This window comes from Zingiber officinale, chromosome 7B (assembly GCF_018446385.1).
Source record: "Zingiber officinale cultivar Zhangliang chromosome 7B, Zo_v1.1, whole genome shotgun sequence".
NCBI classification, from domain to species: Eukaryota; Viridiplantae; Streptophyta; class Magnoliopsida; order Zingiberales; family Zingiberaceae; genus Zingiber; species Zingiber officinale.
Window position 1 is genome coordinate 120756952 of NC_055999.1, and position 72089 is coordinate 120829040.

At 38.0% G+C, this 72089-nt stretch overlaps 1 protein-coding gene across 9 annotated transcripts; it reads left to right on the forward strand.

The window, feature by feature from the left end:
- Positions 1–15625: 15625 nt before the first annotated feature.
- On the forward strand, positions 15626–55021 carry LOC122007368 (imidazole glycerol phosphate synthase hisHF, chloroplastic-like). 9 transcript variants are annotated; one of them, XM_042563233.1, is made up of 24 exons: positions 15626–15780; positions 16192–16392; positions 17590–17757; positions 17968–18047; positions 20122–20182; positions 41764–41925; positions 42012–42094; positions 47937–48031; positions 48611–48714; positions 49100–49269; positions 49370–49484; positions 50739–50797; positions 50876–50914; positions 51028–51126; positions 52227–52289; positions 52384–52446; positions 52536–52621; positions 52994–53102; positions 53183–53236; positions 53527–53614; positions 53737–53774; positions 53963–54068; positions 54249–54415; positions 54626–55021. In XM_042563233.1, exons 6-24 carry the CDS (start codon positions 41838–41840, stop codon positions 54695–54697), a joined length of 1698 nt encoding a protein of 565 aa, XP_042419167.1. In that variant the 5' UTR covers positions 15626–15780; positions 16192–16392; positions 17590–17757; positions 17968–18047; positions 20122–20182; positions 41764–41837; the 3' UTR covers positions 54698–55021. The 9 variants fall into 9 exon arrangements, with proteins under 9 accessions (XP_042419167.1, XP_042419168.1, XP_042419165.1 ...); XM_042563234.1 differs by lacking the exon at positions 17590–17757 and having other exon boundaries at positions 41725–41925; XM_042563231.1 differs by lacking the exon at positions 17590–17757.
- The last annotated feature ends 17068 nt before the right edge of the window (positions 55022–72089 follow it).

The following is a 72089-nucleotide window of genomic DNA, read 5'->3' on the forward strand; positions in this document are numbered from 1 at the left end:
TCCAGGTAAGTCCTGATCGGTCCTGGACCGATCAGAGGCTGGATCGGTCTGGGGACCGATCCAGGTGAAGGCCTGGTCGGTCTGGGGACCGATCCATGGGGTTTCTGATCGGTCTGGGGACCGATCAGAGCGTGCCGAATTTCTGATTTTTCAGCTGTTGTCTGAAATTTCAGTTATGGAAATGGTATTTTTGGATTTCTAAATGTTTGGAACTCACAAAGACATTGTTGGTGCAATGGTCAAAGGGGGAGTTGACCTGTAGGGGGAGTTTTACCTAATTGTCAAGGGGGAGTTGACTTTTAGGGGGAGTTTTTACTCCTTAAGACTTTTGAGGATTAGTGATATGGGATTATCACTAAGTTGACTGTTGAGTTTAGTATCAAGGGGGAAATTAAGAGTTTCAATGAAAGGTATGGGACTTTCATTAGGAAGAAACTTTTGACCTTGATACCCTCCTTTTTCTTTTTGATGTGTGACCAAAGGGGAGAGTGTTCATTGGAGAGTTATTGGAGAACCCAAGTTAGGTTATCGGGTTAACCTAAGCTAGGGGAAGAATGTCAAGGAATGTTCGAGGAAGAACATTGAAATTCTTTTTGATGTGTGTCAAAAAGGGGGAGAATTATTGGAGAACCCAAGTTAGGTTATCGGGTTAACCTAAGGGGAGAATGTCCAGAGAATGTTCAAGGAAAGAACATTGGACATTGGAAGATGGTTGGAAAACCTAAGTTAGGTTATCGGGTTAACCTAACTTGATTATGGGTTTTGTCAAACATCAAAAAGGGGGAGATTGTTGGTGCAACCTTAGGTCAAGATTGACCTGGTTGACCTGACTCGAGTTGACCTGACTCGAGTTGTATTTTGATGTTTGACTTAGGAAGATTGTTGGTGCAACCTTAGGTCAAGGTTGACCTAGTTGAGTTGTATTTTGATGTTTGACACTCGTGAAAGAGTTGTATTCTTGATATGAGACAAGAATAGATGTTTGGGAGATTATTGGTGCAACCGTAGGTCAAGGTTGACCTGGTTGACCTGATTCGGGAAAAAGTCCAAGTATGGAGACTTGGCACGGGAAAAGTCCAAGTATGGAGACTTGGCACTGGAAAAGTCCAAGCAGGGAGCTTGGCACGCGAAAAGTCCAAGTATGGAGACTTGGCACGGGAAAAGTCCAAGTATGGAGACTTGGCATTGGAAAAGTCCAAGTATGGAGACTTGGCACGGAAAAGTCCTAACTGGGATGTTAGGCAGTGTGGAAAGTCCTGGGGAGTGAAGCCAGGCAGTGGGAAAGTCCTAACTGGGATGTTAGGCAGTTGGAAAGTCCTGGTGAGTGAAGCCAGGCAGTGGGAAAGTCCTAACTGGAATGTTAGGCAGTTGGAAAGTCCTGGTGAGTGAAGCCAGGCAGTAAGAAAGTCCTAACTGGGATGTTAGGCAGTGTGAAAACCCTAGTGAGTGAAGCTAGGTGAAAGTCCTGGTGAGTGAAGCCGGGCAAGGGAAAATCCAGATGGATCAAGGGTGATCGGACATCTGGTGATGGGAAGTCCAAGTAGGTCATAGGAGTGACCGGATACTTGGTACGGAGAGAAAAGTCTAAGTGGGTCAAAGGGATTGACCGGACACTTAGCGGGGAGTCCTAGCAGGTCAAGGGAGTGACCGGATGCTAGGCGCAATGTACCAACAGGTCAAGATTGACCGGATGTTGGTTTGGACTTGGTTTGGGCGAAAACCATGAGTTGGATCGATCTGGTGATCGATCCAGTGATACCGCGAATATTCTGATCGGTCTGGTGACCGATCAGTAACACATCAGTAGCATACTGTGTGTTAACTGATCGGTCTGGTGACCGATCAGGAGTCGATCAGAAGCCGAACAGGAGCGAGGCGCAAGAGGGGCTGATCGGTCTGGGGACCGATCAGCACAAAGCCTGATCGGTCCCCGGACCGATCAGGAGGTTCCCTGATCGGTCCATGGACCGATCAGGGACGGAACAGAAGCGAAGGAGGAGGGAATGGATCGGTCTGTGGACCGATCCACATGGAGCCTGATCGGTCCACAGACCGATCCAGGCACTAGCCGTTGCGACGCAACGGCTAGATTTCTTCTGTGTTTCTTCGTTTTCTTCGCAGGTTATAAAAGGAGGGCTGCTGCTGCGAGCCTCCTTCTTCTTCTTCTTCCTTCTTCCTGTTCTTGGTGCTGCTAAGCTTGCTGTTGAGCTTTGTTGAGCTGCTTTGAAGCTTCGCGTGAGCTTCCGGCTGGGTCACTCTTCCAGTCGAAGAGAAGGCAAGAAAGTTTACATTTGTATTGTACTTTATTTCTTGTTTTCCTTGTACTCTTTTCTTGCTGTTGCAAGAAGTTTCTGTGGCGAGGTTTCTCCACCCAGAAGGAGAGTTTTTATTAGCCGGTTTTCCGGGGACTCATCCACCGACGGATTGATTGGGTTCGTCCACCTTACGGACACGCCGAGGAGTAGGAGCATCATCTCCGAACCTCGTTATATGGTTTGTCTTTCTTCTCCTGTTTTCTTTCTAGTTTATTTTTCCGCTGCGCTAACGAATTGTAGGAAGAAACGAGCGATTTGGGGCGGCTATTCACACCCCCCCTCTCTAGCCGAGTACGTAGGATCCTAACAAGTGATATCAGAGCAAAGGTTTGCTCTTCATCGGATTAACACCCGGGGAGCACGAGCTAGAGGATGGACCTACTCGGAGAAGATGTCACCATTCCACCCTTCTACGAATGCGGTGACTTCGCGTATTGGAAGGTAAGGATGAAGTACTTTCTTATGACTAACATAATGAATTGGTTTTGTGTACAAGAAGGTTTTATTCCTCCGGTGGATAAGGAAGGAAAACCACTTAAGAAGAAGGAGTGGACAAGAGAACAAATTCACAAATCCGAAATCAACGAAGAGGTAACGAGAATAATTGAATTTTCATTGCCTTCTAACATCTTGTGTAAGATAGGTTACAACAATGCCAAGGAATTATGGGATAACTTGGCCAAGTTCCATGAGGGAAGCTCAAATTCAAGCCATGAAGAGGAGCTAAGTGAGCCAAGTAGCTCACATCATGGAGGAGAGGAATTAGAAGTTGAGGGTTACTCAACATCTAAGGACGAAGAGGAGGAGAGTTCTTCTTCAAGTTTGGAGCAAGAAGAAGAAGCTTCTACCTCCGAAAGGGATGAAGAAGAGAGCTCGCATCCACCCTCAACCCTAGGTAACTCAAGCAATTTAAGTTCAATTAAATTACACATTATGTGCTTTGAGTGTAGGGAACATGGACATTACAAGAGTAAGTGTCCGAAGAGGGTAAGAAAGACTCCACCGGCGCCAAAGGTCAAGGAAGCCGGAGTCCCGAAACGCAAGGACAAGGAGCACATCGTGTGTTTCCAATGCAAGCAAAGGGGACACTATAGGAGCCATTGTCCGAGGGGGAGGCAACCTCACAAGGGCAAGAGATCGGCCACATCGATAGGGGGAGCTAAGGCAAACCCTAAGGTAACCTCTAAGGTTCATTTTTGCAATTCTAATAAAATGCATGCTAGGAATTTTATTGCACTTGTCGATAATAACAAGCATGATAACCTTAGGAATCAATACATGTGCTTAGGAGCTAAGCATGTGAGTCTAGATAAGGATAATTCTAGAAATGCTAACCCTAGAATTAACTCATCTAAGACTAAGGAAAACCTAGGTAGAAACCCCAAGACAACTAGACATATGCCTAGGAACACCTCAAGAAAGAATGATAAATTAAAACTTGAGGTTTTAGAGAAAGAATATCAAGTCTTAAGGTCAAGACTTGACACTCTAGAAAAGGCCCTAAAGAATTTAGAGAAGTCAACTCTAGGGTCTAAGGGTCAAAAACCCAAGTCCAAGGACAAGAAAGGTTTGGGTCACAAACCTAAGTCCCAAGTGGTCAAGCCCACTTATCATAATGTTCCATTCGATTATGGAACAAAACCTAGGGCTAGGAAGACCACCACCAAGGTCACAAGGGGAGTCACCCCTAGAGTTGATCTTGATGAGTCCCAAATGACCAAGGCTTTAAAGCCTAAGAGGGTCATTAGGAGGGTTGCTAGGGAAGTCATCCCTAGTGAATATTTAGTGAACCCAATGAGCTCAAATAAGTATTGGGTTCCTAGGAGCGTGATTTCATCACGCTAGATGAGTTAGGGTGTGCCAACCTTACTTGAATAGGTAGTTAACCTAATCATGGCAAAAGGTGGCACTTTAGGAATTTTCAAGGTGTGAACAAGCCTTGAAAATGAACTTAACAATTATTCCTAAGGTGATGTGCCAACTACATTTGAGGAGTTCTCTTAAGTCAATCTAATTGGCACATAGTGATCTAAACATCTTTGATATATGATTTTAGATCTATTACACTTAGGAATATAGAACCTATGGCAAAATGATCAAAATTATCAAAAATGGCAACTAAGGCTAGAATTAGGTATTTCCTATACCTTTACATGTTACTTGCTATATTTTGTTTGCCATATGTCATGTCATGACATCATACTTAATTTATCATCATTTGATATGTCATGATAAAGCTTAGGTTCTTTATATGTCATGCTTTAGTTAAGTTTCATACTTTATGCCATGATATCATGACATTGGCACATGTTTTCATTTATGATATTATGTCATGCCATGTCATCATCTCTTGCAGTAATAATCAATGAAATTGATTTAAGGATAGAAACACAATTTGATATTGAGATCAAATTGGTGTTTAGAAAATGCATGAGAACTTAGCCTAAGATGACCTAAACCCATATCTCACATCAAAATTGACTTGGATGTGTTTGATACACTTTAGATGTGTGTGAGATATTAGGATCATGAGTTAGGATCAAGGTGCATAGTTCTTGTACCTAGATGAGCCTAATTCAAGAAATGAAGGATCATAGGGAAAGCTTGTGTACAAGTCATGTACATCTAGCCCTAAGATTATGGTCCTAAATTCAAATGGTTTTAAAAGCATTTTAAAATTGATTTGAAAAACCTTGATGAAGCTTTCCTAGTGATAGCATTCATCATTGAACATTGTGATACAAAGTTGAGTTAAACTTGAACTATTTCAAAGTTTTTGAACTTTGTATCAAGATTGAAAAATGGAAGTTATTTTCATAGAAAACTATTTTTCCATGATAGTATATGTTATGAGGAATGTATCCTCAAAATTTCACAATTTTTCGAATTTTCTGGAATTTTCTAGGAGTTTCTGAATTTCGGGAAGGAAATTTCAGAAATCAGAGTCTGGATCGGTCTGGGGACCGATCCAGTGAAGCATGGATCGGTCTGCAGACCGATCCAGTAAGAACCAGAGAGCTTGGTGCGATCTGGTGAAGGCCTGATCGGTCTGGGGACCGATCCATGGGGTTTCTGATCGGTCTGGGGACCGATCAGAGCGTGCCAGTTTCTGATTTTCAGCTGTTGTCTGAAATTTCAGTTATGGAAATGGTGTTTTTGGATTTCTAAAGGTTTGGAACTCACAAAGACATTGTTGGTGCAATGGTCAAAGGGGGAGTTGACCTGTAGGGGGAGTTTTACCTAATTGTCAAGGGGGAGTTGACTTTTAGGGGGAGTTTTTACTCCTTAAGACTTTTGAGGATTAGTGATATGGGATTATCACTAAGTTGACTGTTGAGTTTAGTATCAAGGGGGAAATTAAGAGTTTCAATGAAAGGTATGGGACTTTCATTAGGAAGAAACTTTTGACCTTGATACCCTCCTTTTTCTTTTTGATGTGTGACCAAAGGGGAGAGTGTTCATTGGAGAGTTATTGGAGAACCCAAGTTAAGTTATCGGGTTAACCTAAGCTAGGGGAAGAATGTCAAGGAATGTTCGAGGAAGAACATTGGAATTCTTTTTGATGTGTGTCAAAAAGGGGGAGAATTATTGGAGAACCCAAGTTAGGTTATCGGGTTAACCTAAGGGGAGAATGTCCAGAGAATGTTCAAGGAAAGAACATTGGACATTGGAAGATGGTTGGAAAACCTAAGTTAGGTTATCGGGTTAACCTAACTTGATTATGGGTTTTGTCAAACATCAAAAAGGGGGAGATTGTTGGTGCAACCTTAGGTCAAGATTGACCTGGTTGACCTGACTCGAGTTGACCTGACTCGAGTTGTATTTTGATGTTTGACTTAGGAAGATTGTTGGTGCAACCTTAGGTCAAGGTTGACCTAGTTGAGTTGTATTTTGATGTTTGACACTCGTGAAAGAGTTGTATTCTTGATATGAGACAAGAATAGATGTTTGGGAGATTATTGGTGCAACCGTAGGTCAAGGTTGACCTGGTTGACCTGATTCGGGAAAAAGTCCAAGTATGGAGACTTGGCACGGGAAAAGTCCAAGTATGGAGACTTGGCACTGGAAAAGTCCAAGCAGGGAGCTTGGCACGCGAAAAGTCCAAGTATGGAGACTTGGCACGGGAAAAGTCCAAGTATGGAGACTTGGCATTGGAAAAGTCCAAGTATGGAGACTTGGCACGGAAAAGTCCTAACTGGGATGTTAGGCAGTGTGGAAAGTCCTGGTGAGTGAAGCCAGGCAGTGGGAAAGTCCTAACTGGGATGTTAGGCAGTTGGAAAGTCCTGGTGAGTGAAGCCAGGCAGTGGGAAAGTCCTAACTGGAATGTTAGGCAGTGTGAAAACCCTAGTGAGTGAAGCTAGGTGAAAGTTCTGGTGAGTGAAGCCGGGCAAGGGAAAATCCAGATGGATCAAAGGTGATCGGACATCTGGTGATGGGAAGTCCAAGTAGGTCATAGGAGTGACCGGATACTTGGTACGGAGAGAAAAGTCTAAGTGGGTCAAAGGGATTGACCGGACACTTAGCGGGGAGTCCTAGCAGGTCAAGGGAGTGACCGGATGCTAGGCGCAATGTACCAACAGGTCAAGATTGACCGGATGCTGGTTTGGACTTGGTTTGGGCGAAAACCATGAGCTGGATTGATCTGGTGATCGATCCAGTGATACCGAGAATATTCTGATCGGTCTGGTGACCGATCAGTAACACATCAGTAGCATACTGTGTGTTAACTGATCGATCTGGTGACCGATCAGGAGTCGATCAGAAGCCGAACAGGAGCGAGGCGCAAGAGGGGCTGATTGGTCTGGGGACCGATCAGCACAAAGCCTAACGAATTGTAGGAAGAAACGAGCGATTTGGGGCGGCTATTCACACCCCCCCTCTCTAGCCGAGTACGTAGGATCCTAACAGCTAGGACTTGAATACTGAGTTGATTGAATAATTTCCAAGCTCCAGGGGCTTTTATATAGCTCCTGGAAAACTTATCTTGAGCCTTGAGGGCGCCTCCAACTAGATTGAGGGCGCCTCCAGCCGAGGTGAGCGGATAAAACTTTATCCGCGTGTTAATGGTCGAGTTGACCTAGTTGAGGGTGCCTTCAACTATATTGAAGGTGCCTTCGATGTTGAGGGTGCCTTCATCAGTGCTGAGGGTGCCTTCATTGTTTATGGCGCCTTCAACATTGTTGAGGGTGCCTCCAATGGTTTCTTTAGCTTTTCTTCATCTTCACGAAGGTTTCCGAAGTTCTGATCGCTTGGGTGATTGCGGCCAACCGAAATAGAGCTCACCCGAACCCAGTTTTCGGTCTTCTCCTCGAGCAGGCTTCCATCCCGACTTCTCATCTCTCGAACGTCGCGCACATTTTTCTCATTCACCGGAATACTCTTCCGCAGCTCTTTCGTCCTTCGGACGCACCGAGCCAGTCAGCTCCCTTCCCATGCCGTCTTTCTCGCTAGCTGCATCTTCTGTTCAACTTCCTACGCACTTAAGCTCCTACACACTTAGACACAAGGATCAAATAACAAACAGGACATAACCTAACTTGGTTGATCACATCAAAAGAAACACGGCGTCCAACAATCTCCCCCTTTTTGATGTGCATCAACCCAAGTTCAAGTTAGGGAAAAAAATAGACAAGTAATTTAAAGAAATTACTAAACTAACATTTTAAGCAAAAAAGGTTGCAATAACAGAATTTGCAACACTAAGTAAAATTTAAAAATTTCAAAAATATTAACTCCCTTAAAACTCTCCCTAAACTTGTACCTATCTCTCCCCCTTTGATCACATCAAAAAAATGGGGTAATAATTTTCAAGTAAAAATATTCTAGGTAAAAGCTATTCAAGTTTTTAACATAAATCATTTTTTTTAAAAAAAATCTTAAGTTTTTGCAAACACAAATATTTTGGAAAATTAGAAAACATTTTAAGCAGGAAAATTTTCTAAGTAATAGGAAAATTCTAACTTAGGCAATTTTTAGAACAAATTTTTTGAGAAATTTCCAAACAATTGTATTTCATTTTCTTAGAAATTAGAATTTCTCAACAAATTTCCAAACAATATTTAATTTCTATTTTCATGCTTTATCAGTAAGTTAATTAAATATTTTATTTCAATATTTTGGCTTCCAAGCAGTGGCGAGACACTAGGTCTTCTTGGTTATTGGAGCAACAACTATTTTCTTAGACAGAGTCTCAAAATAAATTAACTGTGTAATTTTTCTTACTGAAAGAGTTTAACTTAAAAATTAAACTAGAAAAGATTTTGGAACCTAGTATAGGTTCCTTCCTACTAGATTAATAAAAAATTTAGGGGGTACATAACTTTTAGGAACTTTTCTAAGTTGTCCCTGATGTTTTCTAATATACCAATTCAATTTTTCATAAATTCTAAGTTTTAGTTTTGGAAATTTATTTAAGCATGCATTGTTTTTCAATGTTTCATTTTTTTATTTTAGATTATCGTACATCTCAAGAGGACATGCTTTAGCTAAGTTTAATTTTAATTCATTGTTTTCCTTTTCTAATTTAACTAGATCGTTAGTGAGCACTTTAATAAACTGAAAGGATTGCTTGGGAGTTAGAGAACGTACCTTACTTACCTCTCTTTCTGATGCTCTCCCTTCATTGCAGCTTTCTTCTTCTGATGATCCTCCCCCTTCATCTATATTCATCTCCGAGCTGGTTTCTTTAAAGATTTGATGGTTGGCCATCAGTGCTACTCCTTGAGAATGCTTCGACTTCTGATTACGAGGATGATGATTCATCCCATGTAGCCTTCAGACTTTTGCGCTTCAAGGACACCGTCCTTTGAGACTTCTCCATGTCCCTTTTCTTTAGTTTTGGACAGTCATCCTTGATGTGCCCTTCCTCATTGCAGTTGTAGCATCGGACGATCCTTCTATTCCGTTGATACTTTCTCGACTGCGATCTAAATTTATTAGTTTTAATAAACTTATTTAATTTTCTTACCGATAGTGTCGCTTCAGTTTCATCGATCGGCGCTGCGGAGTCGGGATCATCCATCTTGGCTTATAGGGCAACATTGAGATCTGATTTCTCAATTAGTTTCGACTATGCAATTCGAGACTCGTGAAGTTCGAAAGTAAAAAATAAATTTTCTAAAGTACTTACCTCAAAATCCTTAGAGATGTAGTAAGCATCTACTAAGAACGCCCACTCTGGAATTCTTGGGAAGACGTTGAGCGCATACTGAATAGAATCTCGGTTCGTTATCGATTCTCCGAGATTTGTTAGTTGAGTTATCAGCTCCTTAATTTTCGCTTGAAGTTGCACTACCTTTTCACCGTTGTTCATCCGGAGATTTGCCAGCTGAGTCCGAAGGATGCCGCGCCTTGCCAATTTCGCTTCTGATGTGGCTTCGTGGACTCCAGGAATTTTTCCTAGAGGTCTTTGGTGGAGTCGTAATTTCCGATCCGACTTACCTCCTAGGGCGGCAACATGCCGAGCAGATGGAATTCTGCCTTTCCGTTGGCCACGAAATCAGCTTGCTCCTTCTTCGTCCATTGATATTATTCTTTGTCTTTTGGAGCTGTAAAACCATATTTCATAGTTATAAGAATATCGAAATCTGTTTTAAAAAATACCTCTATTCTTCGCTTCCATGTAGCGAAGTCTCCGTCGAATTTCGAGGGATGAATATTTGCACCGGCCATCGTTTTAATCTTTGTGCTTCAGTTGGCAGTCAGCTCTTCTGAGGCGGTCTGACTCTGATACCACTTATTGGTGCAGCGGGGCCGGCAAGAGGGGAGGGATGAATTGCCTGCAAATAAAAAATACACTTCTCAAACTTTCAACTCTAAAATAATAGCAACAATAATAAAAGAATTAACAGAAATAAACAGTAAGAGAAAAGACCCAGACTTTTGACTTGGTTACAACTAAGAAAGTTGTTAATCCAAGGCGGTTGAACAGGCGCACTAAGAAAGTCTCATTCTTTGAAAGCGGAGAAGCCATTTACGCATTAAAAGCTCTTACAAGTTGCTAGGAATTGAATAGTGAGTTGATTGAATAATTTCCTAGCTCCAGGGGCCTTTATATAGCTTCTGGAAAACTTATCTCGAGCCTTGAGGGCGGCTCCAGCCGAGGTGAGTGGATAAAATTTTATCCGCGTGAAAACGGTCGAGTTGACCCAATTGAGGGCGCCTTCAACAATATTGAAGGCGCCTTCATCAGTGTTGAGGGCGCCTTCATTGTTTAGGGCGCCTTCAACACGGTTGAGGGCGCCTCTAATGGTTTCTTCAGTTTCTCTTCATCTTCACGAATGTTTCAAAAGTTTCGATCACTTGGGTGATTGCGGCCAACCGAAATAGGGCTCACCCGAATCCAGTTTCCGGCGTTCTTCTCAAGCAGGCTTCTGTCCCGGCTTTTCATCCCTCGAACGTCTTGCACGTTCTTCTCGTCCACTGGAGTACTCTTCCACATCTCTTTCGTCCTTCTGACGCACAGAGCCAGTCGACTCCCTTTCCGTGTCATCCTTCTCACTAGCTGCGTCTTCTGCTCCACTTCTTGCGCTCATACACACTTAGACACATGAATCAAATAACAAACATGACCTAACTTAACTTGGTTGATCACATCAAAACAAACACGGGGTCCAACAATAGACATGATGCTTTTTAAAGAGGTCCTTCCCTATCTCTTATAACGTCTTTCTCTCTCTTTCATCCAACTTTCATTATTTTTTCCATTGTCGATAAATACTACTTGGAACTTTTATTCTCAACCTTGCCAAGAAGAGCCATGATCAAAACACTATTTTTCTTGTAGTTACTATGCATATATATTTGTACTTGTGTATTGACCGAAAATTGGTATTAAATTGTAGTATAAAATTCAGATAACTTAGAAATGATGTGTCTTTTTTAATAAAGAGTTTTTCTCACCTCCATTAGGGATATATTATACTAGTAGGTATAGATTTTGCATGCATCCGTCTAATTATTTTTTATGTTAAAGTTACACTTTATCTTTATTTTTATCTCACCTTGTTCACTCCCCAACATATCTTGTTTTATTGTTGTTTTTTTTTTTTTTTTTTGCTTAGTAGTTGCCAATGAGATTGTCACATTGTCATTGTTGGAACCATGCCATACCCAGGGCAGGAAGGAGAATATTTAGGATAGAAGTATTAGTATACAATTTTATTTAGAGTAAAATATAATTATTAACTAAAGAATATAAGAGACACTCCTTTGATTTGCTTACATAGGGCATAGAAAAAATATTTGTTGTTTTGGCTGTAGCACAATTTCGATAAATACTAATGGTTTGTGATGCTTTAATATAACAGAGTATCAGATTGTTGTTATTTTCATTCTTCAGGTATTATTTATACATCTAGGCACATAGAACTTAATGGAGGCATACAAATTATGTAGCCAATCCTGAATATCTAAGACACATATAGCTTACTGAAGATGATGATGAACTTGTGCAATCTACGTTTTGCCATTTCCAAGCGTATTAGAATTTTTCAAACAACATGAGTTGTTTAGGATGTAGATGATATATGTTCCTTGATAGTTTGTCGGGAAGTTTAACAAAATGTTAGGGTTATGTTTATGAAAATCATGATATTTTGGTTCATTGAAAATATTACGAGTGCTTGATAATGATTTATCGGTACAGTTTAGTATGACTAACACAATCATATTAGGGACCAATTTTAAAATTCAGTCACTAATAATATAGTAGAAAATTAAAATTAAAACAAAATTCTCATGTTTGATCGTTATCTTATAACTTCCCATCATTATCTATTAATTTTGTTCAATTGTTAATTAAAAATTTATTCGGTCATTAATTCAGTTACAAATTGACATTTTTCTAGGAGAGTTAATATTATTGATAACCAACCCCTTAAATTATGTCATCAAAATTTTTAGACAAAGTAAATTCATAAAGAATTTTCACAAAACAATTCAACATCTTTATATGAACATTTTCTTTTTCATATATCTAATTACTTTCTTAATCCATTATATCCATTCACTTTCTAAATTCCCGCTCAACTTCTTTTTTCCAACTGCCATATATATACACTTAATCTTTTGAGACTTACAATTTGTTGTAATTAAGAGTCCAATAAATCAATTAATCTAGCAAACCAAATGCATCCTAATTAAATCACTCTTTTAGTTTAGTTTGTTAAAGAATTAACAAAATTCTTAAATTTAGCAAAATAAAATTACATTAATATTTTTTTTTCTTTTTACACCAAAAATAATTTTAAAACGGGTAGGTGTTAACAATGTTGGAGCGGGAGGCCGACCTTTGGAAGTGTTTGACGAGGGGGTCGAATTCTTCTGGTGAGGGTGGTTTGTTAGCCCTTAACTTTGGGCAGCGCGAGGTTGTCCAAGACAAGTCTTGCATGAGGCAGATTTGACATTCCAGCGGACGTGGCATGGGTGCAAGTTATGCCAAGCAGTGAGCCGGTAGTGCGCGGGACACTACCCAAGCCCAGGTTTACAAGAGGCAGACTTGGCAAACTAACATGCATGACATGAGCACAAGTCATGCCAAGCAGCCAGTGGCGGATCTAGAAATTCAAGCATGGAGAGACGATTTTTACATGAAACAATGAGTGATCCTCTATCTCTACCGGTGAAACCCCATAATGCTAGGAGTTCCACTGTCGGTAAGGGGGGGCGACTACCGATACCCCATAAATCAACGGACGTGGCATGAGCACAAACTAATAAATTTTAAAGTTATTTTTAGTAGAAAAGAAAAATAAAGATATTAATAAAATTTCATTTTGAACTTTATCAAAATTACTTAGTAAATGATCCAAATTCATGAGAAAATAGTAAGATGAACTCAATTGATAGCTTTCAAACTTATTAACACCTACCCACAACCGTATTAATTGATTTGTCATTGTATTAATTGATCTGTCTTTTCCTACCTAAAGAGTACATGATCTTTGATATGTAATGTATGGTGTCTCTCATTTTCTGATCTTTGATATTTAATGTATGGTGTCTCTCATTTTCTCAAAAAAAAAAAAAAATAAATAAATCAAGGATGAGCCAAGATAATATTTAAATAAATTTTTATCAATTTATGAATAATATGATATTAATATATTATAAATAATTTGACAAAATATTTGTTAGGACCATGCGAGTTGGAGAGGAAAAATAACTTCGATCGTTTCTCGCTCTTTTATCGAGCTCATTGTTTGAATGCGTAGTGAAAATCTTGATTCAAGCTCGACTTTAGATGCACAACATTTGAATTTTACTTGGTATCCAATTCAAGGGTCGACTCCTCGCTCATAGCTTCTAAAAAACCTTTTACCAGTTTGAGCAAAAACATACAACAAGAAACACAAAGAAGATTATAAAATAAATCAAAAATGACTTTACAAAGAAGAACCTTGCTTTGCTTGTCCTTTTGTTGCTTTGGGTTACTTTTTTATGGTAAGAAATGCAGCAGTACATTGTCTCCAGATCTTCAAGAGCTAGCAGCAAGAATCCTCCTCGAAATCTCCTTTTCGATGATGTTCGAGTTGATTTCTGTCTAGTATTCGATTGACCTTATTAATCGATTGCACGTTAGATCCGACCATTTAAAATTGCAAAACGATTCTTTTTTGCCTGACTAATCGATCGAATCAATCAATTTTGCATCCTTCTGTTTGCTTGAGAAACGGAGCTAATCAATTCTGAACCCTTCTGCTCGCTTAAGAAAACACAGCTAATCAATGACACCCAATCGATTGACACTACCTAATCAATTGTCCAAATCGATTCAAACATCTTCTGTTTGCTCGGCAGATTCCTCCAATCGATTGGAACTGCTCAATCGATTAGAGCAACAAATCAATGAATTATGAGCTTAGGGTTTGCAAATAGCTTGGTGGCCATCACCAATCGATTAATAATTCTAATTTTAGTCTTACGAGGGTTGAAATCACGTCTTGCCTAGTATTCGGTTGACCTTAATCAACCAGAACTTCTTCTGTCCAACATCCAATTATCCGTGATCCATTGAGACTTTCTGTTACCCAATATCCTATCAACTTTGACCTACTGGACTTCCACACTGTTAGCATCCAATCAACTTGACCTGTTAGGGCTTCCTCACTCATGCCAAGTGTTCGATTCTCCTTGATTCATTTGGGGTTTCCTTTTGCCAACTTCCCGTTGGACTTCTGATTACCAAGTGTCTGGTCCTTCTTGATCCGCTTGGACATTTTCTCTTGTCGCCTTCTCGTTGAGCTTCCAATCACCAAATGTCCAGTTCTCCTTGACCCAGTTGGACTTTTCCTCTTGCCAACTTTCCGTTTGACTTCTAATCACCAAGTATTCGGTTCTTCTTGACCCACTAGGACTTTTCCACTTGCCAATTTTCTGTTGGACTTTTGATCACTAAATGTCTGATCCTCCTTAACTCACTTGAACTTTTCTTTTGCCAACTTTTCATTGGACTTCTCAAATAAGTATCTAGTCCTCTCTGACCTACTTGACTTCTCTCTGATATATTATCAAACATCGAAATCCAAGCTCGAGCCAACCCGAGCTTGGTCAACCTTAATCTGAAGTCGATTTCACCCGCAATATTATGTATGGATATATGAGACTAATTAAATATTTTTTTATGAAATTAATTTTAAATCAGTAATTTATAAATATAATAAATATATTTTTAAATATTTAAATATATAAATATAAAAAATAATATGATATAATAGTTTTTATTTAATAGGTTAAATGTCAATATACAACGATAGAAACACATTATAACAATTATATTTTGAAAGGGGAACTCATTAAAAATAAATTTACCCTCCTCCATTGCTAGGGTAGATTTTATTTTTATCACAAAGATTTATAGATATTAATTACCATCCATCATGCAAGATCTTCAATATAGATGATTAATTTGAGGAGGCAGGATCTCCTGACCACTTTTTGTGGTCCAGGGGATGTGGCACTCGTATTTACGGTCAGATCGTGACCGCGATTCGATCACAAATGGTTGCGATCTCTTTATGGGTGCACCATCCCCACCAGGTTATAGTTTTTATTTTGAACGGGCGGACGGAGGCTGCTCGGAGGCCTCCGGTGGTGGATAAGTGGCTAGGTTACTGAGCGCCGAGCAAGAGTGTCATCCGAGCGACCTTCGACCGCCCGCTCCGAACAAAAACTATAACCTGATGGGGATAGTGAACCCAGGAAGGGATCACAATCATTTGCGGCCGGATTGCAGTCACGATCCGACCATAAATACGAATGGTATATCCCTTGAACCACAAAAAAAAATGATTCACAAGATATGTGCTCTAATTTGAGGGTTTCATATTTTTACATTAGTTTCATTCCTTATTTATTGATACCATTCCTGAAAAAAATACGAACTGGTTCTCAATCATCGATATCATCGAGGTTTTCAATCCTTCATCATCTCCTTCCTCTCACCGCTGCCCTTTTCATCTCTGAGGTATGTATCATGACACCAATCTGCCACGAAAAAGATCCCCCTTTAAGATCTCTTTTTTCATGAGTTTTGGTTGCATCATAGATCTATCTTACCGAGCTTTCTTTTGAGCCATGGTGAATTTGGTTCGCTGGTTTTATTTTGTCCTCCGTTCGTGCACTCTGATGGCTATTTTTTTTTCTTTTAGTTTTCCTTCTTCGATTATCGTCTTGATTGTTCGAAAGAAAAATTGTTAAATGAGACTTTGAAAAAACCGTGGCAGCATCTCGTGTCTCATTTGATCTTCTTGCTTCCGTTGCCTTTCTGTCTTTCTGAAATGAAGCTGTCATGGTAACTATTTCTCCTCCCCTAGTAAACCCTAGCAAGCTTCCGATTTGCCTTTTGATTTTGATTTAAAGTCTTCTCACTTTGCAGGGCTTCTAGTGACAAAGACAAGGAGGAGATATTGGAGATCGATACCTTGGTCATTTCAAATCAAGGGCAAACTCATGAGGGCCTTGCAAAGGAACTTCCTCAAGCGCAGAGCATTCTGGACCAGAACAAGCTCCTAATTAAAGAGATCAACCAGAACCACAAGTCCAGAAACTTTATTAGCTCATTCCTATTCCCACACAGGTAACATCTTTTATAATGATACTCATTTCCTTACTAAATCAAGCAGCCCCATTAATACTTATTATCATTCCCATTCCTATTTCCATTATTACTAAACCAAGCAACCCCTAATTAGTAAATCATTTGAGTTAAATAAACTTGGCAAATGATCAGTAAAGAAATCGAACTAAATTTTATAAAAAATGAATGTTTAATAAGTTTATCAACCAAATGACTTAGATTATTGACGCAAAATAATTTTAAAAATTAAATAAACTAAATAGTTTAAATTAATAGAAAAAATAGATAAATCAAATAAATAATTTCATTAATGATATCATTTTATTACTTTAACTAAATATTTTTTTAAAAAAAATATTTAATGTTTTATCAGATTTAAAATCTCAAGTCAAATGGAGATAATCGAAATTAATTCTATATTTTCTTAGTTTGGCAATAGTTTGATTTTATATACATAATATTTGTTTTAAAAAATATTACGGAGATAATTAATTTTAATATTCATTACCTTAAACAAAATAAATATATCATAATCTATTCACTTAATTTGTATAAGCATCAAATATACCTTAAAAAATAGTTCACAAAAGTCTTAAAATAAATGACTTTTTTTTAAATCACGATTTTTTTTCTGTTAGTTGCAAAGAGTCGTTACCCAAATTGATTTACCATCCCATTAAACAAGGAAGATATTCATTGCGGTTTGCTACCATTCCACCCTCATGTGGCAGAGGGTGGAATGGTAGCAAACCATTCCACCATTGGTAAAAGGTGGAACTGTCACCCTAGCGGCCCCTTGGTCCCGGCCCCACAAGATTTCAGAGGGAATAAATCACGGTTAATGCTGGGCAGGATAGGTGACTGGGGGTCGAAGGAATTTTTGGCACAACAGACCAGGATTTTATCTCCGAGTGCAACTGGCGACCTTCGACCTCACGACTTCATTGGCAAACTACAGGCACCTAACCAGCTGATCCAGCCCGTGGGGCAGCAAACCATTCCACCATGATAGATCCTAATGAGGGTGGGATGGTACTTAATCTTTTCCGTCCCTTTAAAATTTAACGGGCAAGATCCACTTCTGCAATATTACAATTAGACCTCCCGATCACGAAACAACCCTAAGCTCTCCTTCTTCCTCCTCCGCTCCTCATTCCACTGATCCAAAACATCTGCGAGCGATTTCACTTTTTGCAGCAACTGATCCAAAACATCTTCTTCCTCCTCTTCCGTTTTGGAGTAATCCACAGCAGTGGTCGCCTCTCACGAGTTCGTCCATCTTCTTCCTTCCTCGCCGTCTGTCCATCGAAGCAGACCTAGGGTTTGGAGCAGGGGACCTTGTCGCGCCAACTTATTAAAACGACGGTCAGCATTTTGTTTCTAACTCTCCTTCCTTTTCTGTAGCTTCAAATTATTTGGATTCCTCAATCTCTTCGTTGTTGCAATTTTGTGTGTCGAGGGAAGTGATGTGTCGAAGGAGATGTTTGTCTGAGATCCGATCTGATCTGAATTAATTATACTTTTTTTTTATTTATATTTTTGGCAGTGTTTGATGTGTGGTATTGCCTGATTTAGGGTCTGGAAGTTGTTCAGGGATTGCTTGACATATACTAGTGAAGATCTGACTTGTAGGCGCGAAGAACAAGAATTTTGAGGTGATTTTGGCCTAGATTTGTTTTTGAGGAAGGCTTTTATCCACTTGTTTCTACGAATCATGGTATTATATGCACATACATTTCTACTCGGGCTGAAATTTGGTTGTGTTTCATCCTTGGTTTTTATAACCGGTGTTTCAAGTCAATAAATATTATAATTGCTGAGATTCTAAATTTGCTACGCGTGTTTGGTTGCTTGTGGTTCTACATCTGCCAAACTTAATTGGTCAGTGTTGGTGTATAGATACATGAGTTGTTAGTTTGTCTTTCGAAGAATTGTTGTTGGTTGCAAGGTAGGTTCTTATCGTTATGTTTCAAATCACGGTATTTTTGTGTATCGTAATCTATTGCCAACTTGCACAATAATGTTAGATTTCTTGGTGCTGCTTCATCTTCTGGTTATTATAATCATTTAGATGATTTTGAAAAGTGTTTATGTTATCATCATTATCAAACCTTGTTTGCCCAACAATTCAACACTTTATACAAGGTTATAAGTATCACTAGAATTTTAGAAAATCTTTACATCCTCCATAAATTAAAAGTGCTTAATAGGTTAAAATTTGATTTTCATTTTATCAGAGAGAAATGCAATATAATGAGACCATACCTCTTTTGTTAGCTCTAATAGTTAGTCATAACATTTGCTGCCAAAATTGTTAAGAGGACTTAGAGTTTTTATAATATATTCAAATCAATTTGAGGCCAAGCCCTAATTTTACTCACTTGTAAATATGTGTAAGGAGATTACCTGGGCCTTCAAGTGGAAAATAATTCTCGTATAATTTTGACAATTTTATAACAAAATTAGGTGCCAAGAAAACTTAGTATGTTTTTTTTTTCATTTTATCTAACCACCTTTTCTCCTGCTAATACTTCATCAAAAAAAAACATTTGTTTATTTGTCATCACCATGCCTCTTAGCTGCTCTTTATGATTAGGGTTTTCAAAAAATGTCATTTATCCATTAATTTTTTAGATGTCCTAATCAGGAACATGTTTTTCTTGTTTAAGATTGAAGAATCTAAGATTAGTTATGTAAAATATTCAAGGGATCATGATGTTTTAAATTTGATTGTATATAGTACATAGGTATAGGAGACTTTTATAGGTAGAGGATTCTCTTTTCATTTGGCCTATATATTAATATAGCTCGTGCTATCACGTCCATGAATGTCTGTCCAATTTCTCTCTTCTGTCGTTTTGTCATTGTATCGCGCATCTGACAAAAGACACAAATATGAATATGAAAACGACGACGTATAGCAGAGATGGAGATCAATTTATTGATACCGTCACTGACAAGAAATTTAATAATATCTATCTATCACTACCCTGTGGCCGGTAAACAAGAATAATATTAACAAAATAAATGATTTTCGATAAATAGTCACACCAACAAATCAACAGAGCGCGATTTAAAGGTAATTCATTGGTTTTTATTTATAAATACCGACGAACGACCATTGTGTTTCAATTTGAGCTTCTTGGTATCTTTTCATTTTGTCTTGTCTGATATCTCTTTTAACAAGCAGCGACGTTGCATTTTGCTTTTCGCTAACGAAGGTTTTATTCATTCCTTACTAATTATTTTGAATAATTTATATCTATATTATTTGATTTTGAACACAATGTATTTAAATATCTTCCTGTTCTACAATTATATTTCTTGTCCTCCAGGTTTTTGTTCATTTGATTTATTTTCATTTTATGACTTCATTGATTTTTTTCACATATCCGATGGTAAATTAACGTAGTGATTTCAACAAGTTCTATTCTCATAAACTTTTGCCGTTAGTCTTTTTGTATAATCTTTAGATTTGCTATTAGTGTTTTTGTACTTTGAACATTGTTACTAAACATTAAATATTTAGCTTTGCTATTTAAACATAGCCTTCACTTAAGTTGATTTTTTACATGGATCTTAACTGAATAAAATATTCTAGGTTAATATAGTCTGCCAATTTATAAGCATTTTTCCTTACTATTTACTTTGAATCAGGACTTTTGAACTTTACTCAATCTCTGAACTTGTTATAACTGAACTTTGTACCTATTGACTGGTGATTTGCAGGGGCGCGGTGGATACAACTTAAATCATTCAACACTGACAACCCCTCTTGTTCTCTTTTAAGGTTCCTACTCCTCTCTATCTTGACTGTATTTTGTGTAACATTAGTTTTCATTAATTAAAATTTTTTAATTACTGAAATTCTAGAATGGTATGCTGTTAAGAATGTCTATAATGTACTCCTTGTTATGTTTGTGTTTTCAAATTTCCTATTTAAGTCCTTTAAATGAATATTATAACTGTTGTGAACTTATTGCATAGATTAACTTTACAAATTTAGATTTTGATTGTTATACGTAACTGTGACTTAGAACCTGAACTTTTGATTTCAATCTTTCGTATGAGGGTTGTCTCACTGTGAGCTGGACTTATTTTCGAAGTGTATTTAATTTTGAACTAGAGTTGGTTTTAAACAACGGAACATAGTTTCGAATTGGACATATTTTTGAAATGGATTTAGTTTCTCAACTTAGTTTAATCTATCAATCTATTGTAACGACCCGACCCCTCGGCCCCTTGGGCGGCCCATTTGACGGCCCCTTGGGCGGCCCAACTGGCGACCCCTTATATCGTCGACCGATGACCCTTAGCCGTGCCGTTACTCACTAGGACTTCCCACCCTGGCCAGTGGATTTTTGTCTCGGCGCTCACTTGGCTACCAGGATTCATAAATTATAGTACTTAGCCCGGAGGTCTAGAGTTCGAATCCTGGGGAAGGCAAAAATCCACTGGCCAGGGGTGGGAAGTCCTAGTAAGTAACGGCACGGCCGAGGGTCGTCGGTCGACGACATCGAGGGGCGGGTCGTTACAATAAAAAGGCGCCTTTTTATTGTAACGACCCGACCCCTCGGCCCCTTGGGCGACCCATTTGGCGGTCCCTTAGGCGGCCAACTGGCGAGCCCTTATGTCGACGACCCTTCGCCGTGCCATTACTCACTAGGTCTTCCCACCCCCGGCCAGTGGATTTTTGCCTTCCCCAGGATTCAAACTCTAGACCTCCAGGCTAAGTACTAGAGTTTATGAATCCTGTTAGCCAAGTGAGTAAATTGTCACGCCCCAGAGGAGTCCCTGCCAGAGGAAATTCCGGCAGCATCTCCCCTGTACGGGTGACAATCTGAACCATGTCTACAGACACAATATACCTCAGCCACATGCGGCTGGAATATACACACAACCACGCAGTTTATATGCAGCCTACTCGGCTGATACAATAAAAAACATAACCACACAGTTATATGTAAATATAACAGCCCACTCGGTTGTACCAAAACCAAACATAGCGGAAATACAATGGACAACACATACAAACTAAAAACGAAGACTGCTAGCCGGCTAGGCTTACACCACACAACAAAACAACACTCCAGAAACAAAACCAGAACACAAAGCTAAATACACAAATTTCATATACCAAAATAAAAATAAACAAAAGCGGAGACAGGTCTTCTGATGTGACGTGGGGACCGGCAGGCAGGATACTCCAAGCGACTCCATAAATATCCTGGTACCTGAAAAAGATAGTGTCCACAGGGGTGAGTTCAACAACTCAGCAGATACCTAGTTGACATGTATAGTAAACTATAACAAATAGTAATAACTATGGAGTATAGTCTCCTGGACAAAAGCTGGAAATGCATCATAGAAAAGGCTGAAGGGAGCTGTACTCACCAGGGCCTCCTATCAGGATAGTCAGGTCGTCAGACTATCATAAATCCTGTATGCATGTCAAATATATGCATCCATCCAAATGCATCATATAAGTGCAGCAAACACAATCAGTAAATGCATAAATGCATATGATGCCAATGACATGTCCTGGTCACCTACTCTCCAGTCAGCCGTCTCACACACGATGGTGAGACCGAGTGGGTAGGGCTGTGACAACCGTGCACTCTGCCGTCACTGCTCCTGATGAGTGACCGAGTGAACGGGATGCTGTCGGAGTACACCTATCCTCCTACCCCAAATCATAAGTGGGGGAGCACAATGCTCTCATCTCGGTACAAGATGATGGGGAGGGATCCCGGCGTGCTACCACGTTGCAGTCACACTACCCATGAGTGTCCCAGCGGAGCACCACCGAGCAAAACTGACGTGCTACTACGCTGCGTCACACTATCCATGAGCGGACCAGCGGAGCACCGACAGAGATAAAACTGGCGATGCACTCAACAATAATGGAGCAGACTATCGCGCAGCATGCAATCATGTGAATGGTGCATGACACTAAGCATGGCAAAATCCTGAACAGCATAGCAATATCCATATATATATATAAAATGTGTACCATAGGACAATGAATCAAATCAAAGGTACACAGATCAGATAAGGTAGAAAAATCTAGATCGTGAACATAATAAACACATGGTTGTGTCACTACCCCTATAAGCATGTATAATCAGGTAGGTACTAACATGAAGTGCATAATAAGTAAACAAAACAAGCATGTAGCAGGTCAGATAAGGTAGAAAATGTGTACCATAGGACAATGAATCAAATCAAAGGTACACAGATCAAATAAGGTAGAAAAATCTAGATCGTGAACATAATAAACACATGGTTGTGTCACTACCCCTATAAGCATGTATAATCAGGTAGGTACTAACATGAAGTGCATAATAAGTAAACAAAACAAGCATGTAACAGGTCTTGGGTAGTGACCAACCGAAGCAAAGACGAACATAATCATTACTAAAGGTTATAACCTACTAAACATATCAACATGACATTATCAAAGATAAGTTAAGGTACCCGCCTTCAATCGAAAGGTCCAATACGGTCCAATCCGACGTCGAGATGCTCGTCTCGCGTCAAAGTCCTGTGTCACAAATATATACATTTTTATTTAGCTAATATCCAATGAAATAGCTAAATAAAAATCTCTAACACTAAAAATAGGGCAAACCCTAATTAACACACAAACAACTAATCAAATAATCCAAATTCACTATGATCTACAACCAAGACCAATTACCTACTCCTTATCTCAATTCACAACCAAGTGACTGCTGGTGGAAGGTTGTTTGTTGCTGGAATTAGAACAAGCAACTTCACAGTCGTGTTTGTTGATCCACAACACACAACAGCCTGCTAAAATCCTTCCTTCAGTTCACGGCCCCCTGATGATACTGGAACAAGGTGAGTCAGACCAAGAACACCACAGCAACGATCAAGTACCTGACTCACCAATTAGGGTAGCACCCTTACCTCTGTGCTCTTAGCCCCAAATCGACGCCGGCGATCTAGGGCTGAGGTCCGTCGATGGCGCGGCAGCAACTCATGAAGAGGGAGAGGCTCGGCAGTAAAGAACTAGGGCAAAGGAGCTTGGTCGGCTGCCGACGCTCGGAAGAGGAGAAGAAGGGCCAGCGCTAGGTCTCTAGTGGCCGGCGGTGGCAGATCATTGCCGATGCTCGTGTGGTATCGTCGGAAGAGACTAGGGCACAGGTAAGATAGAGGAGAGGTGGCAACTGCTCAGGGTGGCAAAGCCCTTATCGACGTCGGAAACAGAAACTAGGGCACGACTTGGACACACGGTGCCGGAAAGATCAGTGAAGGGGCAACTGTCGAACGGAACTCGACAATCGGAAGAGAAGGTTGCTCGAGTGGCTGGCAACCGGAGAGTGTAGTGGAGACACGATGAAGAGGACTCGGGCTCCCTGCTCAGGCCGACAGCACCATTTCCTATGACGGCTGCTGTTCCGTTTGACGACCGTGGACTGCGGCTAGGGCATTGCAAGAAGAAGAGGCGAGAAGATGAAGAAGGGGTTCGGGCGAGGGGAGAAATAGGGGAAGATGGAACCGTCGCGTCGGTTGGGGAAGATGAGGAAGCAAAGGGAATCGGCGTGAAGTAGGGCACGGGCTCGTGGGGAAAGGGGAGAAGGAAACGGCACAGTAACGGAAGAAAAAGAAAAAGAAAAAAAGAAATAGGAAAAGAAAAATAAAATTTTTCCTCTCTAAAACAGGATAGCCTAAACAAGCTTTCCCGGGGCCCAATTTTATCCATGTAAACTCGTCCATACGATCTCCGAAAAATTCCAGAAAAATTTCCAAAAATTCTGGAAAATTCCCTTATCATTATTCGTTATTTTTTCTCGGTATTTTACATCTATACTCTGAACTGTTCTTAATACATTGATCTTAATCTCTTAAGCCAGTTGAACTTATACTCTGAATTTAATGTATTTTCTCTTTTGAAGTGACTTCAGTCTCTCGAGTTAGTCTCTAAACTTAATAATGTTTTGGAAATCTTCAGATTTAGTATGTAAACTTTACATAGGGTCTGAACAGATCTTGCTATATAAACTGATTTTAGTTTCTGTTGTATTCAATATATGAATCTGATTTACATATGTACTTGACTTATCTGCGAACTAAACATAGTTTTGAACTGGTTTTAGAGTTAAATTGTACTTAGTTTCATTCTTAACATATTCTCTCAATTTATTCATGTCTTAGTCTCTTAATTGAACTAAATCTCAGTCTATTGAACTAATTGATATATGGTCTTAAATGCTTAACGTAGCTTTTGAAATCTCTTTAGGAGGCTTAATTTCTTGGTTACGTGAATTGGAATGTCGAATGGAACTCTGAACTTGGTTATAATGTAGAACAAATAACATAATTTCTGAACGTGGTCTTAAAACAAAGGACTCAATATTTGAACTTAGTGTCTCAACTTAGTTTAGGAGTATTAATTTCTTAACTTAGAGCTTGTTCTATGAACTTGGAACATATATCCAGGAATTGAATTTGGTTAAGGATCTGAATCTAGAACATATAATTCAGCCTCATAACTCTATTTTAGAGTTTATGATTATAATTCAGAGATTTGGGGGTTTCAGGGGCAAACTTAGAATCTAATTTCTGAACTTAAATTTTGTGTAATATTTATGACATAATCTATGGACCTACAACTCTGAACATAAAACTTGAAATATGTGAAGTTTTTTTATTGTGTGAATTAACTTAGAATCTATTTTAGAGTTTATGATTATAATTCAGAGATTTGGGGGTTTCAGGGGCAAACTTAGAATCTAATTTCTGAACTTAAATTTTGTGTAATATTTATGACATAATCTATGGACCTACAACTCTGAACATAAAACTTGAAATATGTGAAGTTTTTTTTATTGTGTGAATTAACTTTATGGGACGTTTAAATCCACAACTTAAACTCCAATCCTAAACTCAGCTTAATTTTAAGATTTAGGAATTAAACTTGGAATTTTGAACATAAAATATTGATTTTAGTGTGAATCAACTTTTATTATATATCTATAGACTTCAAACTCTGAACATTATAAATAAAATTTAATATGTAAACTAAGTACTTAATATTTTAATTTTGTACTTAATCAACTTAAGGATATGAAGGTTCAACCATAACTTGGAAAGAAGGTTCTAATTTTTGAACTTAACCTCTCATAATTGTTTGGGAGGCTAAATCTCTAAATTCTAAATGTAGAATATATAACTTAGTTTTGAACTCAGTCTAAGAACTTGGTTAAGAAACTAGTTTTGGAGACAAAGTCTAAGTAAAGAGACTAAATTAAATTCTGATGAATATGTTGAAAAATTTAATTTTGTTCAAGTCAATAAAATCCATTCAAAAACTAAGTTTACTCAGTTCAGAGAAAAAGATAGCAGTGTTATAGAAAGCAAGACACCCTGTAATACTAGCTTATGTGAGAAGGAAAAAAAATCAACTCATTAAAAATAAATATAAATGATTATTATGAATAACAAAAAAGAGAGAAAAAAGATTCAACTTAAGGCAAAAATATAATTATTCATTCAAAATACAACTTTAAATCGAGTTTTAGATTGGTCTCTAGATGTTTAAGAAATAGTTAATAAAAAATCTGCCACTGCTCTTATCCTTTCACTTAAGGGTAGGGATGAAGTTTCGTAGATATTTGGGAAATAATCGATAGAAAATTGTCATTGCTCTCTTATCCTTTCACTTAAGGGCAGAGATGAAGTTTCATCAGAGTAATAATCTTTAAATATTTGAGAACGCGGCTTGGCTGGGCAGGGGTAGCAGCCCACCACGCAGCCTGGTTGGGCAAGGGCAGCAGCCCACCGTGCGGCCCGGCCGCACGGGGCAGCGACCCATTGTGTGGCCCGGCCGCGCAAGCACAGAGTTGGAACGTGCAGGGGCCGCGCCCCATTGGGCTACGCAGATACAATAGCTGGCCCAGCTGCCAGACTCGGTTGTCAAATCTCCCTGACTGGACTAGGATGCACATGGCAGATCCGGCAGCCCGCTAGATCTGCATAGCCCCATAGGGCTGTGCAGGCCAAACATCCGGCGGCTGGGCGGCTGGATCTGCCCAGCTGGACTAAGTTGCGAAGGGCAGATCGTCGGATCTTCTCTTGATGTGTGCAAATCTGCAAGTGTGCGGAAGTGTCGTCAAGTAATAAAAAGATATCCAACCACAAAGACTGGTAGTTGAGTACTAGTTTACTAAGACTAATCACAATTTTGGATGTCAAGAACTAGAAAATTCAATGGAAAGGTGAAGAAAAAAGCGAGAGAAGAGATTTGATCAAATAGACAGAGAGATCACACTAAGAAAGTCCAGTCGGTGAAGGCAATTCTAGGATTTTGGTTTCACTTAGCAAATGCTTGATTTATTTTTGGATGTCCTATCCTCAATGGTGGTTTTTGGATGTCATATCATGTGGACTTTTGGAACTACACCGGTGTATTAATTCCAATTCATTCTCTACTTTTAGAGTTGCTAAGCTTGAGAATCACTTTCCTTAGGAGATCTTGTCACTAGATCCCACAACCCCCTAATAACCCTCTTCTATTATGTGACGATGAATTGGAATATTAAAATCTATGATAGTCTATTATTCCTTGTGGCATACCGATTTACTTTCGTAGCCGACTCTTTACATCTCGGGTCTCTACGGAGGATTGGGTTCTCCTTTCGGTTCATCCCCTAATCCTCGTGGGATATCAATCTCATGTTTTTGACATTGATATCCAGTTCACACAGTAGATCCGGATCACAAATCAACATATCACTGAATAAGATCAAACATTCATTCATAAATCAAATCGGAAACATTCACATAACAAAGGATTAATCCCTAGTCCTAGAATTAAGAATTTACTCCCATACAAATGGAGTTACAACCACAAGTCATGTTTAAACGATGACAAATTCAGATACAGTTCATAAATCAGAAACTCAGAAATTAGAAATTTGATATAGAGAGGAAAAGTTTAGACCTGATGTGAGATTTTTTCTCCGGATGCTTCTGATTCCTCTTTCATGCCCAGATGACATATCTTCTTCAGATCAGCTTCACAAATCGCCTTGGATCCTTTCAAAAGAGTCAAAATCAGCCTTTTATTGGGCTTGACACAGGTCGTGCCGGTGGGCACGGGCACCTGCGTCTCGTTCGTCGACTGCTAGGGTCTCGGGCCACGAACCGTGCCGGCGGGCATGGGCGCCCGTGACCTCTTCGGTCGAGTGGAGCATGGTTAACTGAAAGAAACACGACCAATGCCGATTGGCACGGGCCCGTCGATTGAGGTCACCGAATGGGGCATGACCTGTGCCGGCTTGCATGGGCATCCGTGGCAAGGTTATAGGGGCTTCCAAACTTGATCTTCAATCACCGTTTTCGCGCCATTTCACACCCTAACAAAGGAAAGCACATGAGCATTTCTCCGAAATAGAAATGTATTAAAGTAAGCTTAAAGATATAATATCACAAAATATATGCATGGAAAGTAGGTCAAAAGGTTCGTCAAAACGTATCAAAAACTTATATAAAATACGTACATCAAATTCTCCCAGGCCAATCCTTTCTTGTCCTCAAGTAAACATCAATATCTAAAATACATGTGAATAACTCTTTTCCTAAACTTCAATAAACTCACCTAATCCTATCAAATAGTAACATTTTCAAGCGAAGACTCTCAATCAGTTTCACCAAGTTTACAAGATAGTTTGGTGCACGGTGCATGCTTTGCTCCTAAGGTTTGAAATTCCTTCTTAGTCAAGTTGTCATTCTATCGTGTTCTCAAGTTTTCCAGTGTTAGATACTTGCCATACGCGAGGTTCATCCTCTCTTCTCAACACAAAGTCTCAAAGGCATGCTCAGTATTGATAGAAATGGATTAATGTTTTCCCAATAACCTAACTCGGTCTCAAAGCGACATTTTATTCTTTCCACCCACGATATTGTCACTCTTTTCTTTTTCTTTTAATCTCAATTTTTCTTCCATTTTCTTTTCTTTCTTTTCATATGGGATTTTCATTTTTTTTCAAATGGGCTACACAAATCGAGTATAATCTAGTAACTAAAATATTGAGAAAAGGGTCACCTATGGTCACTAAGGTATTAGCCCAATAGAATGAACTATTGTACTAAATCGATCTTTCGAAAATAAACTATAAGTGAAGTGTAATGGTCAAACTATCAAGTAGGCTTATGGTTAAACCAAATTTAACTTAACAATGTTATTGTAAAATTCTACTATAAGATAGGAATATATGAATCACCAAAATTTGAGAGAGCATTCACATGGCATCATCAAACACTAATCATGTAAATTATGCTTCAAAGGACAATATCATGCATATTATACTTCATTTCGAATTCAAAAGATCAACGAGCTTAAACAACTATGATGTAAAACTAAAAACAAAATCCTACTAAATAAAGAGAAATGTCTAAAGCAAGCGTCACCAAACCATATTGACAAAAGAAAGGCTCACCATAAATCTCAAAGTGGAGGTCGAGGAGGAAAAGGAGCCCCTTGGCTACTATTGGAGTTTTGGTAGTTGGTGCCAAAGGTATATATGCTTAGTCTGAGCGACTCGTCTCCTCCCTTTCACGGTGACTTTGTTCCCATTGTCATTGCTCCCTTTGCTCACTCATGAATTGCCTCACTTCGTCTCAAAATTTTCTTTAATCTTGCCACTCCACTGCCTCCTCTTGTATCCTCCTTTACTCAGCTTGAAAGTACAACTTCGCTTCATTATAATGCATCTCTATTCTCTGGAAGTGCTCTGTGAAGCCATCAAATCCACTAGCCCAAGTTCCTCTTTGTTGCTCTAAATATTGCCTTATAGTAACCTATTCTGCATGAATAATATTAAGACTAGAGCGAAAGTCAGAAAAATCATATGCAATGAGATTCTGTGGGTTGCTCAACATGAGAAAAGGAGGGTCCAATCAATTCAATATGTGGCTTGTCCCTAAATTCCGTCGGCTCCTCTAAACTGCGGGGGCATGTGGTAGCTCATAAGAGGGCAAACTGGGCTAGTAGGTAGGATTCGTTTTAACCTCCAATTATCAGGGTTGGTTATGATAGTTTATTCAATATTGGGTAGTCTCAATTGTGCTCGATCTTTAAGCACAAAACCAAATAAGTCCCCATTATGGATAAGCATCCTAGCAGCTAGATGCACCCAATGTCAAGACTCGAATGACCCTTTACCATTTCCAAACCATCCAAGTCATATCCAAGGTTATTAGCTATATGAGTAATATACCCACCAATCATTATTGTCCCCGAAAAGGCTTTCCCAACTTTGACCATGTGCCTAACAAAGTGTGAGCCATAATCAATATTCCCTCCATGTAGCATACACCATAGGCACAATAGTTCGCTAAGTCTAACTAGCCCTTCACTATCCCGTTGACCATCACTCTATGAATGTTGTACTGAAGGACAAGATTTTGAAGATTAATCGCTTTAGCTTTTGAGGGGTCATATTCAATCTTCCTAGTCAATTCCTCCCAAAAGGTCATGGCACAAAAAATCCTAGGTGCTCTCCTCTCCCCTCCATTTGGAAATTCGAAATTGCTATTAAATTATTTCAACATCCATCCATAATCATCATTAAACAATCTGAATGTGATCCTCCCTTCGTCACAATTCTTCCTGGTTAGGATTTCAACGTCCAACGTACTCAAAAACTCAAGGGTAGTCCTAGTGTAAGTGGGACAATGAATACTCATCAACTCGTCCCAACCTACTTTATTGATCAATCACGATATGCCATCCTTAATCCCTAGGACATCTATAGCTTGCTCCTCTATGTACCTAGTGGACGCAATCCTACGTTTAACAAGAATATCAAAATGTGCTTTTTCAACTTCATCATGAAAAATGACTTATGAATCTTCACGTCTATAATCACCCCGGCATTAGCTAAGAATGATCTCCCAAGAATAATGGGTATGCGAGGGTCCTCTTCCATTTTTAATACTCTAAAATTAGTTGGCACGACGATACCACCAATTTGCACAAGCACATCCTCTGAAATTCCCAAAGGGTATCGACAAGAATGATCGACCAACTGTAGGGTCATGGTTATAAGCTTGAGGCTCCCCAGACCTAACCCTTTGCACATAGTAGTAAATGACATCAAACTCATACTCGCTCCTAAGTCATAGAAAATCTTGTTTATCTTTTTGTCTGTGATGAAGTATGAAATGGAAAAGCTTCCTGAGTCCTTTAATTTCTAAGGATGCTCAGTTTGGATTATAGCACTGCATTCTTCAGTAAGTTCAATTCATGACTCTCCTTTCTCCTCTTTCATAAACTTTACAAATTGTGGCATTTGGTTGGTGCATAGCTTTTAGTAATGACACCTCCATACAAATCTTTTTCATTATTTTCAAACTCTTCATCACGATTCACTTTTGCCAATTGTGGAAATGGGATAGGTGGTTGGTAATGTAGGTGCAGCGGAGGCCGACAAGAGAGGGGTGAATTGCCTGAAAAATAAAACTATACCCTCGTGCTTTCAACTCAAAATAATAAGCAACAGTAAAATAAACAAAGAAACAGACTCAGGGATTTACTTAGTTACAACTAAGATGGTTGTTAATCCAAGGCAGAAGAAAAGCTCTGAAAAGATCTCCTTCTCTGAAGGCGGAGAAGCGTTTTACACAATGGAATGCTCAGACAAGTTGCTAGGAATGACTACTGAGTTGAAAGAACAATTAATTAATAATTCTTAACTCCAGGGGCCTTTATATAGTCTCTGGAAATTCTATCTCGTAGGTCTAAGGCGTCTTCAACTGAGGTCCAAAGCGCCTCAGGTCGAGTGAACGGATAAACCTCTATCTGGTCAACAACAGGCATTTTGATCGAGATGAAGGCGCCTTCAAGGTGAAGGCGCCTTCAAGCCATGACGAAGGCGTCTTGAGTTGCCTTTCCAGCTCGTTTTCTTCTTTGCTTCAACTTCTGAAGTTCCGTCCTTTTGGGTGATTCCGGCCAACCGAAATAGGGCTCACCCGAACTCAGTTTCCGGCCTTTTCCTCGAGCAGTCTTCCGACCCGGCTTAACGTCCCTCGAACGCCGCTCACGTTCTTCTCGCCCACCGGTGTCCTCGAGCAGCTCTCTCGTCCTTCGGATGCACCGAGCCCGTCGGCTCCCTTCCTGTATTGTCCTTCTCGCTAGCTGCGTCTTCCGCTCGACTTCCTGCGCTCCTAAACTCCTCCACACTCAGACATAGGGGTCAAACACAAAGCAGGACCTAACCAACTTGGTTGATCACATCAAAACAACTACGGGGTCTAACAATCTCCCCCTTTTTGATGTGCATCAACTCAAGTTCAAATTAGGGTAAAAATAGACAAATAGTAATATAAAGAAAATTACTAAACTAACTTTTTTAAGCATAAATTTGCAATTAAAATAAATTGTAACTATTTAATTAAGAGTTTAAACAGAATTTTTCAAAAATAGTTTTAAAACTGAGAGTATTAAAAAAAATTATCTCCCCCTAAATTTGTACCTTTCTCTTCCCCTTTGATTACAACAAAAACGGGGTAATAATAAGAGAATATGATATTTATTTAAAAAATATTTAGCAAATTCTTAAGTTGAAGAATTTCTGAGCAAAATGAATTTTTAGAATTTTCCAAGAAAATGTTTGAAAAACTTTCAAAGCATTATTTAATTTTAGTTTTAATGCTTTTTCAGAAAGTTAATTAAACATTTTATTTCAATATTTCAGCTTCCAGATCATGGCGAGGCACTAGGCCTTCTTGGTTATTGGAGCAACAATCACTTCCTTAGACAAAGCCTCATAAAGAAATTTTAACGTTTAATTTTTCTTCTGAAAGCCTTAATTAAAAAAAAAAATTTAATTTAGCACAGATTTTGGAATCTAATAGAGGTTCCTTCCTACTGGATTAATCAGAAACTTAGGGGTACATAATTCTTGGGAGTTTTTCTGAGTTGACCCTGATGCTTTCTTATATACCAATTCAATTTTCCATAAATCTTAAATTTTGATTTTTGAAAAATATTTGTTTTAAAACATGCATCAGTTTTCAAATATTCAATTTCTAATTTTAAATTATCATTTTCGGATTTTAGTTTATCTAAAATTCTATTTAAGTTAGCATTCTCTTTTTCTAATTTGAATAAATCTTTAGAAAGAGATTTAATAAATTGAAAGGACTGAGTCGGGGTTAGATTACGTACCTTACTTACCACGTACCTTACTTACCTCGCATGTTGATACTCCCCTTTCATCGTCGCTTTCGTCTTCTGATGATCCTCTCCCTTCATCTATGCTCATTTCTGAGCTTGACTCATCTTTGGGAAGATGGTTAGCCATCATTGCTAATCCGGAGAAGGCTTCGACGTCTGATTCGGAAGAAGATGAATCTGACCAAGTGGCCTTCAGGTTCTTATGCTTGGAGGATTCTGGTTTCTTGTACTTTATCTTTTCCTTCTCTTTCTCCTTTTTTCTTTAATTTTGGGCCGTCATCTTTAAAGTGCCCTTCTTTGTTGCAGTTGTAGCAACGAACCGTTCTTCTCTTTCGCTCATGCCTCTTTGTCTGCGATCTAAATTTATTAGAATTAAAGAACTTATTGAAATGCTTTACTAGTAGTGCCGCTTCCGATTGGTCGATCGAGGCTTCGGAGTCAGAATCGTTTGTTTTTGCCTTTAAGGCAATGTTCTGACTTGTTTTCTCCACTTCATTGGGCTCTGCAATCCGAGATTCGTAAAATTCAAAAGTTGAAAATAGATTTTCTAAAGTACTTACCTCGAAGTCCTTAGAGATGTAGTATGCATCTATTAAGGACGCCCATTCTGGAGTTCTAGGGAAGGCGTTGAGCGCGTACCGGATCGAGTCCCGGTTCGTTACTTCTTCTCCAAGGTTGCTTAGTTGAGTTATTAGTTCCTTAATTCTTGCTTGGAGTTGCGCTACCTTCTCGCCTTGGTTCATCCGGATGTTCGTAAGTTGAGTCCGGAAGATATCACGTCTTGCAAGCTTCGCTTCGGATGTACCTTCATGAAGCTCCAGGAATTTTTCCCAGAGCTCTTTCGCGGAGTCGTAGCTTCCGATCCGGCTTACCTCTTGTGGTGACAGCACGCTAAGCAGGTGGAACTCTGCCTTTCCGTTCGCGACAAAATCGGCTTGCTCCTTGCTCCATTGATGCTCTTCTTTGTCTTTCGGAACTTCAAAACCATATTTCATAGTTAGTAAAATATCGAAGTCGGTTTTAAAAAATACCTCCATCCGACGTTTCCACATTGTGAAGTCTCCGTCGAACTTCGGGGGATGAATGCTTGTCCCGGTCATCGTCTCGATCTTCGTGCTTCAGTTGCCGGTTAATCCTTCTGAGGCGGTCGGACTCTGATACCAATTGTAGGTGCAGCGGAGGTCGGCAAGATGGGGGTGAATTGCTTGAAAAATTAAAACTATACCCTTCTCGTGCTTTCAACTTAAAATAATAAGCAACAGTAAAATAAACAAAGAAACAGACTCAGCGATTTACTTGGTTACAACCAAAACGGTTGTTAATCCAAGGCAGAAGAAAAACGCTCTGGAAAGATCTCCTTCTCTGAAGGCGGAGAAGCCTTTTACACAATGGAAAGCTCACACAAGTTGTTAGGAATGACTACTGAGTCGAAAGAACAATTGATTAATAATTCCTAGTTCTAAGGGCCTTTATATAGTTTCTGGAAATTCTATCTCGTAGGTCTAAGGCGCCTCCAACTGAGGTCCAAGGTGCCTCAGGTCGAGTGAATGGATAAAACTCTATCCGGTCGACAACGGACGTTTTGACTGGGATGAAGGCGCCTTCATCAAGCCTTGAAGGCGCCTTCAAGCCATGATGAAGGCGCCTTGAGCTGCCTTTCCAGCTCGTTTTCTTCTTTGCTTCAACTTCCGAAGTTCCGTCCTTTTGGGTGATTCCGGCCAACTGAAATAGGGCTCACCCGAATTCAGTTTCCGGTCTTCTCCTCGAGCAGTCTTCCGACCCGGCTTAACGTCCCTCGAACGCCGCACACGTTCTTCTCGCCCACCGGTGTATTCTTCCGCAGCTCTCTTGTCCTTCGGACGCACCGAGCCCGTCGGCTCCCTTCCTGTGCCGTCCTTCTCGCTAGTTGCGTCTTCCGCTCGACTTCTTGCGCTCCTAAGCTCCTGCACACTCAGACACAGGGATCAAACACAAAGCAGGACCTAACCAACTTGATTGATCACATCAAAACAACCACGGGGTCTAACAGGTATGTCTGAACAGGAGGCTTTAATAAAGGATCTTTTGGCTCCTCAGGTTTGCTTAACTCCTCTACCACCATAGGTGTTTATGATGAACATTTTCGTTAACAGACTCTTTGGTGCATCTTTCTTATTTCCCACTAAGTCTTGCAACGCCTTCCTACTTTTTAAATTCACAGCATTGCAATGTTCAACCGGGTATATTTCTGGTTGACGAGAAATTTCCTAAAGGTCATTGAAATGGAATTTGCCACTTGAGCACTTGATTTTCCAGCATTTTCGTGTGATTGGTAAGTGTATCAAGTGAAGTTTTCAATTCCTTGATCATAACTTCGTGATTGGCATGTTACTGGTGAAACTACTCATTGGCCTCAGATTGTGTTACAATGAATTGTTCTATCATCTTTTCCAAGATTGATTTTTGAGGTTGATGTTTAGAATTTTGCATGTAGCCTTCTTGATTCGAAAATTACCCTTGATTCATACGATAAGAAAATTTTGGTGGTTCGTCCATCCTCGATGGTAGGTATTAGAGTAAGGGTTGTTTGACCTTGAATTGAAATTGTTAATTGCATCCAATGTTCCACTTGATGGCTTTGCATGAATGCCAAGGCTGCCCGTGTCCGGAATTTCCAGACTTCACAAGAGGTGACGATGACATTAGTAGGGTTGATACTCAATGTGTCTAGGCACTTGCTCATCACATCCAATTTCGCTGCCATAAAGTCCACTTGATTCATGAATTCATCCCTGAGGCTTGCACTAGGGTACTCCTCTCATTTGCCCATTGATGATGGTTAAATGCAATGCTCTCAATAATCTCAGTTTCTTTAAATGTTTTGTTCATTATGGCTCCTCTATCTGTTGAGTCTAGGGATACTTTAGCAGCGTATGAAATCTTATTATAGAATGTATGTATAATTAGCCATATCTCTCAAGCCCATGATTTTAGGGCACTGCTGCAGTAAGCTTTTGTATTTGTCCCCAGACTCAAATAATGACTCTCTATTCTTTTGCATGAAATTCGTAATAATGTGTCCTATGTGAGTCGTCTTGCTCAGTTCACATTGATCCCATGTTGCTATGCACTCTTGGAGAAGTGATGATAGCCACAACTTGACTTTGTCCCGCAATGAGAATGGAAATAGCATAAGCTAGATAACATCCGTAGAAGCCCCATTTTGCGTTAAAGTAATATAAATTTCTAGAAAATTTTTGTAAGTGTAGATTTGGGTGTTTCATTGGTACCTCGCTGAATTGACTTTGTTGAACCATGCGAATTAGAACCGGTTTGAACTTAAAATTGTTTGCTTTAACTGTAGTTCAGGCAAGGATAGATCTGAATCCTTGTACACTTGGTGATGCATCATTACCAAGTGGTCTATTGTTGTTCACCATAGGGAGGTTCGGGAGATTCTGATTTTGATTAGGATCCATTGCTCGTTCTCTTAATCTTATGAAATGTTCTATCAATCTCTGGATCAAATGATAATAAATTCCCTAACCTTGCGGTTCTTCACATACACTCTCGATGACACTCAAAATTTACGTCTACTTTGGTAACATGGGATTTTATTGTTGGATAATCTGCCGGAGATATTGAGGAATTTTAATTAAATTGAAATTACACAATCAATTTCAACTTATCCGTCAAGCAATGTTGTAGAAAGGGCTAGGCGCCAGTCTCGACTGGCGCCTAGGTGGCGCTTAGGTGTTCTAGTACTTAATTTTTATATATATATATTTTTAATTTCAGCATTAATAAAATTAATATTATTTATAATTATAAATTATTTTGGAGCAATATTTAGTGTTTCAATATTAATATTTATGTTTTTTTTAAACTATTTTTAGGTTGGAAGACAAAAAGTAGTTCAAATCCACTTGAAAAGTTCATTATTTTGAACTCATTCTACTATAATTTAATATCTATTGAATTTAATTTTTATCAAATTAAGCTAGTTTTCAATTAAAATTTAAATATAATGAATATAATTGAACAACCTTTCAATTAAAAACGAAAGAATATTATTCTAAATTTATAAAATCACTACTAAATATTTTAGTAGTTTGTTTAGTAATAGTTGTAGCAACTGTTTAGTAGCCATGAATATTTATAAAAAAATTAATTGGTCCAAAATTAAAAAAATTATAAATCACCTATTCAGTCTAGGTTGCGTCTAGACCGAACAAGTCGCCAGTGACGCCTACTTTGGCCAATTAGAGGGTTTTCAGTTCAGCTAGGTGCCACATAGCGCTTAGGCGCTGCTTTGGTCGAAATCTACAACCATGTTGTTGAGATGGCCTAAGTAGGTATTCTCAGGTGTCAAGTAAGGTAGGAAGAGCTGTTTAGGATGACTAAGTTGACTTGAAAAATTGGGATGCCTTGGATGTCCGACTCTCAAGTCCGACTACCAAGTCGCCGACTGCCGAGTTCGACTCCAAGTCATCGACTGCCAAGTTCGACTGTCGAGTCCGAGTACTGAGTTTGAGTGCCGAATCCGAGTGCGGACTCCCGATTACAGAGTCCGACTCCGATTGTCGACTCCGAGTGCCGACTCACGACTCACGACTCATGATTGCTCGAGTCTGACGGGAAGGTGAGTGCTCCTGAGTGGAAGATCCATGGTTTGCTTTCAAATAGTTTTCTTAAAATAGATTGATCCCATCTCCGGTTGTGCTTAGAGTTTGTTGTGGATCGTTTGTTTACCAGGATATAATGGTAAACCAAGATTAAGTGGATGATTAGTATTTAATTAATTACATAGTATTCTAAATAAAACGAATAAAATACGTCCCATTTCAAGTCTATCTTGATGCTTGAGAGCCATCAAATTAAAAGAGCAATTAAGGGAGAAAAATGTTGTAAAAAGATTGTTTAAAAGGACGAACATAAAAACTTATGAATTTGTGTTTTCTTGTATTTCCATCATGGTTATTTTCTATTGAGTATAGAGGCATTTTGTTATGAGTTATTTGCTAAATTTAAGAATTTTGTTAACTCTTTAACAAACTAAAGCAAAAGAGTGATTTAATTAGGATGCGTTTGGTTTGCTAGATTAATTAATTTATTAGACTGGTAATTACAACAGATTGTAAGCCTCAAAAGATTAAGTGTATATGTATGGCAGTTGGAAAAAGAAGTTGAGCGGGAATTTAGAAAGTGAATGGATATAATGGATTAAGAAAGTAATTAGATATATGAAAAAGAAAATGTTCATATAAAGATATTAATTTAGTTTGTGAAAATTCTTTATGAATTTATTTTGGCTCAAAATTTTGATGACATAATTTAAGGGGTTGGTTATCAATAATATTAACTCTCCTAGAAACGTGGGAATTTGTAACTGAATTAATGACCGAATCAATTTGTAATTAACAATTGAACGAAATTAATAGATAATGATGGGAAGTTATAAGATAACGATCAAACATGGGAATTTTGTTTTAATTTTAATTTTAATTTTCTACTATATTATTAGCGACTGAGTTTTAAAATTGGTCCCTAATATGATTGTGTTAGTCACCTTAAACTATACTGATAAATCATTATCAAGCAATCATAATGCTTTCAATGAATCAAAATATCATGATTTTCATAAACATAACCCCAACATTTTGTTAAACTTCCCGACAAACTGTTAAGGAACATATATCATCTACATCCTAAACAACACATGATCTTTGAAAAATTCTAATAGGCTTGGAAATGGCAAAACCTAGATTGCATAGGTTCATCATCATCTTCAGTAAGCTGTATGTGTCTTAACTATTCAGGATTGGCTACATAATTTGCATGCCTCCATTAAACTCTATGTGCCTAGAATGTATAAATAATACCTAAAGAATGAAAATAACAACAATCTGATACTCTGTTATATTAAAGCATCACAAACCATTGGTATTTATCAAAATTGTGCTACAGCCAAAACAACAAATATTTTTTCTATGCACTATGTAAGCAAATTAAAAGAAGTGTCTCTTAGATTCTTTAGTTAATAATTATATTTTACTCTAAATAAAATTGTATACTAATACTTCTATCCTAAATATTCTCCTTCCTGCCCTGGGTATGGCATGGTTCCAACAATGACAATGTGACAATCTCATTGGCAACTACTAAGCAAAAAAACAACAATAAAACAAGATATGCTGGGGAGTGAACAAGGTGAGATAGAAATAAAGATAAAGTGTAACTTTAACATAAAAAATAATTAGACGGATGCATGCAAAATCTATACCTACTAGTATAATATATCCCTAATGGAGGTGAGAAAAACTCTTTATTAAAAAAGACACATCATTTCTAAGTTAATCTGAATTTTATACTACAATTTAATACCAATTTTCGGTCAATACACAAGTACAAATATGCACAATAACTACAAGAAAAATAGTGTTTTGATCATGACTCTTCTTGGCAAGGTTGAGAATAAAAGTTCCAAGTAGTATTTATCGACAATGGGAAAAATAATGGGAGTTGGATGCAAGAGAGAGAAAGACGTTATAAGAGATAGGGAAGGGCCTCTTTAAAAAACACCATGCCTATTTGTTGGCCTTCCAGCCATGAAGGAACCCACTACTTTCAGGCCATATAAACTTTGACGATCACTAATAATAACAAAAAGAAGCACAGGTATCATCCTGAGCCTGTGGCACGTTTCAACTTATTACTTACCAATGAAAACATAAACATTAGAAATACTAGAATACCATACAAAAATGCATTTCTAATCTGTGGGTCCTAATTTTTCATATTTGTGAGTCCTATCATAAATATAAGCAGCTGACTCTCAAGGACTCAGATTACTCAAATTTGATTTTCTGCTCGTCTAACATTCATATGAAGTAAATGAAGTAGATTAAGAAGGCAGTCGGTTAAGTATATAGGTTGCAGCTAATGACGCATCTCTCCAATAGAAAATTGACAAATTAGCTTGAACCATCGTAGATCGAATTATATCTAGAAGAGTTCGATTTCTTCTTTTAGCAACCCCATTTTACTATGGAGTTTCAGGGATAGTGAGTCGTCTAATAATCCTTTTATAATTACATATTGTCTTGAACTGAGAGACAAATATTCACCTATACGGTCAGTCCACGTGGTCAGTACGTAAGGTTTTAACCTTATGTTCTAATTGATTCTTAATTTCATTCAAATAACGTTTGAAGCAATATATTTCTTCAAATTTATAAGAAATTAAATACACATGATCAAAACATGTAGAGTCTTCAATAAATGTAATGAAATAAGGGCTTCCATGTATAGCCTTCACATTCATTGGATTACAAATATCCGAATGAATTACTTGCAACTGTGATTCAGCCCTTATAACTTTACCAATGGTTTCCTACTTTAGTATGAGTGTCGAGCTGACTCTGTTTAGCTAATCTATTTATTCGATCTTATCTAGTATGTCAAAGTTCATCATTTACATCAGCATCGCTAGTAAGAGCAATATTTGAAAAACAACCATCAATATCTAATTTTACATCAAAAACCATGAAACCATTCGATACATAACCATATTCTATTAACACAGATTTAATTCTTAGTTCCACAACTGTAAAAGTTTATACAATAACCAAAATCAAGAAGATTATTAATGGAAATCAAATTCTGTCGAATCTGACATCATGTAGAAACAAAGTATGTCCACCACATAGGCTGAGTTTGCAAGTGCCAACTCCTTTGACTTCAATCCTTGCATTGCTTCCCACATAAATCTATTTGTTGCCAGCTGGTACCCGAAGGTATTTCACGTATGTAACTCGATCACGAGCTACATGATTTGTTGATCCTGAATCTATAATCTACAAATAATAAGAATCAACAAACAACACTAAACTAGCAACATAATGCTCATGGAAAGAAAATAAACATTGATTTACGCTTTTCGGCTTAGTACATTCCCGAGTAAAGTGACCATTCTTGCCACAGTTATAGCAAGTCAGCTTACTTTGAGGTTTCTTTCCATACTTCTTTCCTTTTTTTTTGATCGGGCCTTGCCCATTAGCAACGCTAGCTTCCTTTCCTTTTCCCATTCCCTTTCCTTTCATAAATCATCTTATCTTATTTTTGGATCTAGAACCTTCAGCTATAAAAGCTTGACCAGATATCCTTGCGAATTCTATTCTCTCCGCCTCCAGTTCAACATGGCATGAAATATAAGATACTTTCACTGTGAGTCAGATTTTGTTTCATCGTTTCCCAAGAATCAGGAACGGAACGGATTATCTCCTGAACTTGTTATTTATTAGTCAACTCATGACCGACAGTCTTTAAATCCCGAATCATATTTGCCATTTCCCTCAAATGCTGGGCCTTGGTAATATTTGGGCGCTTTTTGTAGCTGTCAAACTTGATTGTAGCTGACGGAAGCTTGCTTTGACTTCACTATACTTCTCTATATGGGCTACCTAGACAGCATGACCCGATGGTATGTCTCATATTTAAATATTAGGTTGTCTACCATTGAACTAATCAATATCCCCTTAGCAGTGGAGTCCTTTTTTTTCCATGCCTTATAACATCAATATTATGCTTATGCTGTGTTGTAGAACCATCAACAAGTTCATTTATAAACTGATTTACGACCTCTATAACTTCTTGTTCCTCAAGACATATTATAACTAGAGGTGTCATATTTTATAGTTATTTCCATATAATTTCTCTCCCTTATTAAATTTAGCTATGATGTTTTTAGTAGTCATGATTTAACATAAATAAACACATTATTTAGTAATTCTTTGTATTTTATATATATATAATTTATGATTGATTCGATGTTAATTTGAGTTGGTTTACAAAATCAAGTGGCAACTATGTTGCCACTTATCATTTGTATGATCCAATCTAACAAACATTGATAAATTCTATTATACACATCTCATCAAATGAACTAATCATTAAGTGAACAAATCATGAAATGAACTCATCATTTAAATGAACTAATCATTCTTTTAAGACTGTTATAACATTCATTTTTTAATTGTTAACACAACATTTCATAAAGTAGTATTGTTCGAGCTACTTCTGCCGTCTGATTCTCGTTGGGAAGTCTATCCACACTTGATTTGCTGTCTTGATTGCTGTATTTTTAGGCGGGCTTCTATTGATCTGATCTGGGTTTTTGTGGGTAGGAAATTCTTTTCGCTCTTCCACCCGACCTTGGTGCTCTACTGCTTTTCCGCCGCTCCTGCGCCGGCCAACTCCGATGCCTCTCATTTCTTTTCCTGCACTCACGTGTCCGCCATGGAAATCTAATTCTATCAAGTTTTTCTCGGTCCGTGCCTCATCTCCAGGTTCTCTCTCTCATTTGACATTTTATAATGTGCATGAATGTTCGTCTTGATTTGGTTTATTGTCCTGATTCGATTTATTGTTGCAGTTGTTACATTGTTAGATTATGGTGCTGGAAACGTTCGAAGCGTGCGCAACGCCATTCACTATCTAGGATTCAGTGTTAAAGATGTAATACTTATACACTTCCATTCTTCACTAATTTATATGATGATTCTATAGAGATTTTATTTATTTATTTTCTATCTAGGCTGTTATGAGGGGTAAGGAGTTGTTATTAGTCATGTAAAGAAACAAACAGATGTATCAAAATGATATTTTTTCTGATCATTTTATTTGGAATTTTCTATTCTATCAGGGCTGTTATGAGGTGGAAGGGGTAGTTATAAGTCATGGAAAAAAAGCTACTGAAGATGCCAAAATGAGTTTGACTATATCCTGTTCAAAGATATTGAATACCCATTGCTAATTAAAAATGTTAATGTAGTATGTTCTATTCCTAGTTGGCTATTAGCAACTTGTTCAATTAAATTTAGTTTGCATTACCAAATGATTTGACGAGTCAAGGAAATAATATGCTTCAAGAAATTATTAAAATTTTATCTTAAATTAAAATAACATTTATTAGATTGTCAATAGAAAGGTTTTAAAATTGAATTTATAACAAATTGCTCGAATAAAGATATGGATAATAAATTTCACAAATAGACGGCTGTAAATAGTTTGATTTGATTTGGCCTGATTAGACAAGGCCATTAGCTCGTATAGGATTATGGTCCATGGACTTGGTCGCAAGAATACTAACTCGAGTATTTGCAAATCTTAGTTCATGTGAGACTAAAATTAAGGAATTTCTAAAAATGGAAGAATGATAGTGTTGATTAGCATTTCTAGAAGCAATGTTGATCAACACTTGTTTGCACGGTGTTAAATGGGTATTGAGGGAAAAATATTATCTATTTGTATCTCTTGGTTGTGAAGAGAGAAGAAAAAAAGATTTGTCCTTTCCTATGTATAAATTTTCCATTTATACTACTCGTTGATACTTGTTCACATCACCTCTCCATTATTTTACGAAGGATCCAAGACCCTTCTCTCAAATCACAATTACTTAGGTTGTGATATTTCCTCTTGAACTCTTTCTTCTCCCCTTTAAAGAGTTCTAAGGTTTCGAAAGTTCGTCAATAATGAGATTTGGAATGCTTCTATTAAGTTGAAGATTGTTGTTTCCTGGGCAACAATTGTCAATAAATAGTGCTGTAAATGGTGGTAGGTGGTGGCTTGGACGATACCGCCTCGACCGCTTAGGCAATTGATTTTTTTATTATTTTTTATACATAATATTATAAATAATCATTATTCTTTATAATATTTACTTTTAATAATATATAAAACAAAAACCAAGGCTTATCCGACTAGGTGGGGTCGGTTTACTTTTAATAAAATATATTAATTAAAAATTAAAATTTTAATCTAAATATTTTATATATTTTTTAAATATATAAATATTAAATTAATAGATAATTTTATTAGATTTTAATTAAGTCTATTTAAATTATTCCAATCATAGTTATGAGTTGATTAAAATTATTAACTTAAAGTTAGTTAATTAAACTCTAACTTACAACTTACCCATGTACCCTGTTTCGGCAGGGCGATGTGTCCGGATGCAAAGGACTCAAACGACTCAAACGAGGTCAGCTTGTGTTAAGCGGTCGTCTTGAAGTTACAAGTCGTAACTTCCAACATAGTTGTAATTTGAAGTCAGGCTTTTTAAAATTTGAGGTCAGGCTTTTAAAATTTGATTCATTCTAACTTGATGACATAAGACCTACATAGTTGTAATTTGAAGTCAACTTCTAACTGTACAAAATTATATATAAAAGACATCTGGCTTTCTAATAGTCAACACAATTTTTGTTTCGTTTGAAATTTATTTAGACCTTGCAAGCAGTTTTTGAACAACCTCTTTCTTTTTAAAATAAGGAAAACAATATTAAAGGGACCTGCTTTTTTGATATTTAACCAAAGAGTGCACCCCCTTTATAATTTGGAAATGAGTACCCCTTTGTTTTTTTCCCATAGAAATATTCTTAAAGAAACTACTATCAATTTAGTAATTTTCTTCTACTTGCATATTTTTTCATAATAAAATTAACTAAATTATCAATGAAATGACCTTTGTTTGATTTACTAAGACATGATTTCATTGGAATTTTCTATTTTATCAGGGCTGTTATGAGGTGGAAGGGATAGTTATAACACATGGAAAAAAATTACTGCAGATGCCAAAATGAGTTTGACCATATCTCGTTCTAAGATTCTGAATACCAATTGCTAATTAAAAATGTTAATGTAGTATTTTCTATTCCTAGTTGGCTATTAGCAACTTGCTCAATTAAACTTATTTTGCATTACCAAATGATTTGACGAATCAAGGAAATAATTTTATCTTAAATCAAAATATTGCTTATTAGAATGTCAATAGAAAGGTTTGGAAATTGATTTTTATAACTAATTGGTCGAATAGAGATATATAGATAAGCAATTTCACAAGTAGTGTTATAAATAGTTTGATTTGATTGATTGGACTAGGCCATTAACTCGTATAGGAGCATGGTACATGGGTGTGGATGCAAGAATACTAACTCGACTATTCGCAAATCCTAGTTCATGTGAGAAATTAAGGAATTTCTAGAAATGGAAGAATGATAGTGCTGATTAGCATTGCTAGAAGCAATGCCAATCAAGACTTTGTTTGCACGTTAAATGGGCACTGTGGGAAAAATGTTGTCTATTAGTTTCCCTTGGTTGTGAAGGGAGAAGAAAAAAGAATTTGCTCTCTCTCTCATTAGTATAAATTTTCCATTCATACTATCCGTTTATACTTGTTCAAATCACCTCTCCATTATTATATAAAGGACCGAAGACCCTTCTCTCAAATCACAATTAATTAGGTTGTGATATTTCATCTTGAGCTCTTTCTTCTCCCATTTAAAGAGTTTTAAGGCTTTGAAAGTTCGTCAATACTTAAATTTGGAATTCTTCTATTGAGTTGAAGATTGTTGTATCCTGGGCAACGATAGTTAATAAACCTGCACACCATATCTGATGGAGGTGCCAATCACCTAGCCTACTCGAGCATGATTCAATCAAGGTCAGGCTTGGGCTGAGTGGTCGTCTTGAAGTTACAAGTCGTGCCTTGCAAGCTTGCACAATCCATAATGATCGGGCTCGGTTGGGCTGACACATCAAAAGAACGAGGTGACTGGTTAAGGCTATGTCTGACCTTGTTGGCCCATTTGACATCTCTAACACTTGGGTGAGACAATGTCATCTTAAAGTGAGATCATCTAACTTTTACCTAAATCTTAAATCTCGCATCCAAAGGAGTAAACTTACATAAAAAAGTGTATGTCAACATCCTAATTGATGATTCGATGGTAGACAATGTTAAGTCAATGTCAATGATCTAAAAGAGGTATGGCTAAGGTATTTTAAATATTGACGAGAGAGTCGGGGATGACCATTCTAAAGGCGTGAGTCAATCCTCCAAAAGGGGTTTCTTGACAATCGGAAAGATGCATCAAGAATTTAAAATGGCGCAATTCATGTCACCATACTGATGCCCCACCTATTTGAGTCGTCGACTTACCTAGAGGAGACTGACGGTACCCGAGCTAGATGGATCGAATTTAAGAGATCTCATCAAACAAAAAGACCATATGCTTTTTTATCTAAACTTCTAGCATTATACCTTTTGCTTTTGAAAATCTACTTGTCCAATTTAGTAAGATATTGCTTTTGTTGAAGTGCTTCCATGAAGATAAGGACAAACTTCACAATGACGTCGTTCTTTTTTGAATCATTAAGGAATTTTTCACTAGGATTAAATATCAAAAGACCATTCAATTTTTTTTTTTTTAATTTGTTACAAAGTTGAACACCAAAACTAATTTGTAGAATGCAAATCCCTAAAATTTGGATAAGATTTTGTATGTAAACTGTGGGATCTTGTGAGGTAAAAAATGACATGTGATTCATTGTGAAGTGATGACACAAGATCTACATTGTTTGTCTGTTCAAGTCAACTTCCAATTATACAAATTATATATGAAAGGCTTTGAGCTTTCTAAAATTGATTCATTCTAACGTGATGACATAAGACCTACATAGTTGTAATTTGAAGTCAACTTTCAATTGTACAAAATTATATAAGACTTCTTACTTTCTAATAATCAACACAAAAATTTTGTTTCGTTTGAAATTTTTTTGGACCTTGCAAGCAATTTCTGAACAACCTCTTTCTTTTTAAAATAAGGGAAACAATATTAAAGGAACCTATCTTTTTTTATATGTAACCAAAGAGTGCACTCCCTTAATAATTTGGAAATGAGCACCCCTTTGTTTTTTCCCATAGAAAAATTCTTAAAGAAGCTAATTACCATTTTAGTAGTTTTCTTCTACAATCATATTTTGTCATAAGAAAATTAACTAAATTATCAGTGAAATGACCTTTGTTTGGTTTATTAAGTCATGATTTTATTGGGAATTTTTTTTTTCTATCAGGGCTGTTATGAGGTGGAAGGGGTAGTTATTAGGCATGGAAATATCAAAATGAGTTAGATCATATCAAATTTAAAGATACTGAGCACCAAGTGCTAAAAAAAAATGTTGATGTAGTATTTCCTATTTCTAGTAGGATATTACTTGTTCCAATTAGACCTATATTGCATTACCAAATGATATGACGAGTGAAGAAATTAGTCTTATGATGCTTCTTTGTATAGGAATTACAAGGCAAGACATTATTAAAATTTTATCTTAATTCAAAATAACACTTGTTAGATTGTCAATTAAAAGTGTTAGAAATTGATTTTCGCAATCAATTGGACGAAAAGAGACATGGCGGAAATTATGATATTCTTCAGTTTTGCCCAACCTAATCAGACTAGGCCATTATCTCGCACAGGAGCATGCTCCATGAACATGGGCGTAGGAACATTAACTCGAGTATGCACAAATGTTAGTTCATATGTCACTAAAATCAAGGAATTTCTAAGATACATGAAAATTGTGAAAATAGAAGAATGATAGTATCATTTAGCACTGCTAGAAGCAGTGTCATTCGACACTTACTTGCACGTTACCAAATGGCATTATGGGAACAATGTCTTCCAACAGTATCCCGGTTAGTTTCCCTTGGTTGTGAAGAGAGAGAAAACAGATTTGTATTGCCTCTCCCATTAATATAAATACTCTATTTACACACACACACACTCTCTATTCATTACTTGTTCACATTAATATAAAAAAGGCTTTGAACTTTTTGAAATTTGATTTATTTTGACGTGATGATGTAAGACAATGTTTGTAGGTTCAAGTCAACTTCTAATTATAAAAATTTATTATAAAAGGCTTTGGCCTTTTTGAAATTTGTTTCATTTTGAAGGAATGACATCTGACCTACAATGTTTGTAGGATCAAGTCAACTTCTAATTGTACAAAATTATTAGTAAAAAGGCTTTAGGTTTTCTGAACTTTGATTACGTAAGACATACATTGTTTGTAAGTTCTAGTCAACTTTAATTACATATAAAAGGTTTTAGGATTTTTGAAATTTGATTTATTTTGAAATGATGACATAAAATTTACATTGTTTGTAGGTTCAAGTTAACTTTCAATTATACAAAATTATATATAAAAGGCTTTGGGTTTTCAGAGAGTGAACACAATTTTTGTTTGATTTGAATTTATTTGGACCTTGCAAGCAATTCTTAAACAACTCATTTCTTTTTAAAATAAGGAACAATATTAAAGGGACCTTGTCTTTTTTGATATTTAACCATAGAGTGACACCCCCTTCATAATTTGGAAACGACCACCCCTTTGTTTTTTTCTCATAGAAATATTCTAAAAGAATCTAACTATCATTTGATAGTTTTCTTCTCCATGCATATTTTTTAATAGGAAAATTAACTAATTTATCAGTGAAATTACCTTTGTTTTTTAGGTGCAAAATCCACAAGACATTCTTGATGCTAAACGCCTTGTTTTTCCTGGTGTTGGGGCCTTTGCAGCAGCAATGGAAGTGTTAGAGCGAACTGGGTAAATGCAGTCTGTTTATGTACCTTGCATTTATCAGCACATGCTGCCCATGTAGGCTTCAATTGTTCTTTGTTGGACTTAGTAATTTGATGGATTAAATGACGCTGTATTTGCAATGTTTCCTTGTCAAGATATTGGGGTTTTCACAGCGAACTGCTTATGGCTCATTTCATGCTTTTGGTTATTTGGTAACTCAAATTTTCTGCCACCTTCTTAGAGTTATGCTAGTTCATTCTTTTCTATGGTTAATAATTTTTGTCAACCACAGATCCTTTGTTTTGTATAAATTTGTCTGCTTTCTTCCATATATTCATTGTGGTACTAACACTACCATTGTTACTTACTTGAAGAATTTATCTTGTCCTTTTGGCTGTTTATAAAACATCTGTAAAGGCTTTCTTCTCTGATATTTGTTATCTGGAAAATTTTAACATATTCTTTTGCACTATACTTATTGTTTTATAAGAGTTGCTTTATCATTCTTGAAATTTTTGTGTGCCCATGTTGATGATCTTTAGATATGTGCTTATTTTTTCTACTCAATTTATGTTTTGCTTACTCATGTTCATTGTCATTAAGGATGGCCGAGCCACTTTGTAGATACGTAGAGAGTGATCGTCCATTTTTGGGGATTTGCCTTGGACTTCAATTATTGTTCGAGTACAGTGAAGAGAATGGTCCAGGTGGTTATTGAAATTCATTTTGGATTTTTCTTGGCTTTATTATCTCCATTAACAAAATGTTCATGAACAGGAAGACCAAAGGATTCTTTCCTATACAAACCAAACTTTTTCAAAAGAGATCATTTATTCTGTGTGTTTCAGTCAAATTATATTATCCATTGCATGAGTTTTACTAGTAATTATTAACTTATAATTTCTTTCGCAATGGCCTGCCTGTTAGAAAGGTATCTCTGAACATCCTCAACTGATTCTCATGAAACTACCTCTCCAATATACTATGTTCTGTAGTTCCTTTTTTTCTCTTGTGCTGATACGCAGGTCATATTCCTGTTTTTCTTTTCTTTTTTGTCCCAAATGATTCTACGAATAACATTTATTTGTGCAGTAAAAGGTCTTGGTTTGATACCTGGTGTTGTTGGACGTTTTGATTCATCAAATGGTCTCAGAGTACCTCATATTGGTTGGAATGCTTTGCAAACCACCAAAGACACTGAAATTTTGGATGATGTTGGAGGGCGTCATGTCTATTTTGTTCATTCCTATCGTGTGATGCCTGTATGTTTTCTCGTGATTTGACAATCAGACCAACACATTCTCATATTTTTGTTTAATGAAGAGTCTTGCCTAAATTATTCTTTGCAAAAATTTTGCTTAGTCAGATGCTAACAACGAGTGGATTTCATCAATATGTAATTATGGTGATAGCTTTATTTCGTCTATAACAAGGGGTAATGTGCATGCTGTCCAGTTTCATCCGGAAAAGAGTGGAGGTAACATTCTCCAAATAGTATAGGTTACAAGTCAATATTAATATTTTTTTATATATTTCCAACATGCTCAAACATGATCAATACTTTCATTACATTTCTTGCTGAAATTTTTTTGAGATCACAACTACTAATTTAATAGAAGATTACACTCTGTACGCTTCCAGATTCCTTATGAGGTAGTTTGCAAACAAACTAAGCTTGACTAGCTCCAGAACTGAGTATGTCATTATGAGGATATAGATGCAGAGTGCATGTGCAAGTTGGTTTTGATTTGACCTTTATCTTATGGATTATTTTAATTGGTTATAAGGAAAGATGATGTTTAGTTTTTGGTTACTTACTAGAAGTTATTATGGAAATGGATGTTTTGCTCCTAATTTTCTTAATTCAAGTGCCTGGAAGGAGGATGAGCAAATTAGAGAATGATTTTGTAGAGGTAATTTTGGGCTTCTCTATGTTGTTGTTTAGTTTCAAACTGTTGAATATGGGATTGATTTTGTTGTCTGATTTCTGTAGTAGGACTGGCAATTATCTTCACCCCATTATCATCTTTTCACGTAGGCTAACATCTTATACATATATTATAGCTTGTAATTCTTGTAATTTTCCTAGTCTATTTTAGAAGAAGTAGATATTGATGAAGATGCCATTAATAGAAAGAATGTATGGTTGAAATGCGGAAGGAAATTCTGTAGTCTTTTTTAATCGCTATCTGCTCAGGAAAAAAGGAAAGTTTTATAAGATTGGCATTACCATGCTTTATGGATCGGCATATTGGACTCTTAAGTTGCAAACTTGTACAAAAGTCTAATTTAACATTGATGAAAATGTTGAGATAAATGTGGTGTTACTAAAAAGAATTAAATATAGATATTACTAAGACTCCTTAGGTGTGGGTTCAATATTTGACAAAATAAGGGAAAATAGGCGGAGATGACTTGAAGGCACCAATAGTTTCCGTAGTTAGAAGAATTTAAATTATTGAAGTAAAAGGTATAAGGGGTCAGAATGAATTGAATGGTGCTAGTGATAAAACTTTGCTTACAGATTAGCAAGGGATAAGATCCATATAACCAATCCCAAATAGTTAGGACAAATACAACTTGGTGATGATGACTTCTTTCTATTGCTTTTGTATGTTTAATATATAGTCTGGTGGAATCTTCCTTCAGCATCTCGAAAAATTCAACTTTAGTTCATATTCTATTGTTAGTCCCTGTTAGTAAAATAACTTTCTATAATATGGTTCTATAGATGTCGGGATTTCCATATTAAAGAAATTTCTTGACCCCTCTTCATCTTCAAAGACAAAGGTATACCTGGTATTCCAATATTCTCTACATGATCAGCATTATTGTACAATCTGATTAATTGTGCTTGTAACCTTTTAGAAATCAGCTATTGGTAAAGCATCACGACTGGCAAAGCGAGTGAGTTCTTTAATCTAGTTGACATGGATATGGATATTTAGGCACCTATTTATTCATGACTATGTAATAATTGCTTCTTTTTTGGAAAAAAAAAACTTGATGCTGTGATGCAGGTGATTGCATGTCTTGATGTGAGGGCAAATGATAAAGGGGATCTTGTAGTCACAAAAGGGGACCAGTATGATGTAAGAGAACAGTCAAATGAGAAAGAGGTACGAGAAATTTCCTAGAAAGAGGTGCCGGTATATATATTTGACTCTTGGGCCTATAGTGATAGGCAGCTGTTCATAGTTTCCTTTTGGCAGACTTGGTATTTGGTGTCCAAAGTCTAAGAATGCCTCCTCCATTTCATGATCTAAATACTACTTTTGATCTGGAATTTATTTGAACTACTATCGAAATCGTGATACCATACTTAGGTCTGGAATATAGTTGAGACAGCATTAATCAGTTTAGTACTTTTCGACTTTTAGCCAATTGTTGGAGAGGAAACTGACAATAGACAGCAGTGCTGGATGAGGAGGGAGAGACCCTAGTGAGATCAGAGGATTGAGATGGAAAATGGTGGTGAAAAGAATCTTATATATGGTTCATTTGAATAAATTAGCCTTTTATAAATGGAAAAAGAATTGCTGCTATGCTGAATCCTTTCCTGTAGTTGCATTTGTTCACTTGAAAATTTTAGCAATTATTTAGAATTCTGACTTAGCCGGCAAATTCATTTGGTCTCTAATTATTATCATATTGATGATCCTCATGAACCTCATATTATACTTCATGTCAAAAGTCCCCTCGGGGCGGTGCGATGGTTAAGACATGGGGTGTTGCCACATGAGGTCTTGGGGTCGAAACTCGGCGTGACCGAGCATAACCTCCCCCATGTCTAGGTCATTTGCACTAATGGATAGTAGCCATCCGTGATTTACCTCCTCCGTGTTGGCCTAGGGACGGGTTGACGGGGGCGTTGGGGGCGAGCGAATCGCCTTTTGCCACATGTTTGCATAACTCAAGTTGTAAACTGAGCTATGTTTATGTGGGAATAATCCTGGTATGGATCACAAATGGTTTCAAGATCCGACATTGATTCTGATTTGGGAGCCTATTTCAGATGGGGGATGAAAGAAAAGGCATTAGGCATATGTAGAGTTGTTGGGTAGTTTTACTTACCTTAAAGCGGTAAGCCTAGAGCAAGTGGAATAAGAAGGTTCTCTAAATGAACTTGAGACAAATAGCTTTGCTTTAAATGTTTGACCTTTCTCTTCCTCTCACTTATTTTTAAGTACACTTTCTTATTTTGCTTTCACGTCAATAGGTTAGAAACCTTGGCAAGCCAGTGGATCTAGCAGGTCAGTATTATAAGGATGGTGCTGATGAGGTATACGCTTGTTCTACAGTTGTGTAAACAAATTTCCTTATTATTCTTTTAACATTAAAAATAATTCATTTGAAGTAATTGTTCAATATTCCAGGTTAGTTTTTTAAACATAACTGGTTTCCGTGACTTTCCCTTGGGAGATTTGCCGATGTTACAGGTCTGCAAAATAAACATGCTTTTGCATTATTTGGTATTACTATAGTTGTTTTTATGCTAAACTGCTTGTGCCTTCACATGTATGCTAAGAAGATATTGCGCTACACTTCGGAAAATGTTTTTGTACCACTAACAGTTGGTGGTGGGATACGAGACTTCACAGATGGAAATGGAAGGTTGTTATTTTTTTTCCTGCTTTGTAGGACTATGCCGATATCTTATGCGTGCAGGATCTTTTAGTTTCCTACCTCTGATAGAACGCCACTCGTCGTACCATCCTTTAAGTTGATGTGTATATAAGATTATACACCCATTAGGATGCTGATTTGTTGGATTAAACAGGCTGGACTTTCTTCTTTGTGGATACTAGAAAGCATATGATCGTAATTTATTTGACTTGGATAAGTTGAAAAACATCATCTATTTTACAGTTATGCAGACAACATACTCACGTTTGCTTTCCTTTTTAGTATCAAATTTTCCCTTTTAGTACCAAGTTCTTGTCAAATTCTCTGGGTTTGATCTCTGGACTTAGTATTCTTCTGCAGATACTATTCGAGCTTGGAAGTGGCATCTGAATATTTTAGATCGGGTGCAGATAAGATATCAATTGGAAGTGATGCAGTTTATGCTGCAGAAGAGTATTTAAGAACTGGAGTAGGCAGCTATATGTGCTTTCCTCGGCATTCATTCTTCACCATTATCCTTTGCTAATCTTACCGTTGTACATGTTTAAGGTGAAGACCAGGAAAACCAGCTTGGAGCAGATTTCTCGTGTTTATGGGAACCAGGTTGACTTTTTTTTTACTTATCCGCTTCCTATGTTTGTTGCACCTATATTTCAGCTGTTCTCTCTTCCTATCACTGTATTTTTCTCACTAACTGAACCTGTTCAATGAAAGTATGTGATAGGTTAATTGTTTACTGAGAGTACAATTCAAGTTGCATTTCTTGTCACCTTCTTATCTTGATATTCACTATTGTGGAAAAAATATTTTGAGTTTTGTGCAGTATACATCTGACTTAGTAAAAAAACAATGACAATGATAATGTTTATTGTTGATACTTTTAACTCCATCAGGCAGTAGTTGTGAGCATTGACCCTCGGAGAGTTTATGTTAGGAGCCCTGATGATGTTGAATTTAAGACCATTAAGGTTTCTTCCCCAGGTACTATATAATTATAATGTAGCCTTTCTTGCTCCTTTTAGCTCCACAAATTATTGCTTTTCTCATTATATGTTTCTTTCCACTTCTCTATGATTACATTTCTTCTTCCATGATAAGTTCAGGTCCCTCAGGTGAAGAGTACGCATGGTATCAGTGCACAGTAAGCTTTTCATTATTTATGCACATTATTTTCTCTAGTCATGTATTTTGTCACAAATTTCTTCAAACTAGTCTGGATGCTTCAACCCAAACTCGTAAATATAAATTGGATTACTTTGTGTTAACCTCAGATAAACCAACAAGGTCTTCAAATCTTTCTCTTGTCTAATTTGACCCTTTTTTATGCAGGTCAATGGTGGACGTGAGGTTCGGCCTATTGGAGCTTTTGAACTTGCAAAAGCTGTTGAAGAACTTGGAGCTGGAGAAATACTATTAAACTGCATAGACTGTGATGGTAATTTTTCTGACATGGAGGTGGATAATCTTACAGCACATTCTTCTTTTTGAAACTACCAAATTGTCATTGTGAAAATATGGTCAGTCTGCTAAATGCATTGCAAATATTCTCCTTGGTGCACTGTACTGCTATGACATCGTTTACCTGAAAAAATTTTCATAAGAGACTTGTTTGCAGGTCAGGGTGACGGATTTGACATAGACTTAATCAAGTTGGTATCTGATGCCGTCATGATTCCTGTAATTGCGAGCAGTGGAGCAGGTGCCGTCGAGCACTTCTCTGAAGTCTTTGAAAAGACAAATGCATCAGCTGCACTTGCAGCTGGAATTTTCCACAGGAAGGAGGTAATTTCATAACTCCATATTTTTTGCTGATTATTTGATGGTATAACTGACAAGAAGTTATATAGACAAGCTTGCAACCCTATCAATCTGAAAATGGATTAGAGATTTTTGTATGATTAGTTTCTCCAGTGTTGTTGATGGATTAAAAAGTAATTTTCACTCTATGTCCTATATAACATGACGGCTAATGTTTTAATTCCGACGATGTAGGTTCCAATATTGTCAGTCAAACAACACCTGTTGCAGAATGGCATAGAAGTTAGAGTATGTGCTGAGCATTAAGGATGGAAGTGCCATGAATCAGCTTAGTATTTTTAGAATCTACCTGGTCTTCCAAGTTTTTGTACTCTTTTATCACAAAAAAACTGGTACCATTGTGCTCATCTAGATGTTGTCTTTTGAGATGTTGCTTCTCAAGGTATTTAACTGTAAGAAGTGGAAATAAACCATTAGATTTTAGTCCTATTTGCTTAGGATATGTTTATTTAGAGGTCGAAATCATTGAGAGTGAAGGGGATTATACTTTTTTTCCGTTTACTAGATGTAGAATTAGTTGAAAGATGGATTTGAAATCCATTTGTGGATTGAGTTTTGGCCTCATTTTAACTCAATCAAAATCAGTCAATATTTTCTTCCTTTCAATCCCAACAGTGAGTTTGCAGCCTTTTCTTCTATTCTCAATTCCATTGCTCTCTTAAGTAAAAAAAATAATTAAATAAAAAGTGTGTAGAAAAGAAATAAGAAAAAGAAGTTGAAAGTGATACACAGAAAAAGATAAGATTTTATTTGTGATTCTTTGAAAGTTAAAAAAAAGTTTAAATTTTCAAAAATAATTGTTCAAAAGTATAAAAAATGTGGTTATTTCTTTTATGTATGGAATTGTTCTTTTCACGGGTGGCTTGTTTCTCTATCCTTGCTTTTTTTTTTTTTAATTTTCTTCAGTTCAAGAAATTTAATTTTAAAATTTTTAAAATAATTATTTTAAGTATTGCTATAATGATATAATTCAATGAAAAGATCATGTGAGAGATAAATTTTAGTGTCACGATCATAGTTTGCAAAATCGCGATCCGGATCGTAGGATCGTACGATCCTACGATCCTAAGACCCAAAATCGATCCAGGATCGTGCAGAATCGAGTTTTGCAGCAGGATCGCAGCAGGATCGGTAGGATCGGTAGGATCGGAACAGGATCGGTAGGATCGTAACAGGATCGGAGCAGAATCGAAGCAGGATCGGTGGAAGCTTTGAGAGGTCATAACTTTTGACTCGGATTGAACCACGGGGCCTATAATATATCAAATCAAAGCTCGTTCAGAGATCTTTAATAAATTTCAAAGTTTATCCTTAACCACCCTATTTCAAACCCAAAAAATATTATTTAAATCCTTTTCGGATGCCTAGAAGATTTTATTTTTTATTATTATATTTTTTCATCTTGTTAGGGTTTTAAATTATTTAAACATATATTTAATTATTTTTGAGTTAGTTTTATATCAATAATATTCTGTCATTTTCCCCCCAAAATGATGAATTTTTGGATGTCTATTGTCTAGTATTGTGTGACATCAACCAATCTTTAGAAGATTATTTTCAACGTTCATATTTGAATCAAAGGATCCAATAACTTTTGTTATGTACGTTATGTGCTTTATTGGCCTTTAAATTGGATCATCTTATAAACCAAGGAAATATTTTTGACGTTGAATGTGTTATTATTATTGTGTTAATAGAAATTTTATATTCTTTCATTTTATGATATGAAAATATAAATATTATTACTATGTGAGAATAATAGTTAAATTACTAGTTAATTTAAATTTGTACATGTAGTAATGTAATATAAGGTGTTGAGTGTAAATGATTGCATATATATGCAAAATTAGTTATCTATTTATATGTAAATGAGTTTTTTAAGTATTTTTTCTAATTATTAATCATGTATGATAAGATTTTAAGGGTTTTTGGTAGGATCGTACGATTCTACGATCCGATCCTGACCGATCCGATCCTGACCCTAAATCGATTCTACGTAGGATCGCGATTCTATAAACTATGGTCACGATGAATAGAAACAATTGATTATTTAGATAAATTATATTCACAAAAATAGAGAATGAGTAGTCTTGATACAATAGTAAAAATATTATTATCTTAAGATTATAGGTAAGACAACAATTGAACCTTGTTGTTTTGAGGACTGACATTGCCAGAGCATCATCAACACCAATAACCACGATGAGTCACGATGGTCAAGCAGCGGCAATCGCAAGCGGAATTGCAGCAACAGATTCAAGCGAACCTAGTGTACAAGAAACGAAAGGTAGTGCTAACCAAACAGTGCCTACAGCAAGAGATGACAACCCTAACAATTCTGTAGAAGACGTATCACAGGCTGCATCATGGACACGGAAGATAGCTGTACATTGAACACTGCGACCTCGTCCACATCATGAAAACGAGGATACCTCAACTGCAATAGCATCCTCATCGGCAAGCAGCGAGCACAAACAGACCGCTTCGATCACCCTTAGACGGCGAGGACATACACGCAGTGGTCGTGCTAGAAGATGAAGATCACATCTTGGAACATAAGGGGCTTTCATAAGCCCCTTAAATATAAGGGGGTTCAACACCTCTTTAAGCAACGATGTATCAATGTCCTTGGTCTATTGGAGATTAAATTATCAGAGGGGAACACCCTTTGAAGCCAGTTTCCAGGTACGGAGATTGTTCATAATTTTTGTTTTTTTAATCATGGGTGCATCTTAGTTCTTTGAGACCCTCAACTTGTCGAGTTGGACGTCATCAAGATCGACGAGCAGTTTGTTGATACTCCATTAGCTTCAAAGTCATCGGACAATGCATCCTTATTCACCTTCACCTATTGCCTTCATTGCGTGGTACGACACCAACCTCTTTGGGTATACCTCCTTGAGCTAGGGGAACAATTCAGCGAACCATGGAAGATAATTGGGGACTTCAATGCCATATTATCAACAAGTGATAAAGTTGGGGGCATGTTGGTCACGCACTATAAATTGCAAGACTTGGAAAGAACACTTCATTTATGTCACTGGGTGGAGTTACAATTTGTTGATGCAATCGACCTAAGTTTGATCGGTATGATCATGATTTTAATGTGCGTCAAAGAGTTTAAGTTAGACTTTCATATTGTTTTGATATGTGGTTGAGTCATATAGGATTTGGTAAAACACACATAAGGAGTTTAGTGCGGTTAAGCTTGGGAAGCTCATCCTATGGGTCGGGTCCATAAGATCGGTGAAGGATGGTGCATCCGAGGGACCGCGGATGAAGAGCAACGGAGGTTAAGACAAAGTAATCCAATTTATAGTTACGAGTTTGGGTTGAAGCATCCAGACTAATTTGAAGAAATTTATGACAAAATACATTACTAGAAAAAATAATGTGCATAAATAATGCACATTATTTATAGTAATGTATTTTGTCAATGACTTCTACAGCTGGAATGCAAGAGCGCATAAAGAACTGTCTATCCAAACACCTAGTCCGGATAGATATATAAATGGTAGACTCAAACATAATCCTAAGTTCATCAGTAGGGAACCTAGGGTCGGTACTAGTAGAGGACCCAACACCAGATCTAGAACGTTTCCTAAATTATTAAAGAAAAACTATACTAAGCATAAAATATAGAAATGAAGCATTTTAAAAACTTAGGAAGGAAAAAGAATTTACCGAAGCATCGTGAATAAGAATATTAGAAATGACGACCTCGGTTGACTAGCAACAGCGTAATAACCGAAGAAAGAGGAAAAATTTTTAATTATCTATCCCTCTTGCGTTAAGGCTCAGAGAGAGCCTTTGCAAGAAATAGAAGGGAGAGGTGCAAGATGAGGGGTCGCCCTGCCCCCCATTATATAGGGCGGTTCGGGCGCTCGGAATCACTTCAGGTGCCCGAAATGGGCCGGGGCTAACTCTTTTCTTTTACTTTTAAATCAGAATCGTGCAACGGAAATAAGAAAAGAGACAAAGTCGTTTACTTCGTTCGGAGTCTAACTCGACTCCTACTCGAAGGCCCGCGGTCCTTGACCGCACTGATGGGCAATCACTATAACTCTTCTTTCCGAAACCTTTGGAAAGAAGCAAATCGTACAGATACAAGAAGTATAAGATCGTAACAACCCTACTATCTTATTTAAAATTAAGTGCAATACAAAGTAAATATATCGACAATAATATGCGCAGGATGTAGCTTGGTTGGTACTTCTGGACGGAGTGACTTGCTGAGCTGTTGAAGATGTGTAGCACAATCCGTACACGAAGAAGAGCTTTTGAGATGATCAGAAGAGTTATATTGGCCTCAGACTTCGAGCCTCATTTTATAGGTGTAATGGAGGTTCGGTCAATCGATCCCTCTGTTCGGTCGACCGATCCCTCTGTTCGGTCGACCGAACCAGCTCCCATCCTTTCCTGGCTAGAGTCTGACGCTGGCTCGATCTCTGACATTAACTGATCTTTAATGGTTCGGTCGACCGATCCCATTTTTCGGTTGACCGATCAGCTTCCTTCCCTGTTCATCGTGATTTGCCGAGATCAACATTCAATGCACCATTAATGTTGATTGGTTCGGTCGACCGATCCATAGGTTCGGTTGACCGATCCGCTTCTTTTCCTTTAGCTGCTGATCGGTGCTGATGAATTGGTTGTACTGAGTCGTCATTGTTTGGTCGACCGATCCTCTGGTTCGGTCGACCGATCAAGCTTTGACCGGATTGAACTCTATTTTGGTTTGAATTGATACCTGCTTTGAGTTAACCTGGTTCGGTCGATCTATCCTCATGTTCGGTCGATCGATCAGGTCAAACCTGTAAAACAGTGTTAGGCAATAATCCTGCAAAACAAAGATTAACACAGTAATATAAAATGCATGAGTAATAATATAAGACAGTAGAACTGTCTTGATCTCAACTTAGAAACCTATCCGGTTTCTTCAGTTGGATCAGCGACCTTAGGTTGTTCCCTTCAGGAACTCAACCTCACTGTCGCTCCTCCAGTTGCTTACCTCAACTTACCTGCCAAACATGGTCCTCCAGACCTGTTTGGACTTTTGCATGCTCAGTGTCTGATCGCCTGATCCACTAAGACTTTTCCTGCAATATTATATTAGCAAACAACAATAATAATACAAAAACAATGGTAAACCTAAATCTAGATTTACCGAGATCCACTAGTCCGGTCGACCGCGCGCCTTGCTTGGAGTTCACTCCTCCAAGACTTCTCGTTACCTAAGGTTACCACCCCCTAGGGTTTTCTCAACCTGGCTTCACTCACCATGACCTAAGGTTACCACCCCCTAGGATTTTCTCCACTTGGCTTCACTCACCAAGACTCAGTATTCGGCTACTCAGGGATCAAGTCCTCCAGACCTATCCACCTGGCTTCCATGATATACCGAGATTTCTCCCCTTGCCTAGCCTACAACTAGGACTTCTATTGATCAAGCTCCATACTTAAACATACTTAAGCATACTTAAACATATTTGTCTGACATTAAAACTTTGGAGGTCGATTGCATCAATAGGGGTGGGGCGCCCGGAGTGCCTTCCGGGCGCCCCGGAAGGCGATACCAGGGGTGCCTGCCCCTGGTTTCTGATCGATTTTTTTTTTAAATAAAGTTTTAAGGTAAAAAAATTTTAAAGTTAAGAAGATGTTAAAAAAAATTATTTAAGATACATAGTTACAAAGATTTTTAAAAATAAATTTTAAGTTAAAAAAATTTTAAAATAAATTTTAAGTTAAAAAATTTTTAAAATAGATTTTAAGTTAAACAGATTTTTTTAAAAAAAATTAATATAAAATAATTTAATTTAATTTGAATTAAGGTAATTTAATTTGAATTAAGGTAATTTAATTTAATTTAATTTAATTCAATTCAATTCATTTTAAATTAATTTAATTTAATTATTTTTAATTTAATTTAATTGATTTGGGTTCGGACTCGTCTTCCGATTCGTCCTCTGATTCTTTTGAGGAAGAGTCGTCCCAGGTCGCTTTGATGTCTTTAACTCGTCATTCTTCAATCTTGGACACTCGTTCTTGTAGTAGTCTTTCTTATTACACTCGAAGCAGGTCACATTCCTTGGTTCAGTCGGGGAGTTGATCTTCTATAGGTCCTTTTTACTGAAGTTTTCTTCCTCCTGGTGAACATCTTCCTTACCAGGTTCACCAGGTACTTTTCGTCTTCATAATCTTGTTCAGACTCATCTTCAGGTTTAGGCTTGAACTTTGTCCTTTCCTTGGAGGAACCTACAAATAAAGCAATACCTTTCTCAGATCCGGCATTAGTCTGCTCGTGTAGTTCAAGTTCGCAGAATAATTCGTCTGGTTTTAATTTAGATAAATTATTTGAAATTTTGTAGGCATCCACGATAGATGCCCATAATGAATTTCATGGAAAGGCATTTAATGCGTACCTGATTAAATAACGATTTTCCATTTGATGGTCTATCGCGTGGAGTCCATTGAGGATGTCTTTGATCCTCGCATGAAGTTGACTCGCTGTTTCTCCTTCCTACATTTTAATATTAAATAATTTATTTAACAAAAGATCGCGCTTAGTTACCTTAGCGTCGTTTTTTCCTTTGTGTAGTTCGATCAACTTGTCCCATAACTCTTTCGTATTTTGGTGTGGTCCCACTCGATTCAGCTCTGCTTTTGTCAGCCCACATTGCAGCGTGTTGAGAGCTTGGTTGTCTGTCGAGGATTTCTTTCTCATGTCCGGAGTCCACTGTTCCGGGTCTAGTGGATTCTCAGAGTTGTCGACCGGCACCTTGTATCCTCTGGTGACGTTGAACCACTGGTCGAAGTCGGTTTTCAGGTAGACCTCCATTCACTTCTTCCAATAGGGGAAGTCATCCCCGTTGAATAGGGGGTATACTGTGTTGAATCCTTCGACTTGAGACATTTTATCCTGCACACAAATAAATAAAAGGAACGAGGAATCCCAAGACTTGGTCTTGGATTAGTAGTACGGTATAAATTTAGAAAAAATCTAAAACTGAATTGATATTGCACCAATTCATCTTAATTACTACAAAAAACTTTCCAAAAAGGTAATAATACCAGTTTGGATTTGTAACGTAAAACTGAATAGCGAAAAAAAATGTAAAGAAAAGTTTCACCCCCTGTCTGATTGGTGGTTGCACCAAATCAGAGTGGTACCTGCTCTGATACCACTTGTTGGATCATGAAAGTCGATAGAGGGGGGTGAATATCGATTTTAAAAATTCGAAAAGAATATCGAGTACACAGCAGAAAAATCGAAATTGGAACAATACTAACACAAGTAATTTTTTACTTAGTTCAGAGCCTTGGTTAACTCCTACTCCAAGGCTCGTACTCATCGAGTACTTTCATCGGGCAATCCACTAACAATTCGAATAAGTTTTTACAAATTGAAAGTACATGAATGCTTAAGAAGATTAAATACCGATAATAATTAAGAATGAAAGAAAATAGCGCTGTGTCAGAGAAGCTTCAGCGTCGCAGGAGCACAGCACGGCAGAGCAAGCTTTGGAAGGCTTTGTTGTGAGTTGTTCTTTGCTCCAGGGTGCATCCTCCTTATATAGGAGGCCTTGGGCGCCTGGAGTGTGACGTAGCCGAGCCAACCATGAAGCTCCACATAGCGAAGCAGCGATGAGGATAAACTTTGCATTCCGGTCGCCCGGATCCCTTTCGGGCGCCTGAACCTTTGTTTTCCAGCAACTTGCAAAAAACATTAGCCCGAGACAAAATGCAAAACTACCCTGTAAAACAAAGTGTTAGCATAGTACAGTTATAATGGTAACAAAAGCAGTAATAAGATTCCGTCTCCTCGAGACCGGAATCTAGTCACAATCTCAACTTAGAATTTCGAAATGGATCTAAGTTGGATTGACGCCTATTGTTCCCTTCCTGGGAATGCGTCCTCACAGTCACTCCTCCTCTAATGACTTACCTTAACTTATTTGCCAAACGTCCGGTCAGCCCTTCGACCCGTCTGGACTTCGTGTCAGCTATCAGGTCAGCCCATCACCTAGCTGGACTTCGTGCCAAACATCCGGTCAGCCCGTCGATCTGTCTGGACTTCATGCCAGCTATCTGGTCGGCCCATCGACCTAGCTGGGCTTCGTGCCAGCTTTCCGGTGGGTTCGTCGACCTAGCTAGGCTTCTTCTGCACACTCGGTCATAATATTAGATTACAATGAAACTAACTTAACCTACTTTGTCATTCATCAAAACTTAAGTTAGACCATTAGCACTACCTGTACCAACAATTAATTTTCCCACAGCTGGCTAGGTTGCAAAGTATGTGAGTAGCGAAAGCAGGGTGAGCCCATAACCCACAGAGTCATCCCTTGAGGTTGGATATTTGTTCATGATACTATGATAGAGTAGTATATATGTATACTGCTTGGTTGTTATCCTTGGATGAGGATCCCTGAGTTGAGTAGTAAATTTAGGGACCAAATTTTTATTAGTGGGGAAGAATATAAGATCTGATAATTCAATAATAAGGTTTAATGGACAAAAAATCTTACCGAAATTTTTAGAAATTTTCTGGGGTTTAATTGGAACTCGTATGACGTATTTAGAGAGGATGCATTTATAGGCTTGAGAAAAACCTGTTTGGAATATCCAAAGATGGAAGTTGATTGAGGAATAAATTTAGGTTTTGATTTACCTAAACCTAAGTTCAAATTTATAAATCCTTTCCTATTCAATTCGGTCCTGACTCGTGCCCTAAGTCCCTCACTGTTGAACCCATCTCCTTCCCTTCCTCTTGGCGCCAACCACCTCTTCCTCTTCTCTTCATCTCGCGACGCCGCTCTCTCCTCCTCCTCCCCTTTTCTCTTCGCGATGCTGCTGAGCCCCGCCCGAAGGACGATCGCCTCTCCGTCACACCGATTCTTGAGAGCCTCCGAGTGCCACCCGAGTGCCGCTTCTCGGAGCAATGCCATCGTCTTCTTTGAGCAAAGATTCACTCGACGATGTAGCAGATCTGTTATTGATTGACACAGATTTCTGATAGCGTCGGCGTCGTTTGCTCACCGTCGGTTGAGCCGCCTCCTCCTCTGTTCGCGGAGGTTCGTCAGATTGTTTTCCTCTCTTGATCCACCCGCGTCGCGTATTCTGATTGCCGACGCTGGCCACCACTTTCCCAGTCCTAGTCGTGGACACCAAGAATTCACCGAGAGTCGAGCACTTGATGCCACCTTTTTGGTAGAGCTCTATGGTCGATCCACCATCGTTCGATTGCGCCAGACATTGCTCGACACTACCACCCTCTCGGCCACAGGAAGTAAGGTTCTGGATTGTAGATCCCTAGTTGTGGCGATCCCTGTGGCTTGGAAGATTGTTGCTAGGGTTTGTAGAGACCATCAGCTCCGGCAACAATCTTCTCCAGCAGCGAAAAAATTGTTGGGGGCATCTAGATTGAGGTAAGATAGGTTAATTTTAGGTTTGAAACAATCTGAAATTCTATTGTGGCATTAAGAGGTTTATAATTTGGGGTGTTTATTTAGATGACAGCAACTTCCATCTTGCTCCGTCCACGATCCTCGGCAGCAAGCACATCTTCGGCTGTGGATCACCAGCTGATCTTCCAGGTTTGGGTGAGTTTCGAAGATTATTTCATGTCTGCAGTTGATGTGATTAGTGTAATGCAGATTGGATTGATTAATAGATATGAGTGGATGAAGTTTGTGACCAGTTGTAGGTTATTACTTAGGGATTTATCAGAGATTATGATTCGATTGGAATTACCCTAATTGGGTTGGGAGTTTTAGTTAGCTATCTTATTCATGTGGATTAATCAGAGATTATGACTTCCTCGGGTGGAAGTATGCTCAATAGTTGGAACTCTAGTCGTTCGTTCTCTACGAAGTCAGCTTATTTATTTTGTCTATTAGTATTCCTCCTTTTCAGCTCATTGTTAGTTCATGGGGTTACAAAATCATATTTAATTATTAAAAGTAATTCAAAATCAATTTGAAAAAATACCTCCATGTGTTTCTTCTATATCGTGAACTCCCCCTCAAACTTAGGTAGGTAAATGCTGGGTCTAACCATTGTTTTTGTACTTTAGTTGGCGGATCTTTCAACTCAGATTAGTAGCAGAACTATAATAAATTAATTTAACAACTACAAATAAAAGAGGTAGAAGAATTATTTAGTTACAATATAGGTGATTGTTAATTCAAGATAAATGAAAGTACTATAAAGTCTCCTTCATTGAAGGTGGAGAAGTCTCTTACACTCATTGAACGCTCAGAAATATATTAGGAAATGAATATAAAAATTGTTGAATATTTTCTACCTCCAGGGGTCTTTTTATAGTCTCTGAAAAATATTATCCGCAATTTGAAGACGCCTTCCATCAGATAGATTTTATCCTTTTGAGAGGGAATTATTGGGTTGCAAGATTGCAAACAAAATCTCAAACGATTAGAAGTATTCAATCGACTGGCCAATTGATACAAACTTTAAAAAAAAAAAATTGACACCCCGCGCCTAAGCAACGCCCAGCCGCCTGGGCGACCGCCTATTGCGACGATGCCTACTAACATCACCTTGAGCGCTTTGATGGTCCTAGATGTCACCTTTTAGAACACTGCTCATAAATTTAAAAGTAAAAAATAAATTTTCTAAAATATTTATCCCGCGATCTAGGGAGATGCCACACAAGCAGTTTAAGCTCATTAAGTTGACAAGCTTTGGACCCGGTCAGATAACCGATAAGATTGTAGCTTGAATTCATTCAGCCCACGCTAATTGGATTACATCACGATCTAAAGGTGTAAAGTACCGTCAAATATAACAAAATACGTGTAGTTGAATTCAAAATCAGTCTATCAGTTATTGAGCGATTCAGAATAATTTTAATCTTTTAAATTATCAACAAAAAATAATTTGTTGAATATTATTGAATTAGTGGGTAATTGTAGATATTACAAACTGTAAAAAAAAACTTTAAATTTCTAAAATAATTATTTTAAAATAAGTTTTTGGCTAATTACTTTTTTAATCTATCATAAAATAGCTAATAATACATAATTGTCCTGGTATAAAATTTGAAAATTAATTTAAGTATATCAATGTATTTAAAATTTACATTGAAAATAAACTTAAAATTTAAAAATAAAATTTATCGATAAATTACCTGTTATCATTTTAAAATTGTATTTATTAAAATATGGTATCTAAAAGCATCAGGGATATCTAAATAAATCAAGTTCAGTTAAGTTTTAGAATATTTAAATTTATTTAATAAGGTAATTAAGTCAAGTTAAATTGAATCTAAAATAAATCAAATATTTAAAATAGTTATATAAGCTTGACTTGATTTATTTTTGACGAACTTGAGTTTGACTTGAACTTACTTTATTTAGATATTATCAAATTTTTAATTTAAGTTTGGCTTAAACTTGATTCATTTAAATATTATCAAGTTTTAATTTAAATTTATTGGATTGTTTGAAATTTTTATTTATTTGATTGATTATTAGATTTGATAATTTAAACATGTTTATTTATTTTAAAATTTATTTTATTTATTTAATGAGTTGAAAATAATTTTATTAATAAATATTATTCATAAAAATTATTTTATTTATAACTTTAACGAGCTAAGTAAATATATATTTAAATTTATTTATTTAATTAATATTATTTATATTAAATTAATACAAATAAATTCCTACCTAACTTATTCACAAACAAATCTTGAATTCACCGGTAATCCTGACACATCTTTTAAAACAGGTACTGGGTAATAAAATATTAAGAGAATTTTTGATGAGTAAGTCAGATTTATATATATGTTAGTGGTGTCTTTCCACGGTATCTTGCCCATGGAAGGATTAGTTCGATCAGTTACCCCAAAGATGAGGGTGCTGGGGGAGAAGGAGAGGGGGGCTTTATTGTCTGTAAAGTATATCATGTCATATTACGATTTAACTTAAAAATTATATTAATCAAATTTTATTTATGAAAAATATTTACAATTTTATTTTATGTACACATCACTAATAGTTCATTTTATTTGCCAATTCATAAGATTAAGGGATGCGATGATAAATTTATGATTTATTGTTTTAATTATAATTTTAAAAAAATAATAAATGATACACTTTACATAGAATAATTATAAATGTATATTAAATATAATTATAATATAACTATTCGAATAATCACGAATTGGATTAAAAAATATGGCAAGGAATTGATTTTGAAATCTTATAAACACATAAGCTGAGGTTTATAATTTATTACTAAAATTTTTGAACTTTTAAAATTTTAAATATGGATTGGTTTTGTTTTTTTCATTTAATTATTAAATATATTTAACTTTTTAATTATGAAAATAAATTATACAAATTTAGCATAAAAAAACTAATGTAGTGTAGTTTCCCATCATCCATGAGGATAAATTATAAGGACGGTTGAGAAATCCAGTGTCTCTTAATTGTACCTTGTATTTGGAGAAAAAATTTCTACAAATACGTTGTAAATGAGAATCGAACTGTTGATGTATAGGTGACAACTGGATGCCATTCCATTACAGTATAATCCCAAGGATAAAAATTATTAACTAGGATGCACCGGAGCTCCCTGCCATAGTGGAAGGAGTTCCTTTGTTAATTTTGAGGAAGCAGCTCATGGAGTCGTGTCTTAATTTTTTTATTAAATATTTTTTATTTCTATTTTAAAAAAATGAAATAAAATAATTAAAAAAAGAATGTAAATTTTTAGCCATGGAACCATTCCGTCAAAAGTTTTTTTTATTTAAAGGATTATTTATAAATATATTCTCAACCTTTCAGTCTTTTTATTATTTTCTTAATGTTCAACGTCTTTCAACCATGGAAATATTTGATTTATTTCAAATGACTGGAAATTCAAATCGATTTATGCTCCTTAAATTCAAGTGAAATGAATTGATGGAAGTTATAAAAGATATAGATGAATAAAGAATATTTCGGCTATATAAACAATAACAAACTATACATCAGAGAACTTAAAATTCTTCTAATAGAACACAGAGAAGAAGATATTTGAATTGAGATCATGAAACTGAATTGCTCATTTTTTCACTGATTACTTATCTGATGAGCCAATATATACTAATGATATATTCTAATGTTGATTTTGAATGCAAAGAGGACTAATCTTTCATATATTCTGATCCCGTCCGGAAGCTGAGTCGGATGAAGGCGGGCCTTGTTGTGCGAAAAGTTGACAGAGAGTCGTTGAAGCGACGGATGTACCGGGTACCCCCTGGAAAGGTTCACACGGGCGGTTGACGGCTAGAGATGATCAGGATGATGACGTTGTTGCTCTGCACACACTCAGACGAGTCCCACAGTCGTTAGAGACAAAAAACCAGGGAAAAAGTCCCCGGGTTAGGCCCTCCGACGCTCAAGTCAGGTACTTTTTTCTCAGAAATCGCAGAGAAAGGATGAAAAGTAAAGACTAGTGAGAAATGACGAGTGAGCGTACCTGCATAAGGGACAAAGCATTCCTTTTTATACTGCTCTGGAATCTGGCGAATGTCAGGGAATGTCGGGTGTCAGGCTTTGTCTGGCGGTGGTCGACACGTGTCTTCCTCCTATAGGCTGGCGGAGGAATCGAGAGGAGTATGAGCGTCCAATTGGTAGAATATTCTATGACATGTGATGGTTATTCTCTGGCAAGTGGTTACGATTCCTTGTATATTTGTCCCGTAGTGTCTGGTCCCCTGACTCGCGTCCGTCTGTGTCATCCGAAGCATGTACGTCACGACCTTCACATTGGGTCGGCTTCCCGACCTGCCTCTGTCTGCTGCTATCCGCTGTAAGGCATGTGCGTCCTGACCTGTACGCTGGGTCTAGTTCCTGACCCCCATCTGTCTGATTATCCAAGGCATGTACGTCCCGACCTGCACACTGGGTCTGGTTCCTGACCCCCCATCTGTCTGATTATCCAAGACATGTACGTCCCGACCTGCACCCTGGGTTTGGTTCCTGACCCCCATCTGTGATTATCCAAGGCATGTACGTCCCGACCTGCACGCTGGGTCGGCTTCCCGACCTGCACCCTCTTGAGACCAGGTATGGCCTAACTCGTAAATACTGTCCTTTGACTAGTTTGTCGACAGGGGCTTTGACTTTAACCACATGGGCTTGAATCTTGACCTCCATGTAAGCCTGACTCCTGACCGCCATGTTGGCGCGACTTTTGACCGGCCACGGGGGCCAGACTTTTGACCTCCAAGCTGGCGCGACTTTTGACCCTTGTGGAGCCTTGACCCCGAGCCACATCATCTCACAGACCCCACACCAATGCACCGTATCACAAGCCTCCCCCTCAAATCTAGTCGAAGGAGGCTCTAGTCCGACTGACTAGACCCCAGTGTCCTGAATACTCGATCTGGTTCTCAACTCCTTTGTCGACCCGTCTTCCCTCTTATTTCTATAGGATGTCCAGGCGTCCTGTGAGGCAACCGAGCTCACTTCTTGCTTCTGTTGACTCCTCGATTTCTGAGTCTGGTCAATCTTAACTGCCACACTGGTTCCCAAGCGTCTCCTCAGGTTCCGAGGGAGTCCCTTCACCTTCCTCTTCTTTATAAAAGGCTTGGGCATTTCACTCCTGCTATCTGCACTTCCTCCTCTTCGTACCTGTTCCTTAACTTGCTCATGGAATCCCCTGAGTTGTCTGCTCTACGCCGCCGGCTGGCTCTTGCCGAGAAGGCCTTACATGACATGACTTTGAGTTGGGATCTACAGACCTCCCTTCGTAGGGAACTAGAAGAACTATGGCAAGCGGCTAAATGCAGGACTCGGGCGGAAGTGGCTCTGAAGATGAAAGCGCAGGCTGACTTTCACGCTCAACTCCATCATATCCTCTACTTGAAGCTGAAGCATGAGGACGAGGTGTCTTCTCTGAAAGAGGAGAATCGACTGTAAGGCGTCACCATTGATCAACTACGGGCCACCCTTGACCATGTCCAGATAGAGCTGGCTCAGGCGAGAACTCGTTTAGAGGGAGGACATCAAATGTCTGGGTCGGGTAGTAATTGAGGCCTCTGTTAGATGTTCCTTTTTTGAATGAAATGAAACATATTTTATGTTCTGTGACTGTATTCCTTTGTTCTCGTGTCTTTGTGTCTTTATCGCTATGAAATACCTGCATTCTTTTAACATTTCTAACAAAGATAACAACAACAACTTGTGTACCTCACTTTCTCCTTACCCCTCGCCAGCCTAGGAACAAGCAGTGATGCATGAGAATAAGTTGTGTTATATCTTGCCCACATGCATGTGAAAGAATACCGATTGAGAAAGTTGTTGAGCTGACCGGTAATGTCATTGGGCGTGAGAGCTTTGCTCACTTATAACTCACACTATGACGAAAGTCTGGGCCAGCCAACCTGGAAGGTTGTTGGGCGTGAGAGCCATGCTCACTTATAACTCGCACTGGGGCGAGAGTCTGGGACTGCCGACCTGGAAGGTCGTTGGGCGGGAGAGCCATGCTCACTTATAACTCGCACTGGGGCGAGAGTCTGAGACTGCCGACCTGGAAGGGCGTTGGGCGTGAGAGCCATGCTCACTTATAACTCGCACTGGGGTGAGAGTCTGGGACAGCCGACCTAGAAGGTCGTTGGGCATGAGAGTCTTGCTCACTTATAACTCGCACTGAGGCGAGAGTCTGGAACAGCCGACATGGAAGGTCCTTGGGCGTGAGAGCCTTGCTCACTTATAACTCGCACCGGGGCGAGAGTCTGGGACAGCCGACCTGGAAGGCCGTTCGGCGTGAGAGCCATGCTCACTTATAACTCGCACTAGGACGAGAGTCTGGGACAGCCGACCTAGAAGGTCGTTGGGCGTGAGAGTCATGCTCACTTATAACTCGCACTGGCGCGAGAGTCTGGGACTGCTGACCTGGAAGGTCGTTGGGCGTGAGAGCCATGCTCACTTATAACTCGCATTGGGGCGAGAGTCTGGGATTGCCGACCTGGAAGGCCGTTGGGCATGAGAGCCATGCTCACTTATAACTCACACTGAGGCGAGAGTCTGAGACAGCCGACCTGGAAGGTCGTTGGGCGTGAGAGCCATGCTCACTTATAACTCGCAGTGGGGCGAGAGTCTGGGACTGCCGACCTGGAAGGCTGTTGGGCGTGAGAGCCATGATCACTTAACTCGCACTGGGGGCGAGAGTCTGGGACAGCCGACCTAGAAGGTCGTTGGGCGTGAGAGCCTTGCTCACTTATAACTCGCACTAGGGCGAAAGTCTGGGATGGTCGACATGGAGAGTGATCTCCTGGCCAAGATAGATGTTGACGACCTGAGGGTCGATCTACCAACCAGGATATATGCCGCCGACCTGGGGGTCGATCTACCGCCCAGGATATATGCCGCCGACCTGGGGGTCGATCTACCGCCCCGGATATATGCCGCCGACCTGGGGGTCGATCTCCCGACCGGGAATTGGTTGAAGAGCTTTGACTTCGTCTGTCATCAAGAAATATATCATTAGTGGTGTTGTGAGGATAACCATATTAAAATCTTACTCAGCCTTGGTCTCGCTGCATTTGAATTTCTTTCCCGCTACTTTTCTTTGACGGTTCTCGAGAAAATCACGTGGTAAGCGTTTCCGTACTCTCACTTCGTATCATGATTTCCTTATCACATCCATCATAAATACGACTCCTAGGGGATCGACACATGTCTCATGCCTTTATTGCTTATGCATGATGACGCTGCCCACGCCACTCCCTTTGGTACACGTTTTCCCATAAGAACATGTCCCTCGGCGATCGAACGGCTTTAGGCGCTTCACCCAAAAAGATACTCGACATCTCTTTGATATTCCCTAGAAGAATTCCCTTTATAAACCCTAAAGGCAGTCCGCAGCCATTACTTTGCGCATTTTGACTGTCTTTCTCTTTCTATTGCTTCGACTTCTCTGGCATTTCCACCCTTCCCTTTCTAGGCTCTTCTCGTCCGGTGCTCTTCTTCACCCCCTCCCCCCGACTGATCTCTTCTGCAACCTTCTTTATCTTGCTAATGGCTGACGGTAAGACCACTCTTTGGTACTCATGCTTCATTTCGGATATAGACAATCATGACCTATCCATGATTCGCTTGGACCTGCAACTTGGTGCCGATTACGAACTCAGAGTTCCTACACCGCATGAGCATCCTGCTAACCCTCCAGAAGGTTTTGTGATCATTTTTAGAGACCAGATTTTAGGGGGCCTTCGTTTTCCCATCCATCCTTTCATTTCTTCCCTGAGTGAATACTTTGACATTTGCATCTCTCAGTTTGCTCCCAACTTCTTTAGGGCGGTTTGTGGCACCACCATTTTGTGTCGTGTGTATCGACTTCCGCTGACAGTCTAACTATTTCACCATTTTTACTCCTTTAAACGCTCGGAACCGGGAGTGTTTATGGTACAGGCGAGGTCGGGTTATAAATTTTTTAAGGACATGCCTTCTTCCAATAAGGGATGGAAATCTTGTTTCTTTTTTATTAGGTCCCCTGAGCCCTTGGTTGGGCCCTCCCAGTGGTGCTCTGACCCTTGTACATCAACACCAACCCTCCTGTAACGCCGCTTCAGAAGCATTACAAGGCGTGAGCGTTAGCCTTTCTATATTACTGTTGGAAGACT

Excerpts from the sequence above, each read along its gene's own strand:
- LOC122007368 (XM_042563233.1), top strand. The coding sequence starts at position 41,838 with ATGCCTCTCATTTCTTTTCCTGCACTCACGTGTCCGCCATGGAAATCT. Across the intron at positions 42,095-47,936 it reads TAGGATTCAGTGTTAAAGAT|GTGCAAAATCCACAAGACAT; the intron begins GTAATACTTATA and ends TTTGTTTTTTAG. Across the intron at positions 54,069-54,248 it reads AAACTGCATAGACTGTGATG|GTCAGGGTGACGGATTTGAC; the intron begins GTAATTTTTCTG and ends ACTTGTTTGCAG.